This window comes from Prionailurus bengalensis, chromosome B1 (genome assembly GCF_016509475.1).
Source record: "Prionailurus bengalensis isolate Pbe53 chromosome B1, Fcat_Pben_1.1_paternal_pri, whole genome shotgun sequence".
NCBI classification, from domain to species: Eukaryota; Metazoa; Chordata; class Mammalia; order Carnivora; family Felidae; genus Prionailurus; species Prionailurus bengalensis.
In genome coordinates this window covers 150,274,413-150,346,501 of record NC_057344.1, presented here as the reverse complement: position 1 = coordinate 150,346,501, position 72,089 = coordinate 150,274,413, and the positions used below count along the sequence as shown (strand labels likewise).

The following is a 72,089-nucleotide window of genomic DNA, read 5'->3' as shown; positions in this document are numbered from 1 at the left end:
TAGCATCAGCAATCAGACAACAAAAGGAAATCAAAGGCATCAAAATTGGCAAAGATGAAGTCAAGCTTTCGCTTTTTGCAGATGACATGATATTATACATGGAAAATCCGATAGACTCCACCAAAAGTCTGCTAGAACTGATACAGGAATTCAGCAAAGTTGCAGGATACAAAATCAATGTACAGAAATCAGTTGCATTCTTATACACTAACAATGAAGCAACAGAAAGACAAATAAAGAAACTGATCCCATTCACAATTGCACCAAGAAGCATAAAATACCTAGGAATAAATCTAACCAAAGATGTAAAGGATCTGTATGCTGAAAACTACAGAAAGCTTATGAAGGAAATTGAAGAAGATTTAAAGAAATGGAAAGACATTCCCTGCTCATGGATTGGAAAAATAAATATTGTCAAAATGTCAATACTACCCAAAGCTATCTACACATTCAATGCAATCCCAATCAAAATTGTACCAGCATTCTTCTCGAAACTAGAACAAGCAATCCTAAAATTCATATGGAACCACAAAAGGCCCCGAATAGCCAAAGGAATTTTGAAGAAGAAGACCAAAGCAGGAGGCATCACAATACCAGACTTTAGCCTCTACTACAAAGCTGTCATCATCAAGACAGCATGGTATTGGCACCAAAACAGACACATAGACCAGTGGAATAGAATAGAAACCCCAGAACTAGACCCACAAACGTATGGCCAACTCATCTTTGACAAAGCAGGAAAGAACATCCAATGGAAAAAAGACAGCCTCTTTAACAAATGGTGCTGGGAGAACTGGACAGCAACATGCAGAAGGTTGAAACTAGACCACTTTCTCACACCATTCACAAAAATAAACTCAAAATGGATAAAGGACCTAAATGTGAGACAGGAAACCATCAAAACCTTAGAGGAGAAAGCAGGAAAAGACCTCTCTGACCTCAGCCGTAGCAATCTCTTACTCGACACATCCCCAAAGGCAAGGGAATTAAAAGCAAAAGTGAATTACTGGGACCTTATGAAGATCAAAAGCTTCTGCACAGCAAAGGAAACAACCAACAAAACTAAAAGGCAACCAACGGAATGGGAAAAGATATTCGCAAATGACATATCGGACAAAGGGCTAGTATCCAAAATCTATAAAGAGCTCACCAAACTCCACACCCGAAAAACAAATAACCCAGTGAAGAAATGGGCAGAAAACATGAATAGACACTTCTCTAAAGAAGACATCTGGATGGCCAACAGGCACATGAAAAGATGTTCAGCGTCGCTCCTTATCAGGGAAATACAAATCAAAACCACACTCAGGTATCACCTCACGCCAGTCAGAGTGGCCAAAATGAACAAATCAGGAGACTATAGATGCTGGAGAGGATGTGGAGAAACGGGAACACTCTTGCACTGTTGGTGGGAATGCAAATTGGTGCAGCCGCTCTGGAAAGCAGTGTGGAGGTTCCTCAGAAAATTAAAAATAGACCTACCCTATGACCCAGCAATAGCACTGCTAGGAATTTACCCAAGGGATACAGGAGCACTGATGCATAGGGCCACTTGTACCCCAATGTTCATAGCAGCACTCTCAACAATAGCCAAATTATGGAAAGAGCCTAAATGTCCATCAACTGATGAATGGATAAAGAAATTGTGGTTTATATACAGAATGGAATACTACGTGGCAATGAGAAAAAATGAAATATGGCCTTTTGTAGCAACGTGGATGGAACTGGAGAGTGTGATGCTAAGTGACATAAGCCATACAGAGAAAGACAGATACCATATGGTTTCACTCTTATGTGGATCCTGAGAAACTTAACAGGAACCCATGGGGGAGGGGAAGGAAAAAAAAAAAAAAAGAGGTTAGAATGGGAGAGAGCCAAAGCATAAGAGACTGTTAAAAACTGAGAACAAACTGAGGGTTGATGGGGGGTGGGAGGGAGGAGAGGGTGGGTGATGGGTATTGAGGAGGGCACCTTTTGGGATGAGCACTGGGTGTTGTATGGAAACCAATTTGTCAATAAATTTCAGGAAAAAAAAAAAACTTATTACAAAACCTTCCAGAAAAACTCTGGCCCACATTAATTTCATTTTTTCTGATAAAATTTCATGTACTTCATAGCAACTAATTATTACTTACTATTCTATTTGTTCCATGTTTATTTCCCCAAGTAGATGACAAAATCCTGAAGTATAGGGTTTATGACTTATACTAATTTTCTATACATTCCAGATTCTTAATAAACACTTATGAGTTGTCTAATTCTTACAACGTGGAACAGGAAGCAAGCACCTCTTCTCTTTTCTTTCTATTGGTTGTTTCTTCCTACATAGTATTTGGTTCTTCTTACTACTATTTTCTTCTGTATTTGCAGTAATATTTTGGGTTAGCTTAGGTAGAGAACTAACAGAGACCTTTTTAATTACAGCTAAATTGAAGCTCAGTAAAGCCCCTATGACCCAGCTGTAGGAAATTGTTTATATTTATCAAACTCATAAGACATATTTATCTGACCAAGATGTCATTTAGTTAACTTAGAATGGGAGCTACCCTATTCCCTGTGTATAAAATCCATAACTAGGAAATTAGCTTCATATTCTCAAGGAAACTGTACAACCTAGCCAATAGGCCTGTTACTTAATAAGCGATGTATATGCATCAAAACCAAATATTCTGATGCCTGACTGCCTACTTCCTGTAAGTCCTCTAGAGTTAAACATAATTTCCTGCGCATTGGTAATTCTAATTGCTAAAAATACAACTTGATTATATAATCTGTTCCTCCACAGGAAAATTAAAGGGGGATTGACATGCCTTGCCAGCATGAAGTGAAGCCCAACATTAATAAAAAGATTATGAGACCAAATTGCTGTTCAATGAGTTTCAGTCTTCTTGTAAGATGAATTACTAATAGTACTTACAAGAGAAACTGTGGCAGTGTTATAACTAATGTCTGTGGAATTTTGATATAGCATAAAATGAAAGACATACAAGAACAGAGATAATACAATTTATTTTTTACATGAGTAAAGTTGATATTTAAAATCATGAGTCTGACACCAATTTTAGGTCAAAAAAATCCAGAATAAATTATTAAAAGTATGGCTTGGGCAAATCTAAAAATTGGAAACAATTGTTACTTGAAGCCTGTGTGTTGTCAGATTCACCTTATATCCCCTTTAGATTAGAAGATTAGGGCAGGGTGGAGATCAAGATGGACGAGTAGCATGGAAACCCTCAGCTTGCCTTGTGCCTGAAACGCAGCTAGATGAGCACCATTTTGCATACCTTGGAAACCATTTTGCATACCTTGGAAATTGATCTGAGGATTAACACAACAATCTGCATAACTTGAGCCACAGAACTCAGAAGATACATGGTGCAGAGAAGTGAACAGGTGGAGAGGAAAGCCATGGAGGGTAAGGAACTGTTTCTGCAGAGAAAGGACAGAGGGGGAGAGTGCAGGAAAAACACTCGCCTGAAAGTAGCTGGAGAGAAAGAGAAAGAGTGAAAGCACTTGCAGGGGACTGAACAAGAAATCTGTTCCCCCAAATCACTGATGGGAAGAAAGGAGAGGGTTTCAATACCACCAGGATTCTATAAACAGTGGAGCACAGAGTCTGAAGCTCCAGAGCCCAGTGCCTGGCAGTGCTCTGATGAGAAAGTAAGGTGAATCCCCGGGAGCAGGCAACAGGGTCTGAGTGGTCCGCTTGCCACATGGGGAGAAGTGGTTCCCCTGCTTGGAGTTCATTTGGTAGAAGCCATATGGCCTCCCCACAAGTAAATGTCCCAGTGGACCCCAGAGAACAGCCATGTTTGCTGATATTGGGACAGAAACATCAGAGTGTGGTGAAATCTGGCACCAGCTGTGTATTGTGATTTGCCATAATCTCTGAACCACTGCCACTATACAACTTCACCAACTTTTTCTGGGGCAAGCTAGCACCCTACCTTTGCTCAGCAAGACCCTCCCCTAGAGAGTCAGCACAGGTCCAGGCCACAGGAGTCTCTGAAGTATGGGGTTTTGAAACACAACCCCATCATAGATAGAACTCTGGAGGGAGGAGCCACCAGGCTCACAGCTTGGACACACAGGGTATAGGCAGGGAGTGGATGGAGGTGTGAGACAAAGGAGGGGAGGGGTAGTGGGGGAGTGATTGGGGGTCGTGAGAGCACAAAGTTCCCATACCAGAGATTGGAGAGCTGGGTGAAACCAACCCCACCTCTCCTGAGCACCCACATGCATGCACAAGCGCATGCTCACCACACCGATCCACCCCAGTAAGCTAAGCAGGGCCAACTAATGTAGAACAGAGCCATTACACGAAGCCCCACCCAACTGTGCCCTCCAAGCACATCCGCTAAAAGAACAGCACAAGTCCCTCCACCTGCTTAGTGTACGGACTATAGAGTGCTTCATAGTTTTAGCTCTAGGGGAAACTGGATGTAACTTCATTTGGGTTTCATTCTGTTTTCTGGTTCATTTCTAGGTTTTTTGGGGTTTTTTTTGCTTCCAATTTTGTTAAAATTGGTTTCTTTTCTTTTTTTTTTTCCTTTTTTTTCCTTGGATACAGAAAGAGAAAATTTTATTTTTCTTTTCTTTTTTTTTAATTTTTAATTTTAAAATTTAAAAATTTTTTCACTTTTTAATTTTTTATTCTATTTCATTTTCTTTATTTCTTTATTTCATTTTATTCTATTTTATTATATAAAATCTTTCTTAATTTTTAATTCTTCTCCAAACATCATCTTCATGTTCTAACTGGAACCTGACAACTCCAGCATAAAGATTTCTTTGCCACCATTTCAGGTGGTGGCTATTCTTTCTCTCCTACCCCTTTTACCATTGTCCATATAGGTAGAAAGGACATTTCCTTGTTCCTCATTGCCAATTCCAAACAGTGTCCCTCCCTGCTCCCCAAAATCAAATTGTATGCTACAATTTGCATGGGATATATTTTGGATTCCTATGGAAGGTATGGTAGGCTGAATAGTGGCCACCAATAGATATCAGGTCCTAAGCCATGGAACCTAGAAATGTTACCTTATCAAGAGAAACTGTATTTGTAGATGTAAGTTAAGGACCCTGACATGGGGAGATCATCCTTGATAAGGGGACTGTGAATCTAACTGCAAGTGTTCTTATAAGAGAGAGGCAGAGGGAAATTGGACACACAGAAGAGGAGAAAGGCATGTGAAGATGGAGACAGAGATGTGACCACAAACCAAGGTGTGTGCTAGCCACAAGAAACTAGAAAAAAAAGGGAGTGGATTCTGCCCTAGAGCCTCTGAAGGAAGGCTAGTGTGGCTTTTAGCATTAATAGTGAGGGACAAAGGCCTGAAATAAAACTGAGATATAGTCAGGGACCAGATCCTGTTAGGCTTGATAGGCCATGTTAAGGATTTGTTCATTCTGAAACCAAGGTACTGTTATTGGCTATTTTAAAGTGGGGAATGATCCAATCAATTTTGTGTTTTAGAGAGATCACCTTGCCTAGAGAAGGGCTGTTGTGTGGAAGCCAGTAAGAGAGGATGTAGAGAACTGTGTTACAAAGTATTTATAGAAGTCCAGGTTGGTCACTTGGTCATGAGGGCACAGCCCTCATGAATGGTATTAATGCCTTTTTATAAAAGAGACATTGAAGACCTCCCTTGTCCCTTCTACCATGTGATGACATAATGAGAAGATCGCAGTCATTGAACCAGCAAGAAAGTATCCACCAGGTACCAAATCTGCTGGCACCTTGATCTTGGGCTCCCTAGCCCCAGAGCTGTGAGAAATAAATATCTATTGTTACAGACTATCCAGTCTATGATATTTTGGTATAGCAGCCCAAAGGGTCTACAACCATTGGCCAATGAGTGAGGAGGAAGTTGTTTTAAAAGCCCTAGTATCTTTGCTTCAATCTAGGACATGTCAGAGAAGCCAGGATATGTCTAAGGGGATATGTCAGCTTCAGAACTCTGTGTGGCATTGATTGAAACCTTGTTGCAACTTCTCCCTCTTCCCAGTACTGTATCTCACTGTCTTAGAGACACTATTTCAGTGAGCAGTGTCCAATAAACACATATACATAAATCTCTGTCAGAGAGTCTGTTTTCTGGGAATTTATGAGACAGAATCTCTAGCTTTTAAAAGAATTTAACTTATTTATATTTTTTACAATTACGTGTTTAAGGTTGTTTCTGCCAATTTTATGGTTTTGCTATGCTTAATTTGCTTTAATTATTTCTGCTTTATAATGGATTGAGCATATTTATCTTTTATCATTTCTTAGGTAGTTTAGAAATTACACCTTATTTCAGGGTACCTGAGTGGCTTAGTTCGTTAAGCATCTGACTTCAGGTTATGATCTCACCATTCGTGAGTTTAAGCCCCTCGTCAAGCTCTGTGCTGACGGCTCAGAGCTTGGAGTCTGCTTCGGATTCTGTGTCTTCCTCTCTCTGCTCCTCCCCCACTCATGCTCACTCTCTCTGTCTCTCTCTCTCTGTCTCTCTCTCTTAAAAATAAATAAACATTAAAATTTTTTTTCAATTACATCTTATTTCAATTTATGTAATGATAGCCTTCTAGGTTTCTAGAAAAAATTTAAACATATTTTTCTATCATTCTCTAGACTGAGTAGTATCTATCAGGGAAGAATTTTGGCACCCTTTGTCAACTAAAATAATATGAGATTTTAATTTCAGAATTGTTTTTTGTTTGCATGTTATACAAGAAAATTATTGCAAGTTAACCAAGTCTTCCTGGTACCTTTTAATAATCTCTCTTTCTTGATCCAAGGTAGTTTTTGTAGTGTTCATTAAAAACAACAAAAATCTATTATTTTTTTTTACCACTTGAATGTCAAATTTTGAGCTCTACTCACACCAAGGTAAATTTTACAAGGTAAATGTAAATAAAAATAAAATGATAAAAATAATAAAAAAAAAGAATGTAGAAAACTTTATACATTCTTCAATGTAAAAGACTTGCTAAGCAAAACACAAAGCCTAAAAATGATAAAGGAAGGGGTGCCTGGGTGGCTTCATTGGTTAAGCATCTAACTCTTGATTTTGGCTGAGGTCATCATCGCATGGTTCATAAGATAGAGCCCCAAGTTTGTGAGATCAAGACCCACGTTGTCAGTGTAGAACCTGCTTGGAATTCTCTCTCTCCTCTCTCTGTCCCTCCCCCCACTCACTCATGCTCTCTCTCACTCTCTCTCTGTCTCTCTCTTTCTCAAAATAAATAAATAAACATTTAAAAAAAAGTGTCAAACTGAGTTTGGCAACCTAAAAAATGCAATATGGTAAATTTAAAAAGTTAAAAGAGAAGTGACAGACTGGGAAAAAAAAGACTTACTGCATATGTAAAAGAAAAAGGATTACTTCTATAATATATAAAGAGACCCAGAACATCAATATGAAGCCAGGCAAATAACCCAGTAGAAAAAAAACAAAAACAAACAGTAAGCACTATAAACAGACAATTCACAGAAGCACATTGAACAGTAAATCTTTGGGGAATTATTTTGCCTTAATTGAGTTGAAAAAGCTTAACAATTAATGAAGTGCAAATTAGAACAATTAGGAGATTTTTTTTTATTTATCAGATGGGGTATTGAAAATGTCAGGTTGAAGAGGATGCAAGGAAAGTAGTATTATCATGCATTTTTAGGTTGTTAAAATCTATCTACAAGATTATTTTACAGTATATATCAAAACCCAGCAGTAACATTTCTAGGTATCAATCCTATATAAATATGTTCAAATATCCATAAAAAAATGTATTACAAGTATCGTGGCAGAGACTAATAGCTACCCAGGAAATTGGTTTTGTTTTTCTAGCTGCGTGCTTTCCAGCCACTGTTGTACTTAGGTATGAATGTGTGACCGATCCACTCTCCAGTGGTATGGGAGTGGAACTGTTGTGTACTCCACTTGTGTAGGGCTTTTAGGAAAAGCAAGTGTGCCTCCTCCATGATCACTTTCTTGCTCTGCAGACTAAATACAAAGAATGAAGTGTCCCTAATGGATGGTAGAGCTCCATGGTGGAAGCATCCTAGGTCCCTGAAACACTGGAGAAGACCAGTAGATTATCTGGACCACCTGCCTTGGATAATCATGTGAGCAAGAAATAAAATTCTATTATGCTTGGGCTATTATGCATTTTTGCTCTGCATGTTATAACAGTTTTGTGTTTCCTGACAAATACAAGTGTGTTCCCTGCAGTGTTCTCTTAATTAGAGGAAATGAGAAAGAGCTAAAGTGTCCATCAATATAGAAGTGGTTAAATAAATTATAGTAATCTAAACTAATGTTTCAGCAGATAAAAGAATGAAATTGCTGAAAGCTCAAATTTTCATGTTGGATATCTAACCTTATTGATCATTGATTAACAAATCATTTTTAAAGTGCCGTTTTTAATAAGAATGAAAAAGAGATAAAGCAATTGTCAAGAAAATACATAATGAAACATTATTTTTAAGAGTTATTTTAATTCTTACTTACCACCATCTCTTGGACATTACAAAGCAAACATCACACAGATAACCCATTGATCCTCACTGAAGATCCGTTGTACCTATTGTAAGCCAATCTTCTGCATTAGATCTTTAAAAAACTAGCCACACGGGGCACCTGGGTGGCTCCGTTGGTTAAGCATTCAACTTCAGCTCAGGTCATGATCTCGCAGTTCATGATTTGGAGCCCTGCACCTGGCTCTGCGCTGAGAGTATGGAGCCTGCTTGGGATTCTCTCTCTCCCCCTCTCTCTTTGCCCCTCTCCCACTTGTGCTTTCTCTTTCTCAAAATAAATAAATAAACTTAAAATAATAAAAATAAATAAAAATAAAAAACTGCCACACAATTTTCATCTACTCAAGAAAAACCATCCCTTCATTCGGGAAAGATGATAACAACAAAGGCCTAAAAGACACTGTGCCAATTATTTTATTTTTTTTTAATTATAGCAATTACTAGTCTATTTCTTAACCTAAGTTACATAAGAAAACTAGATAAGCCTTTTGCCAGCCTTATGATCCAGGAATGTCTTTCTCAAAGACCTGAGAAGCTTATCTTTGAGATGTAAATACCATAAGAGATGACACCCCCATCTGCCAGTTTCTCTGGGAAGGTAGGAGCCTAACTTCCGTGGTACCTTGCTCCTATTTGAAAAACAAGCTCCTATCACAATGATATGCAAAGTTTCATTTTTCTCCGGATAAAGCCAATTAGCTAACACAGATGGTCACCCCAATTACAAGGTAAAGTTAGGATGAACCATGTTTGACAAACTGAATTCCAGAATCTGCTTCTTATTGTCAAGCCCTAGCATCCTCCTCTCCATTTTCTACCAGTGCTGTCTTCTCTGCCCAATTTTTAGGCAGCAGTTTTACCCTCCTCCATACTCCCTTCAGATACGAGTTTCACAATACATATTTATAGATAGATGCTGCTGGAAACACCACATCTCAGCAAATAATATATTTCCTATTTAAATTCTGGAAGTTTTGGGTACATTATTCCCATGTTTAGTATGGTTTAGAAACCTAAGAAATAGAAATTAAATCAGAAAGATAAGTAAATACCTAAAATACCAGAAGAGGGAAATGCATTTATGGATGTTATGTGGTCTTTTAGCATCTACTATAAAATAGCTTCTGTGTTTCTTCTCAAATGGTTTCTTTTTGCAGGAAGAAACCTGAACATCAGTAATATCTTTCATTTACACTTCCAGAAGTGCTAGAACTAGCGAGAGAAATATTCTAGTGCTGATAAAGGCATCATTGCCGTGCTAGCTTTCTGCTACAAGTTGTTTCTTTGAAGATGTTGTGTGAATTTCTTGAATGTCACAAAATGTAATTATTAAAGTCTATATGCTTACATAAAAAGCTATTAATTACAATAATAGTTCTATTATTAATGTAGTGCCTTATTGTATTAGAATATATTACTGGCCCTGCAAAGTTTCTAAGTGGCCGGTAGGTACACAGGAGGACAATGCAGCAGAGGTGGTGGTAAATGTAGAATTTGTGCACCAAAGGAGGTTAGATGTATGTTTGCATAGTAGATTATGTAAGATTGGGGAAAAAAATGAGAAGGTACAAACATTTTGGTGCTGTGCTAACTGAAGTCAATACAGTATTTTGGGTGTGAGCTATTTGCTTCCCCACCTCTAGAGGCTGGGTTGCTGCAGGACTGATTTTACTGCCTTGAAGACCTTTTACAACGTTTGTGGGTATTGGGGTTCTACCCTGTATCTTGTTCCCATTCTCTCTTGCATGATGTAGCTACCAGATAGGATGACAATTTATACCAAGAAAAAAAAAGACAGGTAACCTATGTGTTCCTCCAGGTAATGCATGAATGTTTTAATAGTAAAATATAAGAACTGATATTAGTGAGTCATTCTTTAAAAAAAAAAAAATCAGGGACACCTGGGTGGCGCAGTCGGTTGGGCGTCCGACTTCAGCCAGGTCACGATCTCGCGGTCCGTGAGTTCGAGCCCCGCGTCGGGCTCTGGGCTGATGGCTCAGAGCCTGGAGCCTGTTTCCAATTCTGTGTCTCCCTCTCTCTCTGCCCCTCCCCCGTTCATGCTCTGTCTCTCTCTGTCCCAAAAATAAATAAACGTTGAAAAAAAATTAAAAAAAAAAATCAGTTTGAAAGACAATTGAGGAAAGATTTTTCAAAACCTCTTCAGTATACCACATTGATTTCTGCCAAATCTGCTTTTAATCCTATGTTCATCAAAGAGTGATCCATTAGCAAATGTTTGTTTAAAATACAGATTCTAGGCTCTCCCAACCCAACTGTATATGCATGTAGGGATGGAACCCAAGATAAATTGTTGACAAATATCCCTGGTAAGTTTATAGACACCAAAGTCTGAAAAACATTGCTCTAAGAATATTCATATGAGTTATAACAAAAAGAAACCCTAGGAGCTAAAGAAGTTACTGTATTTCCTTTAAAATTTTAATGAGCTTTAATCCTGAAAGGATGAGACCAGTAGTTTTAGGCATGTACTGAAAGTATTAAAAGAAATTATTAGTATACCCTTCAGCACACAACTGCCAGTTTTTTTTAATAACTCAAATAGGACCTTAGGTTAACTAATAATACTGTAGTAATGTTAATTTCCTGTTCTTGATAATTGTACTATGGTTAATGTTTGCATGAGACATGGTGGGGCGAGTAATATAAGGGAACATTGTTTACTATTTTTGCAACTTTCTAGAAGTCAAAAATTAATTTGAAATAAAATGTTTTTTAAGCACTAAATCTTTTGAATAATCCTTAATAAATGTCACTGCAGAAATAATAAAATAAGCCCAGTATTTTGAACTACTATGGCTGTATTGTCAACCTTAAAAATAAAATGGCTGGTTATTTTACCAGCAAAATGAGTTCATCAGGAAATAGTAGAGGAACTGCATTTGTGGACAAGCAAACTATGTTACACATTGGGCAAGTCTAAAGAGAAAAAGGGAAAGGCTTTGCTAGGTTCTACCATATCTAGTTCAGTGTGTAATTAACTATGGTAATAGTTCTCTTCCTAGAGCAAGTCCTCCTTCTAAATTTTTAGGCAGTTGAGGGGGGAAGTAAAGAGCTCTTCCTGAATCTAATGGGTTTTAACTGCTTTTTAATTCAAAATAATCATCATGACAATGTGGCCCGTCTTGAGGCCACCTGCTACATGTTTCTTTTTACTTTTTTAAGTGTGTCCACTAGAAAATTAAAATACATGTGTAGCTTACATTATATTTCTGTTAGAAAGCACTGATCTAGAGATGACAATCACTTTTATTATTTTGGCTTATTTTTGGCTTATTTGATTTTTATCTTTTTAGATCCACGACTATGATATAAATTAATAGCCCAGACCTTAAGACCAATGCCTTTATAACAAAACTATTATATTTGTGTATGTGAATATTTACATACATAAATACATGGGAGCAGTGAGAGCAGCAAGTCAATGGTTAATCTGATCAACAGTAACTTTAGGGCACAGAATAGTTAGGCCTTACACAAGAGGACAGCCATAGTTTTTAGTCTTGAGAACTAAAATGGGAGGGAAGGCATATGACAGTTATGTAGGTGAACTATTTCTGACTTAGAAAAGGCAAATTCTTTTGTCATTGAATTTCCAATTTCTCCTAACCTCTCCCTTTTACCATAAATCTCTTGGGCACTCTTTATTTCTTTTTGGTCTCACCTCAATTCCAAATGCAAATATGGCAAATAGTTCCGCATAGACTTCAGACATCACTTCACCTCAAGCATCGTAGGACTTCTTTAGAAACTTCTTTAGAAACTTCAGCATGGGAGCAATGGGAGTCAGATCAACCCTGACATTTGCCCAACCTGGAAGCGCAAACAGGCAATTCACCATGAGGCAGCTCTCAATCAATGAGGGGAAATGTTCCTTCTTTATTTTCTCAAATGGATAATTCTGAAAAGCATTCCATACAGCCCTTCTGAAATCCCTGTGGGATGGAGAACCATTCCCCCAGAGGTTGCAACTCAATCACATAGCCAAGTCTTGGTTTTCCCCTTGCTATTTCCTCCCAACACCTCCACCCCGCCGTTCGTAGGATCACTTCCAGGAGACTATCTGCATGGAAGCCATTGTTTCAGCTTCTGATTTCAGGAGAACTAAAGCTAAGATCATAGAGTCAATCACAGCAACAGGTTGGAGCCTTAACTTCAAAAGACCCCTTCCAAGTCCATGCTCATGGTAGGGAGCCTCTAAAATGCCCCCCCATAGTGCCAACCTCCTGGAATCACCCTTGTATGACACACAAGGGTCACAACCACCCTTGTGCAATCTCCTCCCCTGAGGATGGACTGGACTTACTGACTCACTTCTACCAAATTAAATGCAGCAGGATGTTGCTTCCAAGATTAGATTAGGTCACTTCCAAGGATACAAAAAGACTGTGGCTTCTGTCTTGGGCACTGTACTGTGTTGAGTATTGTCCCCCAACTGGAACTTCAGAATGTGACCTTATTTGGAAAAATAATCTTTTCAGATGTAATTAAAATGAGATTATACTGGATTATACTCAATGTGTGTGTGTGCTTAAGTGTGCATTTGTGTGTGTGTGTGTGTGTATGTGTGTGTGTGTGTGTAGTGTCAGGTAGAAATGATTGCTATAAAGATATGTAAAGTGTGGTAAAAAGGAAAATGAGAGACAGAAGCAATTATACAAGATACAATGGTCAAAGTAGACTTCTCTGAGGATCAACATCTGAGCAGAGACTTGAATGAAAAGAGAACGGGGAAAATCACATGACTATTTAGGGAAATAGCTTCCCAGGTAGAAAAGCAGCAAAAATGAAAGTGTGGAGGCAGAAGAATTCATGAAATGCTTGAGAGAGTGTGCACAGTGGGGGAGAGTCAAAGAGAGAGGGAGACACAGGCCTTGGAATTTTGGAGACTCAGAGAATGGAAAAAGTAGCAAATGATATTCTTTTCAAAGGGGAACAGAAGATAAATTTACAAATAATTGATAAGTGAGCTTGAGTTTAGGCAAAATTCTAGAGAATATTATACTAGAAAATTCTAGATGTGGGATGTGAAAGAAAGAGAGAAGTCAAAAGTTTTAGGGCCTGAGCAACTGGAAGAATGGCATTGACTGAGGTGGGGAAGACAGTGGGTACAACATGTTTGGAGACAAGACACATTGTGTTTGAAATGATTATTAGAGGGACACATGGGTGACTCAGTCAGGCACCCAACTTCAGCTCAGATCATGATCTCACAGCTCGTGAGTTTGAGCCCCACGTCAGGATCTGTGCTGACAGCTTGGAGCTGGAGTCTGCTTCAGAGTCTGTGTCTCCTCTCTCTCTGCCCCTCCCCTACTCATGCTCTGTCTTTCTCTCTGTCTCTCAAAAATAAACAAACATTAAAAAGAATTTTTTTTTAAGAAATGGTTACTTAATGGAGATACCAGTAATGGAGATACCAATAGACCATTGGACATAGGAGTCTGGATTTGAGAAGAGAGGTCTGAGCCAGAGATAAAAATCTGGAAATGTCATCATATAGATGGTATTTAAAACCATGAGACTGAATGAGATCACCAAGGAAGAATAATAAGGTCTTAGCCCTGGTGTAAGCTAACATTAGGAGCGCAAGGACAAGGGTGGCAACCAGAAAATGAGACTACCTGTGAGTACAAAGTCTGAGAGTAGCAGGAAATCAGGAATATGTAGTGACCTGAAAGAAAAAGAAGAGGATCTAACAAGGAGGAGGCAGGGATTAACTGTGCCAAATGCGATTGATGAGACATGTAAGATGAGAACTCACCATTAGATTTAGCAACATGGAGACTATTAGTGCCCTTGTGAAGAGCAGTTTTAGAGAAATTACGAAGCCAAAATTTGATTGAAATGTGCTTAAGGAATAACAGAAGCAGAGGTTATAGGAGGTAGTAAACAGGTAGTAAATATAGAGTGATTTTTTTCAAAAAGCTTTCCTGCAAAATCTTGGAGCTGCAACGGGTAGAAAAAGTTGAGTCGAGATCATTTTGGTGTGTGTGTGTGTGTGTGTGTGTCTGTTTTAAGGTTGAGAAAATAACAAAAAGAAAATTTGATGTAGGAGAGGGAGGGAGGAGTTGCTGGAGCGAATTACCTACGTAGGTGAGAGAATATGGGATCTAGTGTATAGGTGGGAAAATTGGCTTTCAGTCAGAGCACCTGGGGCAACTGGCAGGAAGGCCAAGTGTGCAGAAGTAGCCGCTGACACGCGAATAGAGGTGGTGGAGGGTTTCTTCAGAATGCTTCGATTTTCAGTGAAGGAGGTGAGAAGCAAGATCATCAGTAGAGAATGGGATGCAGAAGGAGGTGATAGGGGAGTTGAGGAGAGGAAGAGGTGTGAAACAGAAATCTGGGAGAACGGGAAGGTGAACAGTGAAGTATCATATGATGTTGGGGAAGCACTGAGAGTGACTGGAGATTTGTGATCATGAATTTGAAGTCAGACCCGTCAGAGTGGTTTTGTGTTTTTCTCCAAACATGTTCAATGGCACACTATAGGAAAAGAGTAGGTGGAGATCTGGATTTTATCAGGGTTGTGGTAAAAAGCAAATGTCATAGGGTGGTGAAGCAAGAATGAAAAGCAGGAGTCAAAGGTATGTGCAGGGCAGTGATTATAGTGATGGACACTGTTATTTATTTAAACTGGCTACAGCTGTGCCAAAGAAGTATTGATTAATGGATCAGTGTCGACTAAGGCACATCTAATTACATGTCTCAGGCCTCTCTGTCTTCCACCCCACCTTGAAATATGTACAATAAAAACATTACTAGAACAAAAAACTCATAGAGTCAGGGTTATAAAAATTAATACCAACACAGATATAAGATATATCCTTGTACTTGAATCCACTCCACAAATACAGTGTAGAAATTGATACAGATTCATCAGAAAACCATCAAAGACATTATGTATCAAAAAATAAACAGGCACAAGGATAAGATTATCACATAATCCATGTCTTTTAGTCTGTATTTGATTGTATACCATGTGGGAGAGTCCAGAGAGCAAGATTATATATCAAGAAATATGAGATACTTGGAGGTACTGTGGTAAAGTCCAGAATTATAAAAATTATGGCATAATGCATTCATGAAGGCAACACTGTTAATTTTTTTCTCCCCAAAGTAATTCCTTTTTTAAAATTTCTCATGTATTCTGATTTGCTTTCTTTTATTACTGTCTTCAATCTTTATTTCATAAATCTTTATTGAGTATGTGCCATAAATATTATACTTTCCTATGAACTATAAATGTTATAAAAATGAAACGGCCATGGTCCCCACCTGAGAGGGCTTATGGTCTAGTTGTTGTATCAGATCTATTCACACATCTCTAAAAAAACATGGGGAGGGGTGCCTGGATGGCTCAGTCATTTGAGCATCCAACTCTTGATTTCAGCTCAGGTCATGATCTCAGGGTCATGGGATCAAGCCCTGTGTCAGGCTCTGTGATGCCAGCACAGAGCCTGCTTGGGATTCTCTCTCTCTCTCTCTCTCTCTCTCCCTCTCTCTGTCCCTCCCCTGCTTATTCTCTCTCTCTGAAAATAAACTTTAAAAACAGTTTTAGAAAACATGGGGAGAGAATGTAGGTACAGAGAGGTTTAAAAAAATGGTAAGAAACCAGATGAAAAGAATATAACAGTTTCTGTAAAAACTAAGCATGTGCTTATCATATGACCATTAATGCCCTCTAGGGTATTAGTCCCATAAGAATGAATGTTCACACAAAACCTACACACCGACACACAAATGTTATAGCTGCTTTATTCATGATAGTCAAAAATTGTACACACTTCAAATGCCCTTCAGTGAATGAATGGTTAAACAAATTGTGGTACATCCATACCATAGAATGCTACTCAGTAATAAAAGAATGAACTATTGACACACATAACTTGGATTGATGCCAATGGAAGTATGCTGAGTGAAAAAGCTAACCTCTAAAGGTTTCATAGAGTATGATTCCATTACCATTCTTGAATTGACAAAATCATAAGCATATAGAAGAGATTAATGGTTACCAGGAGTTAAAGACTGAGGACAGGGATAGGGAAGGAGCCAGGTGGCTATGGGTAGTTTGAGGGATCCTTGAGATCAAACTATGCTGTACCTCATCTGTGGTGGGGATTACATAAATCTACACATGATAAAATTACAGAATTAAATACATACATACCCACATAACTGCATGCTTTTAAAACTGGTGAAATCTGAATAAGGTTGATGGATTGATGGATTGTCTCAATGTTCACTTCTTGGCTGTGATATTATATTATAGCTAAGCAAGATGTTTACCATTGTGGGAAACTAGGTAAATGATACACATGATCTCTCTGTTTTATATTTTACAACTATATGTGAATCTATGATTATCTGGGAAAATCTTAAAGTGTTTTTTTTAGATGGTAAGGAATTTCAGAAAAGAGGATGTTATATTCACTTGAGGGAGTCAAGAAAGACTTCCAGGAGGAGTCTTAACTAAACAAGAAATTGGCCTATTCTATTATTCTAATTATCTAATTATCTAATGATCAAGTACCAATTGTTTAAAACAAGATTGCCATTTAATTAAAGTAATAGTTATAATAGCTACCATTTCTTGAGCACCCACTATGTGCCAAGAACTCTGCTAAGCACTTTCAAATGTTATCTCATTGTAGTCTCTACAATCGATCATTTGAGGTAATATTATTATCCCTGTCTTATAAGGGAGTATATTGAGGTTTAGAGTGTTTAATCACCTGGCTTAAATCACAGTTAATGTAAAATCTGGATTACTTCTTAAAGTCAATGTGTAAACAATAATAAAGCTATGTTTTCTGCATAATATAAAAATAAAGCAACACATTGAAAGACTATGACATACAAAGCACTTTACTAGGTACTGTGGGAAGAGAGATAAAAGATATAAAAGGAACCGCATACCGCTTATACAATTAATAAATGTTATTCCAGTCATGACTTAACTTTCTCCAATGACATAGTTAAAATAGACATGTTCAAAAATGCTGAAACCCTCCATATGTTATCTTTTTTCAAAAGAAGATATTTTAAAAATATGACCTATTGTATTATCTATTTCTCTGTGCACATAAAGTTTGAACTACTGCTCATATTTTCACTGTGACCCAACATCTGTTTCTCAAATCTTTTGTAAAAGATAGTATCAAAAGTATTTCTCTGAGGACTATGATGCCATTGTGAAATTAAACTCCTAAAATTTCTCCTTAATTTAAATCTCTTCAAGTTGGCTTGCAGAAGAAATTCCTCACATCACATGTTATAAATTTTTAGTTTGGAAACTCGCCTCCAGAAATCTGGAAAATATTGACCATGATGTCAATTTATGTGTACTTATTTTTAAATGCCTTCAAAGAGAGGAATTGTATTCTTTTGCTTTTATAAAAAAATCCCTAACACAGAATTTCTACTACAGTTTTTAGCACTTGAAGATCCAGACATCTTTTTCTATCTTCCCACAGCTTACAGGTGCCATCTAGAGGCCCAACTACAGAAGGTACTGAAACAGGGGGTCAATTTTGAATAGAACACTCAGAGTAATTTAGTTTGAAATGTACTTAAATCTTTGTTTAAAATTCATCACTTGCCTCAATTTTATTTTTTTCAGAATATTAAATGAAACAAAAATAATTTGTGCAAAATATCAAGCACGTCCATTCATGTCAGTTTTCATCTTATTTTAGCCAAGTGCCTAATTTTACCAGTTCATATGCCAATATTATTCAGGTCAATAAAAGTCAAATTTTTCCTACTGATTGTGGTTTTCAAAGTGGTTATGGCCCAATACAGAATTTGGTGAATAGCTATATATGAGCAGGTAAGGGTAATGAAAACTTTAGTGAAATCTCACCATTAACATGGCATGAGTTCTAACTTCATGATGGCTTAGATCACTTGCGTGTTATGTCTCTCACAGCTTAGTAAATTACCAAAAATAAAATTATGAAAATGGTTGATATTTGGTTTTCCGTCTTCAGTTTTGTATGTAAGCAGTTAGCAATTCTGTGCCATACTAGACACAGCAGGGAGGATATCTTCTGATCCAAGCCCAGGGAAGTGCTCAGGCCACAGGCTGGTAAAGCAGGTAGCAGGCAAAGATGTGTAATCATCTCCAAATGGAGGTCTCATTTCCATTTGCATGACTACAACTATACATTAACACCTGGACCTTATTCCCTTCCAGGCTTTGTAGCTGGAAAAGCTTTAATCACAAGCACACAAGCCCTTGGTGATAGTTCCTTTTCGTTAAATACTAATTCTCTCTTCATTCTCGTCTAGTCAACCACAAAAAAATCTTAATACGTAAGGTATACTGGTCGTTCTTAAATGAATTTTCATAACCTCAGATTTTTAGAGCATTTGCAATACATTGAGTGGTGATATTTTCCCATCTTCCCCTTCTTCATGGACTATCATAATATCAAGTAAATGGATGATGTTTTCATTATAATATATTGATATTTTCAGTAGTGCAAGACTAAATAAATATTATTTGCTTTAACTTAGAACAAGTACATTATATAGAATCTGTATAATTATTGTAGGTCACAGGAAAACAGAATTGTCCCCACACTTATCACTGTAGATGTTAGCTAGAAATGAAAATAAAACTATATCTTGGTTTCTCTGTACTTCCTTAATTCCCATTCTTTCTCCATTATTAAGTGTTTTGTATTCTGATTTCTGTTTGCTTGACCTGTCATAATGAATATTATCATTTTCCTCATTCCTTTAAGGAAAAAGAAATTCCTAATACTTTTTTGTACATAAAAATATAGTTCTTTCCTTTTTACATTTCCTTTGGCCCTTTGTTCTGCACCTTGAAAGCAGAGATCTGAGATGAGAGAAGTTGGAAAAATGAAAGAAGGAATTGCTTCAAATTATATATATATATATATGCATAATATGCATAAGAAATTTATGTCAACAAGCCAAAATTTTAATGAAAAAGCTTCTAGAAAACAAATGAACGCAAATTGGGACAGAATCTATCTGACAGAAGCAGAACGTTCAGTGTGGAGCAGAGGTAGGAAGGAAATATGTGCATCAAGCAAACAGGTTAGTTAGATGGGTCATATCCAAGTGACCTGCAAGACTTCTGCAATTCTGTATCTTTGAGAATGGCCTATACACAAAAATGTGTTCCATTCTACTAGATTTTTCTCTCTTAGATACCAGTTTTGGAATGGATCCAGTCTCGGAAAGCAGTCACTCTAGTATAAACACCAGGCTTGTTAGGTTGTCCACATTCATCTCCCCAGCTCACTATTCCAGCAAGATACCAGATATCTCTAGCATCTGGACTAACCAGTGGTCCTCCAGAGTCACCCTACAGGAGAAGAGAGAGATTGGTAACTAATAATTCAGTTCATTATGGCAGTTTTTATTATTTTTCTAATTTGAATTTAATGAAAGGGAAGTTTTCAAAAATCAGTGTGCTCAGATGCAGAAGTGATACCCTGTGTCAGTAGTTCACATAAGGGAGGAGATCCACTACCTGAAGCATTAGCTTAGATTCAGAGGTGGGTACACTGAGATTAAAGGAGCCATCTCTTTGGAGAAGAGTACTCTTATCTGGTACATCTGAGACTATAATTCCTCATATTCTTTATCAGTGTGACATAGCTCCCAAAAGAAGGGTGGAGAGTCTATTACTGATAAAAAGGACAGACACTAGAGTCAGACACCTGGGTTTAAATCTCAAGTCTGGCTCTTCCAGCCGGCTAAGACCTTTAATTTATATATTTGTAATGCTCCTAATAATACCTACCTCTGATGATAATTTTGAAGATTAGATAAAACAGTAAATATAAAGTGCTTAGCATAGAGCCTGGCATAAAATAGAACTTAGTAAATACATATTTAAAACCACAAATTCCAATTGTTTATGCCTTGTAAACTCCCGAGGGCTGTTTCTTTATATACCTCAGAAAAACAAGGTACAGGCTGATCTTGCCTCAAAATCATGGGGTCTTTAGTACTGACCACCCATTAGGTGTTCAGCACTCTATGGAGCTCTGAATTAACATATTATCTAATTCACTCATGTTAATTCTGGCAACAAAACATGGAGCAAGATTTCGTTTTCTCCATATTAACAATGAGGAAATCAAAACTTGGAGAAATTAAGTAATTTGCCTGATGGCACATGTATTCAGTGGCAGAATTGAATTTGAATCCAGAGTGCTGTAACTCAGACATTTGGCTTTTCCCCTCTGCATTATACTAACTTCTTTGTGCATTTTCTTTTGTTCATGTAAACATGTTAACTAATGCTAATAGTAACTGAATATGGAATAACGTGTTTGTAATTTTTAAATCAATTCACCAATAAGTGTTGATGTATAGCCTTGTAGGTGGTAGGAGATACAAAAAGAGTGTAAGTACAGGTAGCATCCAAATAAATCATTTTGATAATTAAAACCCAAGCCTATATGAAGGCAGAGCAGATTAGGATGCAGAAATAGACATTACAGAGACAACAAAATTTAAATCTGCTTAAGAGACAGGAAAAAATGAATCTGAGAATAAAGGAATTAATGGAAAAATCAGAATAGCTAACAGATTACAAGACGCATCAGGTGATGTCCACTAGCAATTATCAAAAACGGAAAGATAGTCTGTCCTACTGAACTAATTAGTTCACACATTATCAGGGAATTATGTCATTATAAGATGGAAGTTGTGATGGTTTATATGTGTTTTGTCTTAGGCATGGATGCCAGAACAATAGGAGTAAAATTATGCCAGTCAGAAAAATAAAAAAAGCTCTCAACTGAGCTGTTGCACCGGTAGAAGTCTTTGGGGTTCTATTTTTAAAAAAATATTTTTAAGGTGTCTGTGCCCTATCTGGAAGCGATGGACAAATTTCTAGAAACATATAAACTACCAAAACTGAAACAGGAAGAAATAGAAAATTTGAACAGACCCATAACCAGTAAGGAAATCGAATTAGTAACCAAAAATCTGCGAAAAAATAAGAGTCCAGGGCCAAATGGCTTTCCAGGGGAATTCTACCAAATATTTAAGGAAGAGTTAACACCTATTCTCTTGAAGCTGTTCCAAAAAATAGAAATGGAAGGAAAACTTCCAAACTCTTTCTATGAAGCCAGCATTACCTTGATTCCAAAACCAGACAAAGGCCCTACTAAAAAGGAGAACCACAGACCAATTATTCTGATGAACATGGATGCAAAAATCCTCAAAAAGATATTAGCCAACCAGATCCAACAATACATTAAAAAAATTATTCACCACGACCAAGTGGGATTTATACCTGGGATGCAGGGCCAGTTCAATACCTGCAACACAATCAATGTGATTCATCACATCAATAAAAGAAAGGACAAGAACCACATGATGCTCTCAATAGATGCAGAGAAAGCATTTAACAAAATACAGCATCCTTTCTTGATAGAAACCTCAAGAAAGTAGGGATAGAAGGATCACACCTCAAGATCATAAAAACATATATGAAAGACCCAATGCTAATATCATTATCAATGGGGAAAAACTGAGAGCTTTCCCCCTAAGGTCAGGAACAAGACAGGGATGTCCACTCTCACCACTGTTATTCAAGATACTACTGGAAGTCTTAGCCTCAGCAATAAGACAACACAAAGAAATAAAAGACATCCAAATCGGCCAGGAGGAGGTCAACCTTTCACTCTTTGCAGATGACATGATACTCTATATGGAAAACCCAAAAATTCCACCAAAAAAACTGCTGGAACCAATCAATGAATTCAGCAAAATCACAGGATATAAAATCAATGCACAGAAATCGATTGTTTTCCTATATACCAACAATGAAGCAACAGAAAGAGAAATCAAGGATCCATCCCATTTACAATTGCACCAAAAACTGTAAAATACCTAGGAATAAATCTAACCAAAGAGGTGAAAAATCTATACACTGAAATCTATAGAAAGCTGATGAAAGAAATTGAAGAAGACATAAAAAAATGGAAAAATATTCTATGCTCCTGGATAGGAGAACAAATAATATTTAAATGTTGATACAACCCAAAGCAATCTACATATTCAATGCAATACTTATCAAAATAACTCAAGCATTCAGAGCTAGAACAAACAATCCTAAAATTTGTATGGCACTAGAAAAGACCCTGAATAGCCAAAGCAATCTTGAAAAAGAAAACCAAAGCAGGAGGCATCACAATCCCAGACTTCAAGCTGTATTACAAAGCTGTAATCATCAAGAGAGTATGTTACTGGCACAAAAACAGACACTCAGATCAATGGAACAGAATAGAGAACCCAGAAATGGAACCACAAACGTATGGCCAACTAATATTTGACAAAGAAGGAAAGAATATCCAGTGGAATAAAGACAGTCTCTTCAGCAAGTGGTGCTGGGGAAACTGGACAGCGACATGCAGAATGAACCTGGACCACTTTCTTACACCATACACAAAAATAAACTCAAAATGGATGAAAGACCTCAAAGTAAGACAGGAAGCCATCAAAATCCTCGAGGAGAAATCAGGCAAAAACCTCTTTGACCTTGGCTGCAGCAACTTCTTCCTCAACACGTCTCCGGAGGCAAGGGAAACAAAAGCAAAAATGAATTACTGGGACCTCATCAAAATAAAAACCTTCTGCACAGCGAAGGAAACAATCAACAAAACTAAAAGGTAACTGACAGAATGGGAGATGATATTTGCAAAAGACATATCAGATAAAGATATGTAGACATATAAGATAAAGGCATAGATCCAAATGTATAAAGAACTTCTCAAACTCAACACCCAAAAAACAAATAATCCAGTGAAGAAATGGGCAAAAGACATGAATAGACACTTCTCCAAAGAAGACATCCAGATGGCCAACCAACACATGAAAAAATGCTCCACATCACTCATCATCAGGGAAATACAAATCAAAACCACATGGAGATATACCACCTTACAACTGTCAGAATGGATAACATCAACAACTCAGGCAACAACAGATGTTTGTGGGGATATGGAGAAAGAGGATCTCTTTGGCACTGCTGGTGGGAATGCAAACTGGTGCAGCCACTCTGGTAAAGAGTATGGAGGTTCCTTAAAAAACTTAAAATAAAATAAATAAAATAAAATAAAAACTAAAAATAGAACTACTCTATGACCCAGCAATTGCACTACTAGGTATTTATCCAAGGGATACAAGAATGCTGTTTGAAGGGGCACATGCACACCAATGTTTATAGCAGCACTATCAACAATAGCCAAAGTATAGAAAGAGCCCAAATATCCATCAATGGATGAATGGATAAAGAAGATATGGTGTATATATATATATACAGTGGAGTATTACTCAGCAATAAAAAAAAAAAGAGAGATGATTGGAGGGAAGATGGCGGCATAGGAGGACGCTGGGCTCACCGTGCGTCCTGCTGATCACTTAGATTCCACCTACACCTGCCTAAATAACCCAGAAAACTGCCAGAGGATTAGCAGAACAGAGTCTCCGGAGCCAAGCGCAGACGAGAGGCCCACGGAAGAGGGTAGGAAGGGCGGCGAGGCGGTGCGCTCCACGGACTGGCGGGAGGGAGCCAGGGTGGAGGGGCAGCTCGCCGGCCAAGCAGAGCCCCGGAGTCTGGCTTGCAAAAGCGGAGGGGCCTGACGGACTGTGTTCCGACAGCAAGCGCGACTTAGCATCTGGGAGGACATATGTTAGCAGCTCTGCTCAGAAAGCGGGAAGGCTGGAGGACAAAGGGAGGGAGAGCTGCTGAGCCCCCGGACGACAGAGCTGTTTGGTGGGGAACAAAGGCGCTCGCCAGAGCCATCTCCCCCGCCAATCCCCCAGCCGAAATCCCAAAGGGAACCAGTTCCTGCCAAGGAACTTGCTCCCTCCGCGCAAACACCCAACTCTGTGCTTCTGCGGAGCCAAACCTCCGGCAGCGGATCTGACTCCCTCCCGCTGCCACAGGGCCCCTCCTGAAGTGGATCACCTAAGGAGAAGCGATCTAAGCCTGCCCCTCCTGCCCCCGTGCACCTTGCCTACCCACCCCAGCTAATACGCCAGATCCCCAGCATCACAAGCCTGGCAGTGTGCAAGTAGCCCAGACGGGCCAGGCCACCCCACAGTGAATCCCGCCCCTAGGAGAGGGGAAGAGAAGGCACACACCAGTCTGACTGTGGCCCCAGTGGTGGGTTGGGGGCAGACATCAGGTCGGACTGCGGCCCCGCCCACTCCAGTTATACACCACAGCACAGGGGAAGTGCCCTGCAGGTCCTCACCACTTCAGGGACTACCCAAAATGACCAAGCAGAAGAATTCCCCTCAGAAGAATCTCCAGGAAATAACAACAGCTAATGAACTGATCAAAAAGGATTTAAATAATATAACAGAAAGTGAATTTAGAATAATAGTCATAAAATTAATCGCTGGGCTTGAAAACAGTATACAGGACAGCAGAGAATCTCTTGCTACAGAGATCAAGGGACTAAGGAACAGTCACGAGGAGCTGAAAAACGCTTTAAATGAAATGCATAACAAAATGGAAACCACCACAGCTCGGCTTGAAGAGGCAGAGGAGAGAATAGGTGAACTAGAAGATAAAGTTATGGAAAAAGAGGAAGCTGAGAGAAAGAGAGATAAAAAAATCCAGGAGTATGAGGGGAAAATTAGAGAACTAAGTGATACACTAAAAAGAAATAATATACGCATAATTGGTATCCCAGAGGAGGAAGAGAGAGGGAAAGGTGCTGAAGGGGTACCTGAAGAAATTATAGCTGAGAACTTCCCTGAACTGGGGAAGGAAAAAGGCATTGAAATCCAAGAGGCACAGAGAACTCCCTTCAGACGTAACTTGAATCGATCTTCTGCACGACATATCATAGTGAAACTGGCAAAATACAAGGATAAACAGAAAATTCTGAAAGCAGCAAGGGATAAACGTGCCCTTGCATATAGAGGGAGACCTATAAGACTCGTGACTGATCTCTCTTTTGAAACTTGGCAGGCCAGAAAGAATTGGCACGATATCTTCAGTGTGCTAAACAGAAAAAATATGCAGCCGAGAATCCTTTATCCAGCAAGTCTGTCATTTAGAATAGAAGGAGAGATAAAGGTCTTCCCAAACAAACAAAAACTGAAGGAATTTGTCACCACTAAACCAGCTCTACAAGAGATCCTAAGGGGGACCCTGTGAGACAAAGTCCCAGAGACATCACTACAAGCATAAAACATACAGACATCACAATGACTCTGAACCCATATCTTTCTATAATAACACTGAATGTAAATGGATTAAATGCGCCAACCCAAAGACATAGGGGATCAGAATGGATAAAAAAACAAGACCCATCTATTTGCTGTCTACAAGAGACTCATTTTAGACCTGAGGACACCTTTAGATTGAGAGTGAGGGGATGGAGAACTATTTATCATGCGACTGGAAGCCAAAAGAAAGCTGGAGTAGCCATACTTATATCAGACAAACTAGACTTTAAATTAAAGGCTGTAACAAGAGATGAAGAAGGGCATTATATAATAATTACAGGGTCTATCCATCAGGAAGAGCTAATAATTATAAATGTCTATGCGCCGAATACCGGAGCCCCCAAATATATAAAACAATTACTCATAAAAATAAGCAACCTTATTGATAAGAATGCAGGGGACTTTAACACCCCACTTACAGAAATGGATAGATCATCTAGACACACGGTCAATAAAGAAACAAGGGCCCTGAATGAGACATTGGATCAGATGGACTTGACAGATATATTTAGAACTCTGCATCCCAAAGCAACAGAATATACTTTCTTCTCGAGTGCACATGGAACATTCTCCAAGATAGATCATATACTGGGTCACAAAACAGCCCTTCATAAGTTTACAAGAATTGAAATTATACCATGCTTACTTTCAGACCACAATGCTATGAAGCTTGAAATCAACCACAGAAAGAAGTCTGGAAAACCTCCAAAAGCATGGAGGTTAAAGAACACCCTACTAACGAATGAGTGGGTCAACCAGGCAATTAGAGAAGAAATTAAAAAATATATGGACACAAACGAAAATGGAAATACAACAATCCAAACGCTTTGGGACGCAGCGAAGGCAGTCCTGAGAGGAAAATACATTGCAATCCAGGCCTATCTCAAGAAACAAGAAAAATCCCAAATACAAAATCTAACAGCACACCTAAAGGAACTAGAAGCAGAACAGCAAAGGCAGCCTAAACCCAGCAGAAGAAGAGAAATAATAAAGATCAGAGCAGAAATAAACAATATAGAAACTAAAAAAACTGTAGAGCAGATCAACGAAACCAAGAGTTGGTTTTTTGAAAAAATAAACAAAATTGACAAACCTCTAGCCAGGCTTCTCAAAAAGAAAAGGGAGATGACCCAAATAGATAAAATCATGAATGAAAATGGAATTATTACAACCAATCCCTCAGAGATACAAACAATTATCAGGGAATACTATGAAAAATTATATGCCAACAAACTGGAAAACCTGGAAGAAATGGACAAATTCCTGAACACCCACACTCTTCCAAAACTCAATCAGGAGGAAATAGAAAGCTTGAACAGACCCATAACCAGAGAAGAAATTGAATCGGTTATCAAAAATCTCCCAATAAATAAGAGCCCAGGACCAGATGGCTTCCCAGGGGAGTTCTACCAGACGTTTAAAGCAGAGATAATCCCTATCCTTCTCAAGCTATTCCAAGAAATAGAAAGGGAAGGAAAACTTCCAGACTCATTCTATGAAGCCAGTATTACTTTGATTCCTAAACCAGACAGAGACCCAGTAAGAAAAGAGAACTACAGGCCAATATCCCTGATGAATATGGATGCAAAAATTCTCAATAAGATACTAGCAAATCGAATTCAACGGCATATAAAAAGAATTATTCACCATGATCAAGTGGGATTCATTCCTGGGATGCAGGGCTGGTTCAACATTCACAAATCAATCAACGTGATACATCCCATTAACAAAAAAAAAAAGAGAAGAACCATATGATCTTGTCAATCGATGCAGAAAAGGCCTTTGACAAAATCCAGCACCCTTTCTTAATAAAAACCCTTGAGAAAGTCGGGATAGAAGGAACATACTTAAAGATCATAAAAGCCATTTAAGAAAAGCCCACAGCTAACATCATCCTCAACAGGGAAAAACTGAGAGCTTTTTCCCTGAGGTCAGGAACACGACAGGGATGCCCACTCTCACCGCTGCTGTTTAACATAGTGCTGGAAGTTCTAGCATCAGCAATCAGACAACAAAAGGAAATCAAAGGCATCAAAATTGGCAAAGATGAAGTCAAGCTTTCGCTTTTTGCAGATGACATGATATTATACATGGAAAATCCGATAGACTCCACCAAAAGTCTGCTAGAACTGATACAGGAATTCAGCAAAGTTGCAGGATACAAAATCAATGTACAGAAATCAGTTGCATTCTTATACACTAACAATGAAGCAACAGAAAGACAAATAAAGAAGCTGATCCCATTCACAATTGCACCAAGAAGCATAAAATACCTAGGAATAAATCTAACCAAAGATGTAAAGGATCTGTATGCTGAAAACTATAGAAAGCTTATGAAGGAAATTGAAGAAGATTTAAAGAAATGGAGACATTCCCTGCTCATGGATTGGAAAAATAAATATTGTCAAAATGTCAATACTACCCAAAGCTATCTACACATTCAATGCAATCCCAATCAAAATTGCACCAGCATTCTTCTCGAAACTAGAACAAGCAATCCTAAAATTCATATGGAACCACAAAAGGCCCCGAATAGCCAAAGTAATTTTGAAGAAGACCAAAGCAGGAGCCATCACAATCCCAGACTTTAGCCTCTACTACAAAGCTGTAATGATGAAGACAGCATGGTATTGGCACAAAAACAGACACATAGACCAATGGAATAGAATAGAAACCTCAGAACTAGACCCACAACGTATGGCCAACTCATCTTTGACAAAGCAGGAAAGAACATCCAGTGGAAAAAAGACAGTCTCTTTAACAAATGGTGCTGGGAGAACTGGACAGCAACATGCAGAAGGTTGAAACTAGACCACTTTCTCACACCATTCACAAAAATAAACTCAAAATGGATAAAGGACCTAAATGTGAGACAGGAAACCATCAAAACCTTAGAGGAGAAAGCAGGAAAAGACCTCTCTGACCTCAGCCGTAGCAATCTCTTACTCGACACATCCCCAAAGGCAAGGGAATTAAAAGCAAAAGTGAATTACTGGGACCTTATGAAGATAAAAAGCTTCTGCACAGCAAAGGAAACAACCAACAAAACTAAAAGGCAACCAACCGAATGGGAAAATATATTTGCAAATGACATATCGGACAAAGGGCTAGTATCCAAAATCTATAAAGAGCTCACCAAACTCCACACCTGAAAAACAAATAACCCAGTGAAGAAATGGGCAGAAAACATGAATAGACACGTCTCCAAAGAAGACATCCAGATGGCCAACAGGCACATGAAAAGATGTTCAGCGTCGCTCCTTATCAGGGAAATACAAATCAAAACCACACTCAGGTATCACCTCACGCCAGTCAAAGTGGCCAAAATGAACAAATCAGGAGACTATAGATGCTGGAGAGGATGTGGAGAAACGGGAACCCTCTTGTACTGTTGGTGGCAATGCAAAGTGGTGCAGCCGCTCTGGAAAGCAGTGTGGAGGTTCCTCAGAAAATTAAAAATAGACCTACCCTATGACCCAGCAATAGCACTGCTAGGAATTTACCCAAGGGATACAGGAGTACTGATGCATAGGGGCACTTGTGCCCCAATGTTTATAGCAGCACTCTCAACAATAGCCAAATTATGGAAAGAGCCTAAATGTCCACCAACTGATGAATGGATAAAGAAATTGTGGTTTATATACACAATGGAATACTACGTGGCAATGAGAAAAAATGAAATATGGCCTTTTGTAGCAACGCGGATGGAACTGGAGAGTGTGATGCTAAGTGAAATAAGCCATACAGAGAAAGACAGATACCATATGGTTTCACTCTTATGTGGATCCTGAGAAACTTAACAGAAACCCATGGGGGAGGGGAAGGAAAAAAAAAAAAAAAAAGAGGTTAGAGTGGGAGAGAGCCAAAGCATAAGAGACTGTTAGAAACTGAGAACAAACTGAGGGTTGATGGGGGGTGGGAGGGAGGGGAGGGTGGGTGATGGGTATTGAGGAGGGCACCTTTTGGGATGAGCACTGGGTGTTGTATGGAAACCAATTTGACAATAAATTTCATATATTAATAAAAAATCTTTAAATTACAAATGTTAAATATTATAATAAAATACTTTTAAATGTAAAAAAAAAAAAGAAAAAAATGAAATCTTGCCATTTGCAACTATTTGGATGGAACTAGAGGGTATTATGCTAAGCGAAATTAGTCAGTCAAAGACAAATATCATATGACTTCAGTCATATGAGAAATTTAAGATACAAAACAGATGAACATAGGGGAAGGAAAACAAAACTAATATAAAAACAGGGAGGAGGACAAAACATAAGAGATTCTTAAATATAGAGAACAAACAGAGGGTTGCTGGAGGGATTGGGAGGGGGGTGCTAAATGGGTAAGGGGCATTAAGGAATCTACTCCTGAAATCATTGTTGCACTATGTGCTAACTAACTTGGATGTAAATTTATAAATACATAAATAAATAAATAAATACATGAATACATAAATAAATAAACAAATATCAAAGGGATACATGTTCCCCTAATAGCAGTATTATCTATAACAGCCAAGTTATGGAACAACCCAAATGTCCTTTGACTGATGAATGGATAAAGAAGATGAATGGATAAAGAAGACGTAGTGTGTATATATATATATATATACACACACACACATAGTGTGTGTGTGTATGTATATGTATATATACACATACATATATACATATTATATACATATAATATACATATGTTATATATATAATGTATATATAATGGAATATTACTCGGTCATAAAAAGAATGAAATCTTGCCATTTATAATGACTTGGATGGAGCTAGAGAGTATTATGCTAAGTAAAATAAATTGGAGAAAGATAAATACCATATGATTTCACTCAGATGTGGAGTTTAAGAAACAAAGCAAACAAAACAAAACACTCACACTCTGTCTGTCTCCCTCTCTCAAAAATAAACATTAAAAAATTTTAAACAAAACAAAACAAATGAGCAGAGGGAAAAAAAGAGACAGGGAAGCAAACCAAGAAGCAGACTCTTAACTGTAGAGAACAAACTGATGGTTACCAGAAGGGAGGTGGGGGGGGTGGTGGTTAAATAGGTGATGGGACTAAGGAGTTCACTTGTAGTGATGAGCACCAGGTGTGGTATGGAACTGTTGAATCACTATATTCTACACTGGAAACTAAAATTGCACTGTATGCTAACCAACTGGAATTTAAATGAGAAAAGATAAAAAAAGAAAGTGATAGAGAAGTAAGTGTTACTATAAAGGAGATCTTTGTGGTGATGGAATATCTCTCAGCTGGAGTGATGGTTACAGAAACATACAACACATGTAAAAAAATATGCCATAGAATATGCACCAATGTCAATTTCCTAGATTCTATATTGTATTATCGGATGTGAGATGCAATGTTTGGGGAAAACGAGGTGAAGAATACATGAGACCCCTCTGTAAACCTTCTGCAAATTAGAATGATTTCAAAATAAAAGATGAACAAAAAATTACACAGCATACCACTGGTCAAACCACGTACCTGGCATGCATCTCTTTTTCCTTTCAAGGAGCCAGCGCATAACATTCTAGGAGTTATGGCACCATTGTAAGATTGGGGTTCGTTACAGGTTTTAGTATCTATGAGATCCACCTGTACTTGCCGAAGATGATTTTGACCACTACCTAAAGACAAAAAAATTCTTTATATTTGTAGATATACATATATTCTATAAACCTTGAGAAAATCTTTCATAATTGTTGGATAAGATGGCAATTTAGGATATGTATTCTTTCAGGTACAGTAATATTTGGGAAAAGAATGATTTCCTTACTACTTTAAATGAAAAATTAGATACTTATGAGAGAGCATCATGTTGTTTAAGTGACTTCTGTTCCATTGTGAAACTTAGAATGTAATTTCAGTAGGGAGAATGGTGGCTATACGATTCTCTCATCTTCACAATTGAGTATATTAATGATTCCTAATCTCCTATGCAGTTAAATCCCTAGTAAAAACTTCAGACATATTTACTATTTCAGACACCTTACCAAGCACCATGACTACAGTAGTAGGGAGGCACTTGATAGTAACCTAAAGCAATGAAGGAATCTTTGTGTCTTATAAAAGACCTAATTTACAAACAGGGCCTGACTTACCCAGGTCCACAGGACCAATGCACCAGCATATTTTGGCATAATGACATTCCATTCTTTAAAAGGCTTAGAATACCAAACTGGGTTACTATGGTTTGATTTCTCTTCAGATACTCACCATCATTTTCCAGTGCTCCAAATCCTGTCACAAACATCTCATCCCCTGGTTGGAACTCATGAGATGCATCAGGAAGACAAATCCTATGTACTGCATTTGTGTAGGGGACCGGGCTAGAAAGCTCTGCAACTGAAATATCATAGTCATGTGATGGATACTTGTATTTTTCATGGACAAATATCCTTCGAAGGCCTTGCTTCAACTTTGGAGTCTTTATTGTTACTCCAAAGGAAGCAGTCCATCTGGTTGGGTCCTTATACCTGAGGAAAAAATATGAACAGCAAATTCCACTTTATTATGCTACCAATGTAAGGACTTATATTACACATTTTAGGCTGCTGGTGTCAACATAAGTTTTCTTTTTAAAATTACAGTTTCTGGGGCTCCTGGGTGGCTCAGTCGGTTAAGCGTCTGATTTCGGCTCAGGTCATGATCTCGTGGCTCATGGGTTCACGCCCCACGTCAGGCTCTATGCTGACAGCTCAGAGCCTGGAGCCTGCTTTGGATTCTGTGTCTCCCTCTCTCTCTCTCTCTGCCCTTCCCCTGCTTGCTCTCTCTCTCTCTCTCTCTAAATTAAGTAAAAACCTTTAAAAAAATAAAAATAAAATTACAGTTTCTATGTATAAAAATAAACTCTTTCCAATCTGAGAATCTGGCTCAGGAGTAAGGTGAGGTGGAAATGCCACAGTGGTGTGGATTTTAGGAAATACATGTCACTCTGCACTGAATCGCTTACTCCAGATCCTAGAGCCTTTTGACATTTCTAGGAATCAGTGACTCCAGGAGACATACAGAAAGCATATTTTGTACAGATGCAGGAACAAATGTATTCTATGTACCATGCTCCCTACTCACAAACATACACATTTCTCTGAAAACTGAAAAGGCTACACATAAATTTAACAAAACATTACTATCCTATATACATAGGCATTTTGCATTAGGTTAAAAGGTCTTCATTCCTTGGAATACTTCAGTTGTATAATTTGTTACTACCAAATGTCTTCATATTTAATTATTTCTTGCCATGTAGAATTTCTCCTTTGAGGTCAAATCTGCAATCCACCCAGCCCCCATTCCTGATAGATACACAGCAGAGAGATAAGGCTCTTTGACATCAGGCTCAAAGTCCAAAGATGACTTTAAAATTTCTTTAAAACACCGGCTTGCTTTGACAAATTATTATTTCTTTATCAGTGGATAATTTATCTATATGTAGTTTGATGCATTTCCAATTCCCGACCATTAAACCTCTCACTAAGGTTTAGGAGCCTTCCACTCTTTGTGATGTGTATGTTACCTTCATATTAAACTCATCTCTTTCACGGGGTGCCTGGGTGGCTCAGTCGGTTGAGCGCCCGACTTCGGCTCCGGTGATGAGCTCATGGTTCGTGAGTTTGAGCACCCCCCCCCCCCCCCCGCCCCGCCCCGCCCCAATCAGGCTCTGTGCTGGCGGCTGGAAGCCTGGAGCCTGTTTCAGATTCTGTGTCTCCCTCTCTCCCTGCCTCTCCCTCACTCACACTCGGTCTCTATCTCTCTCAAAAATAAATAAACATTACAGAAAAAAAAATTTAAACTCATCTCTTTCAAACTTCGCAAGGTATTTCCTTCCTGCCAAGCCCGAGTGCACGAGTGCACTTTGCTTACCCCCAGTCATTCACAAGTTTCAAGACTTACGTTCTAAAGCAGTGAGCAGCACTCACAAGCCACGTGCTATTAATTAAAGTTGCTCCACAGCGATGCATCCCATCCCACTGCAGGCTAGCTTGCCACGGCCATTCTCCCTCCTCTACAGGTGTCCCACCAACGATCCTGAGACTCTGTCTTGAAGTTTTATTCCTTCGTGTCCCACAGCCTGCCAAAGAGAGACAATGCCTTACTTAGCAGTTGCTTCTAAGTATCAAATTGCGTTACTATCTCAATTTTTTTCATACTTTGTGCTCCAATAGTACCAAACATTTTCTCTTGTCCTTACTTTTCCTTAAACTATAGTGGTTCATTAATTTAACATCTATTCATCTTGTAGGATTAAGTCATTCATTACCTCCTCTAGGATGCCCTTCTCTAACAATTCCTCTGCCCCCAAACTGGATTAGTTATGGCTTTTTTCATACTTCTATCATCATCGTTTCTCTCTCTCTCTCTGTGTATATACATATATATGTATATATGTCTGTTTATATATACATGTATATATGCTAGTATAGTTACCAGTACTAATTATATATAATTATATATCATATATACACTAATTATATATATTATTTACATATAAGCATTGTTTATAACAGGGTTTATTATATATGCTAATTATATATAGATACACTAATAATATATACACCAATTTTATACATATACATATATAATATTATATATGTGTATATATATTGTTTATAACAGGGTTTCTCAGCCTTGGCTGTATTGACATTTTTGAGATGCATAATTCTTCACTGTATCCTGTATATGATCCTGTATATGATCGAATGTTCAGAAGAATCCTTGGCCTATACATATTAGATGCCACTAGCATCCCCCCCCACAACCATGATAACCAAAGTCACAGTGGGTCATGATCCCATGGGGGTCAAAATTTCTCTTGCTTGAGACCCATTGCTTCAGAATTATGTGTTCATGCATTAATCTCACACATCTAGTCTCACTAGAGTAAAAGCTGCTTTACGCAGGTATTATATCTCATCCATTTTATATTTCTATTGCTTAATACATCACTAGCACAATAAATATCGGTGGCAAGAATACATGCCATTTACGTAACAGGATTATTCTTTGGTCTCATGTTTAATCAAGCTCATGAATTAACTGATATTCTAAGCTGGTGAGTAGCACATTCCCTTCCATCATTTAAGAAAAATATATTATGTACTAACTCCATAATTATCAAATGTATCCTCTAAATCATGGTGGAGTAATCTGCTGTAGGTGAAGGGAAATACTAGGCCTAGAGTCAGTACTTTTAAAATATAGGTAGGAGTGCCTGGGTGGCTCAGTCAGTTAAGCGTCCAACTCTGGATTTCAGCTCAGGTCACGATCTCACAATTTGACAGTTCAACCCCACATCTGGCTCTGCGCTGACAGCATGGAGCCTGCTTGGGATTCTCTTTCTCTCTCTCTCTCTCTCTCTCTCTCTCTCTCCCTCCCTCCCTCTTTGCCCCTCCTCTGCTCATGCTCTCTCTCTCCCTCAAAATAAATAAACTTAAAAAAATAATAAATAAAATATGGGTAAAGATACTATCTGAGCCTTCAGTAATTTTATCAATATATACCCAACCCCATAGTTGCCTGATATTTCCATAGTATGGGATTAACAATCATCATGAAGGGGCACCTGGGTGGCTCAGTCAGTTGGGCATCCGATTTCGGCTCAGGTCATGATCTCAAAGTCCGTGGGTTCAAGCCCCACATTGGGCTCTGTGCTGACACCTCAGATCCTGGAGCCTGCTTCAGATTCTGTCTCCCCCTCTCTCTGCCCCTCCCATGCTCATGCTCTGTCTCTCTCTGTCTCTCAATAATAAATAAACGTTAAAATTTTTTTAAAAAATCATCATTAAGATTTTGTTTAGAGTAACAATGAGCTCCTGCCTATAGCTGAAAAATGCCAACATGCCGTTTACTTTTATATAATCTTTAGAAAGTGTTTGTAAAAGTATTATTATAGATATCTGCAGCCAGAACAGAGTCTTTTTTCCCTTCTTTAACAAGTGTACAACTCATTTCCACTATACCTGTGCCACAGACACCCATATATCCACTCCAAAGTTCTCCCAATTTTTTTTTCATTACTTAGTAATAAAATGTGCTTCAACAATAAGATAAAGCACCATGAGCTGTGCAAAGATCAATCAAACTTTATTCTGACGCTATAATATCACACAAAGTAAGCCTAAATGATCCAGTGTTAACATTCAAGTAATGCAATTTTAATAAATATGTTACACTTACAACTGTTCAGAAAGTTGTCTGTTTCTGTCTTGTTGATTTCTGAAATACACAGAAATGGTGAATAGAACAGGGCCAGCACATCAGGATTTCATAATGCCTCTGAGTACTTTAAATAGGAAAGGCTGGTTAATTCCGTTATAAGACAGAACCTCTAGATTGTAAAAAAAAAAAAAAAAAAAAAAAAAAAAAGCAACACAGTTAGTTTATCATATGTAGAGCATGTTCATTACCTTGGAGAAAAGGGAGATCTGAACAGCGTTTTTAAACTTTAGTCCGAGAGAGACTTTATACTGTCACAGAGAGAGCGTCTTTATACTGTCAGTTCCTGTTCCTCTTCCCAGTAATTCTGATTCAGTAGTTTTATAATGAAACCCAGGAATCTGAGTTTCATACCAGAAATAAGATGCAGTATTTCCCCCTTTTGTGGAAATACTTTTCTAAACCATGATATTGATTCCCTAAATGCAATGATATTTTTACTGACCATTATTTCAGATTTTTTCCCCACTAAACTCACAGGCATCGTCCCATTTGTATAACATTTTTGAATGGCAGGTCCATAAATCCATCCTCACTCTCACTTAAAAAGAATGTTATCTCTCTAATTTTTCTTTCTGCTGAAATTTGCAAAGGCAATTTGCCCTCTTTTCAACTTTAGTGCATGGCTTCTTAGCTTATTTATTTCTCAACAATCAGGCTCTAACCCTATGCAAGCATTAAGCCAACCAACAGATACATAAAACTCCACACAGTTAAATGTCCTGATTCAGTAGATTTCCAATGACCAAAACTCTTCTCTTTGAACATGGCAGAATCAGTGTTCTAAATACAAAAATGTTAATGTTAATTTTTCTTTTAGTCTTTAATAGTATTTATATGCCAGAAATCTATATTCTAGAAAGCTTCTTTCTGACTTTCTCCATCCTGGCTATTTTGGGGGGAAATGGCTCAAATAAAGAAGTGACTATTCTCTGTAGATATTAAATATCATCACCTCTTATCTCCTTGTTTTAAATAACCTGTTCTTCTCTAGCTCAGACTTTTCCTAGAGAAAGTTCTGGCTTTGCTCTTGATACTACTTAAAGGGCCATCTTAATGGATGTGTATCTACATTGGGCTCTGCACTCAGCATGACTGTGCACTTGGTTTAGTGCTCACTGTCTTGAAATTCTTAATATTTTTTATTTTATAATTTGTGTTTTAAAAGTGAAGTCTGGGTGGCTTAGGCAGTTAAGTCTCCAACTCTTGGTTTTGGCCCAGGTTATGAAGTCACCCTTTGTGATATAGAGCCCCGCACTGGGCTCTGCACTGACAGCACACAGCCTGCTTGGGATTCTCTCTCTCTCCCTCTCTGTGCCCCTCCCCCATCTCTCAAAATAAATGAATAAACTTAAAAATAAAAATAAATAAAAGTGAAGTCTGAAGAGCAATGGGGTATGACATACACAGAGGAGATAACACACAATATATGTGTCCATGGGCTCCTGGCGCCCATTTGCATATGTCATTTGTGATACCCAATGAACTCAGAATTCCAGTGGATCCACAACATTCAGCAAACTCAAAGTGAGTACAAAATAAGTGTGTGATGCTTACCATTAAGGAACCAGGACGCAGTGACAGTCCAGGAGACCATGTTTTCTGTTTGAAGCAGGACTTGCTCAGAACACAGAAAGAAAGCAATAGCATTCTACTAGACACAAACCACCCAAGGACCCTATTATATCCTTTCTTGCTCCCATTACTTTTTTATATTAGCCAACAGCTTCTGCTGAAAATAATGACATACAAGGACTTTTCAGGTCTTTCTTACTTAAGCCGAAGGTAGAGAACATTTGTAAAATGTGCACATATCAACAAGGGAAAAAAAACAAAACTGTGAAGCTAGTCTTGTATAGTTTTCCTATCGATCTGATTAGAGCCAAATTCATGCATGTGTGAAATACTGTTGTATAATTTTCATAATTCCACGTACTTAAATGCTTTTACATTTGCATTTGAAATTGATATTTTACAACATGAAGAGGAATGATACATCTCATGCTAGTAATTTAAAATTTTAATTTTTTCACATAGAATGGCATTAATTAGCAAATAAAAATGCCATGACGAGTCAAGAGAGACTGTAGAAGAAAGAAATCTTATATATTAATACTCTTAGTGGTAAGTTTTTGTTGCTTTTTGAAAAGAGTTCAGCATTTGGCACTAGGCCCCATAAATTATGTAGCTGGTCCTAACTACCCAAGTCTTTCTTCCTAAGCAAACAGGGTAGGTGACCATTAGGTCATGCTGCTAGTTAGGTCTATCAGCTTTTATGTTAGCACATTATGTTCATACTTTCTACTTGTTCACTCTTCTCTATTTTCTAGTGCTGCCATGTTCAATACTGTGTCCACTAGCCACATGTGCCTAGTAGCTCTTGAAATGTGGCTAGTCTAAACTGAAATGTGCTATAAATAACAAAATATACACTAGATTTCAAAGCCTTAGTACAAAAAAAAGAATATAAAATATCTCATGAATAATTTTTCTATTGACTACTTGTTGAAATAATAATACTTTGATATAGTGGGTTAAATATCAAACTATTTAAATGAAGTTCACATGTTTACTATTGCTTTTTTAATGTGGATACTACAAAATTTAAGATCATAGGGTTGGCCCACATGGTATTTCTACGACTAGCATTGTTCTATAGCACACAACTCTTAACCAAACATTTATTTCCACTGAGGGTCTACTATATTTCTTCCTTTCTGGTAATGAGGACATACTCCTGCTTATTTCATTCCCCTATCCTCCACACAAAAAGCTCAGACTTTTTAAATTAGTTGTAAAATATATAAAAAATAAGTATAAATAAATTATAAATTTTTCATTGGTAAATGGTCTAAGGAAAGAAGCTATAGCAAGGTATATCAATGTAACTTGAAGGCAAATGTGTGAATGGCATGAACCTTTCCATACATCATACTCTCAGAACATAAAATGGAAGCAATAAGAAGAAGAATGTACAAAGCCACTTTCTCCATGTATAATCGGATGCTAGAGCTGAGGTGTAAGTCCCAATACAGAGAAAGAACACAGACCCGGGGTTAATGAGAGATGTGCATAGGAGACATAAGTTTAGGGTAGTAATAAAATTAAAATACTTTATTAGGACCAATTTAGTCCCGAATAAATGTTCTATTGATGACAAGACTCCATAATTAAAGGATATCCAAAACAATTTTTAAAAGTCAGTGCCTAAGAGGGAACTTGTTGGGATGAGCACTGGGTGTTATATTTAAATGATTAATCACTAAATTCTATTCCTGAAATCATATGTTACCTAACTTGGATTTTAAATAAATAAATAAATAAATAAATAAATAAAATCAGTGCCTAAGACCAAAACTAACATGGAGCTGTTCTATGTAAGAAAATTAAGCTAAATAACAGAAAGAAACTTACTTTTAATTTCAACTGATTCAGGATCTAATTTAGGGGGTCCTACAGCATCATGCAGCTTTTCAGTTAGAACACGTTGAATAATTTTATTGATGGCTTCAGGATCCTCAGTAGAGCGAAATCTAAAAATCAGCAACATATGAGCCAACACTCCATGTTCCTCTGGACTGTGGATCAAAAAGAAAAACAGAAAAAAATGGTTTTAAATATAAAGTTCAAAATTATATTTGTGGTAATATCACAATCTATTTTTTTTCTTTATCACCCATTTGAAACACACACACAAAACAAATCCATAATGTAATTTAAAAGATCCAATTTGTTTCATTCTATATTCCTATTGTTTTCCACATATAAAACTTCCAACTTAGCCTCCCTGATAGTAAGATAGTATGCTCATGGTGTCCCTTAACACCAAAATATCTAGTTATTAATATAAAAAGATACCCTCTTGTCAACCATTTAATACTATTAAATATACCATATGATCAATGTGAAATCAACTCTGGGTTTGGCCTTCAGGTTTAATTCCCAGTGGCTTAAATCCAGTGAAATCTCCTAAGCAACTTCATGCTTTCCTAAACAACTTCTAATCCTAGGGATATTAGAAAGCTTAACCAAATTGTTGTTACTTCATGTGATTATATTTTCAAGATAGAGCATTAATTAGCCTTAGTGTTGTTTGGATGAATTACTTCTTGGAATCATCCTTGACTTCTCTTTCTCATTTTCTGTCAGCTACTCTACCTCCTTTTTTTTCATATATAATCAGTTCTCAAAGAATTTTACTCCCCACTATACAGTGTATTGACTTCTCATATAAACTGTAAATGGGAATGTAAATTAGAACCTTATTTTTAGAGGTCAGTTTTGTTTATCAATTATACATTTGATGATCCATTTCTCTGATACAGCACTCTCTTCAAATAAACTTTTGTGTGTGCAAAGAGATTTATACAAATGTTTATCATAACCTTGTTTTTAAATCAGAAAAAAATATGTAACAACCTAAGTGTCCATCACAAGGGCATTGGCTAAATCAACCCTGACACATACTTGTAGTGAAATACCACACAACCAATTGTTAAGAAGCTATGTTACTTCTGCAAATGGAATTATTAGACAGGGAGTTTTTGCCTTCTATTTTATGTGATATTGTGTTATTTGAATTTTATATATTTTATATTGTTTTTGTAATCTGAAAAAACAAATAGGACTTTAATGAGAATATTGTTATGTATCTCACCCCTTTCACTGACTAAACAACACCGTACAACAATTATTCTTTATTCCTTCTCTTAAACTATTCCTATACTGGTTGACTAATAGAAACAAAAACAAACAAAACTGTCTCTCTACCCCAGCTATTCAATTTATCTCTCACCTTATCACAACAAACCTTCTTGAAAGGGTAAATTACACTGTGCCTCATATTTACTTCCTTGCAATCTACTTCCTCCCTTTCCATACCACTGAGTCTTTTCTGTACACTAAATGACTTCCTCACTGGCATATCCAGTTAATTATTTCTGGTCATATTACTTGGTCTCTCAGGAGTATTTGTCAATGCTGACCATTCCATGCTTGAAACTTTTTGTCTTTTGTATCAGTGGTGCCTTTCTCATGATATCTCTTTTTTCTTTCTCCTTCCCTATTTCCTTGGCTCCTATTTTTTCCCCATCTCCTTAAGTATTATTTCCTTCAGGCTTTCTTCATCATCATTTTTTTCCTTGCATTACCCTTTTTCTGAAAAATTCTGGTTACATCCACACTCTCTAGTACTTTGATTGAGAATGGGCAAAGGCATATCTTCAACTCAGCTCCCTTTTCCTCCCCTGAGTGAGACTCGTATTTCAGGCTCATGTCCCCTAGTATCTCAGCTTAAAATCTGTAAGACTAACTTCATCTTTTGTACAAACTTGCATTTCTTCCCACTGATTGCAGAAAAAATACTAATGAGTAAGAATGTTACTAAGATGAAGAGGTAAACAAATTGGAAAGTGATTTGGAAGGTAGAACTGGAAGAACATGGTTATTTATAAAATGTGAGGGGCCCAGGAAATGGAGGAGTGTAGGATGATGTCCAGGTTTCCCATTAGTTTCACTTGAGTTAGAGAATTTTCTGTGGAACCTACATGTGGAGATGTGCATGGGCAGGCAGATAGCTCTAGAAATCAGAAAAGCAGTTTAGATTGGAAATAGAAATTTGGATTTCGATAGTATGAAGTCATGTGGGTGCATGAAGTCCCCTTGAGAGAGTGAAAAAAGTAAACAAAATTCATAAAGAGGAGAATGAAGAGGGTAAGACAAACCTCATCTACTATGCTATTTTATAGAGGGAAAAATTGGTTATTAAACTAAGGTATATGGCTTAGGTCCCTATTTTTGTAATTAGATTCCCAAAGAACAATTCAATAATATAGCCACCAATAATACTCGTCCCTTACCTCACCTTGCAAATGCTTTCTTATGGATTTAGAGAATGAGTAAAGCAAATTATAATCCGTGCCTTAGAACAGTTGTCAAATGAATATTGGTTTAATTGAATTATATCATATCATTAATATTTCCAATAGTATTTATTACTAGCCAAGTTAACAGCTTTAGTTTTAAATTATATTCAGAAGTCAGCATTTTAGATTTACATACCTGAACCTGATAATGTGAGGCTTGACAAACTCTCCCCTCAATGGAGATTTATGAAATGCATTTTTTACCTGTTCCAAAAATATTCAACATACATCAGCAAGAATAATTTTCTACAAGTCAATTTAAAGCTCTATGGAAAATTTAAAAACAAAACAAAGCAAAACAAGAAACATTAATCAACATTTCACAATTCACTCAACTTGAAGAATCTCAAAGAATCTTTTCTGGTATTCTACTCAGTAATTTCAACTGAACTCTGCCTTAGGAGTTATCTGGGAACCACAGTAGTTGGCCAAGAATGACATCTGCTGTGTACACTCAGAAAGAGACTAAAAAGGAATAAACACACTGTTTTATGAAAAGAAAGAGTAAATATTCATACCCTGAGATACAGACTTCTACTGTAGGTAAACAAAGGAAATTGAATAGTTCTGCCAACTGATGGTTGGATCATAGATGTGGGTGTATGACAGTGTCATGTGGTTCTTAAACCTTGTGAAGAAGTTACCAAATATCCTGGCATTATCTGCACCCACTTCAGTACTCAAAATGCTCTTAGAAAAGCCCATGTGAACTAGGATACTTAGCCTAATATGTTCTGTAAGGTTTACTTTAATAAGATACCAGAATGTATCTTGTGGAGATATTTCTTACTACTATAATTAAGAATTCTATCCAACTTGGAGATCCTGGGTGGCTCAGTCGGTTAAGCGTCTGACTTCATCTCAGGTCATGATCACATGGTCCGTGAGTTTGAGCCCCGCGTGGGGCTATGTGCTGACTGCTCGGAGTCTGGAGCTTGCTTCCAATTCTATGTCTCCCTCTCCCTCTCTGCCCCTCTCCAGCTCGTGCTCTGTCTCTGTCTCTGTCTCTCTCTCTCGGTCTCAAACATAAATAAAAACATTTTTAAAAAATTTTTTTAAAAGAATTCTAGCCAAATTAAAATTTTAAATTAGAAGTCAAGGTAAACATGTCAAGTATTTCTTGGTTTCAAGTGTGTGAATATTAACCAAACACAGTTACTACAAGCTAGTGATTGACTGACAGGAACAATGAGCCTTTTTATTCTTTCATATCTTTTGCTGACTCCTCTTTGTGCCCAAGAGCAGTTACTTCAATTATAAGACATATCAGCATAGTACAAGTGAGTCCTCTAATGACAACATTCACTTGGATATTTTTATTTAAGGGCTTATATTTAATCAAATAATTTAAAAATTATTATTAATTTTAAGAGTGTTCAAGAGTCCTATCTATATTCCTTCATACATAAATCATTTTGGATCTTATAAAATTTATTTTAGTGAATGTCACAAAAAACAAGGCAAATAGTTGCATCTTTTTTGACCTTTTTAGTTCCATTTTCTTTTCTTTATTATATATATATATATATATAGTCTTAGAAGAGAGTATATTCATATACAGTCTATATATATGTGTATATGTATATATATAATATAGTTTTAGAAGAGAGTATATTCAGATATTTTCCTGATTTGTTGTTTATAAGTACAAATTCAACCAGGATTTGACCCCCTCCTTACAAATGTATTTAAATCCTCAGGCTTCTAGTCTATTAGGCAGTTTCTATGCACATAACTGCCATTATGTTCTCACGCAGGATATTGGATATGGAAGACAATTTTAAAATTATCTAGTCTAATACCTTAATTTTCACATAAGAAAATTTGTCCAGAATGAAAATTGGTAACAAGTGGTTTTAAAACTAAGTGTCCCAACTTCTAGTTTAGGGTATTTTCCATCACATCATATGCCACAAATTACCTCATACACTGTCAGGAAAAGTCCAAATTATTCTCTAAGTAATCTGATAATGATTCGAATCATCACACAGACTGTTGCTCTCTTGGCCTAAACTGATAATTTTTCCACTTTTTAAAATATCTGATTCATCTCTGAGGATGAATGTTGATGTCTTAAAGGTAGAGATGAGTATCCATGTATTTCCTATAGACTCATATACCAAAAACCAGCCCAAGGTCAGATATTTTTGAATACCAAAATACTATTCAAGTATGTGTCTGAATAGTTTCAGTCTCATGGTCTTTTGCTCAAGGTGTCTTCTATAGGATACAACAGTCATATTTTGGGTCACCCTCACATTCCCAAAATTCCTGGACTCCACTCATCAAGATTGTAGCACTAGCTATGGAAGAGCAAGTAGGAGGGACATGAAGGAAAGTCTACAGTTCACTTGCCTCAGCCCTGCAAGGTGTGCTCTCCAAGTCATGTACTGTCAGTTTGTTTTACATCTTTCAGGCCAGGGCTGCTTCCCATTTTTCAAAGATACACAAGATCAGTTGAATGGATGTTTTGGAAGCTAGGTACCAAAACTTATGATATAAAGTGATTGCAAATGCCTAGAAATGGAGAAAAAAGTGCTTACCATTGATTCAATTTTCTGGCTCATTTCAGTGAAATTTTTAGAAGCCTCTTTTCCAAAGTCATCATATAGTTTGTTACTTGTAAATGACAATGTGCTATAGTAATTGTAGGTCTTCCTTTGGTCTATGAGGAGAGAGGGAAAAAAAAAACCCATAATACTTTTAATTAGATGTGTGTAAAGCATCATTATTTCCCTGTTTAGACCGGAAAGAGTGTCCTACCCCAGGTCGTCATCTCCATTATCTTGCCCTGAGCTTCCTGGTTATCTCAGAATAAAAAACAACACTCATCATCATAAGATTTAGAGTGTAAAAGCCATAAGAAATGCTTGGTGTTCCTGTGGGCTGATTAGTCATTTGTTACCCATTCCTGAATTAGCCACGAGAGGCAGCAAGTTACACCATCAGAACGTACAAACAAGAATGGACTCAGCAGTCAGCGAAAGATAAACATCATATGATTTCACTCATATGTGGAATTTAAGAAAAGAAACAGATAAACAGAGGGGAAGGGAAGGAAAAATAAGATAAAAACAGAGAGGGAGGCAAACCATTTGAGACTTTTAAATACAGAGAACAAACTGAGGGTTGCTACAGGGGTGTTGAGTTGGGGAATGGGCGAAATGGGTGATGGGCATTAAGGAGGGAACTTGTGGGGATGAGAATTGGGTGTTATATATAAGTGATGAATCACTAAATTCTACTCCTGAAACCATCATTACACTATAAGTTAACTTACTTGGATTTAAATTTTTAAAAGAAGTGTCAAAATAAAATGGACTCAGAAGTTTCCAAAGAGCAAACTTTTTTTTTTGTTTGTTTTTTTTTTTTTGGTTTTGGTTTTTTTTGAGACAGAGACAGAGCATGAACGGGGGAGGGGCAGAGAGAGAGGGAGACACAGAATCGGAAGCAGGCTCCAGGCTCTGAGCCATCAGCCCAGAGGCTGAGGCGGGGCTCGAACTCACGGACCACGAGATCGTGACCTGAGCTGAAGTCGGACGCTTAATCGACTGAGCCACCTGGGCGCCCCTAGTAAACTTACTATTATATTCCAGAAGTAGATTTCTTCCAATTCAGGAAACTACATATCAATTCTGGCCACACGGACCATAGTGTAAGAAAATGTTTTGGGGCTAAAGAAGGAGATAAGGGTAGAGATGAAAATGCTTGGAGTTCAGGTAGAGAGCTAGAGCTGCCATCTGACATAACCTTCCAGGGACACTTAATTTCACCTGACTCCCTTCTCACTCCACTTATTTTCTCCCACCAGCCATAAGGAGTGTCCTGTTTCCTTAGCCATTGTCTACACTTTCTTCATCCGGTTTAAGCAGCCCTCATTTTGGGCCTGCTGAAAATTAACACAGTATTCATCTACCCTTCTATACCTGAAGCAAGCATGGGACCTTAAGAAGATTCATTAATTCAACAAATATTAATTCTTCTATGAAAGACTCTGTGTTGAGTATTAGGAATATAACGGTGATCAAGACAGTTGTGTGTGGTTATTGTAGGAGAATGGAGTGTGCCTCACGCAATCTCAATTTCTTTCCTCTTCTCTCTTGCTTCTCATTCTTTTCCTCTTCACTTGAACCCCAGAGGAAAGGGAAACTAACATTAGTTTACTATAATCTCCATGGGAAGGCAGTATGTCCACATTTAACAGGTAAAGACTACAGTCTCTGAAATGTAAGGAAATTGCCCAACTCTAACATGACATAGCCAGAAAAGACAGAACTGGATTTCAAGTCAAGCTCTAATTCTCATAACACAAACTTTCTTTACATACCACTTTTTGGGTGGGAAAAACCAAACCCACTCACTGAAGCTGTATAAGAAGTCTCTCATACATAAGAGTTTTGGGAAAAAACTACTGGTAAATTTCAAAAGAACATCCGAGCCATCCAGAGGATTTGATTGGGTTGGCAAGGCTAGGGAATGGCTAAGGAATGGTCAGTGATGCAAAAGATGTTGGATGGCAGCCTGAAATGTTAGGACCTCCTGGAAATGAGCCACCAAAGTGAGGTGCTAGGGAGGTTTTGCCTTGTTCCCTCTTTCCTTACCTCCCTTTCACTGAACCGTCTTGCCCTGAAAGGCCAGAATGACCTGAAATCCAGGAAGTTCCCTGGAAATACACATAATCCCAAAGAAGCTTTTTAATTTATTGAAATACTGAACATGGGGTCTAAATTGGGCATAATAATCCTCATTTCTAACAAGCTCCCATGTAATACTACTGGTGGGGTACCTATCCCCTCACTGAATAGTAGAAAGAACTGACTTATACATATTGTTCTTATTCTGTTTTAAATTATTAGATTGACTTTTTGAAACTGCCATTTGTATAAGCCAAATATGCTCAAATATGACAATTTCATATGTTTCACCCAAATGAACAACTTATCTGTAGTCAATATTTTACTTTGTTGAAGAGACTCAAATAGGTCACCAAGAGTCAAAATATATTCCCAGTTGCCAAAATTATATGGCATGTGTAATTGTTGGGAAATATTATTGAGGAATATTAACAGAAAAGTAAGAAAAATAAGGATGAACACTAGTTTGCTGATAATTTTCTAACAAGTTCCTGAATCTGTAACCTATAAGGATATTGCTCACAAGAGAGTCACCTCCTGTCAGACAATTTACAAAAGGGCAAAAAGGCAGACCTAAAGGCCCCTGGATAGAAGCTGCCCACACAATTCTATGCTGTCCTGGACTTTTTGCCAAAATGATGTTTTTTTCAAGGTGAATTACCTCCATCCTAACTTGTCTGTTTCCGTAACTTTTTGGTTTAGTTGGTTATCTAGGTGTGCCAACTCCTCAATGCTCATGTGCTATATCCACTCTGTTCTTTGTTTATATCTCCAAACAGAGGGCGGGTCATACATGTAAGACAGTAACACATATCACAACAATCACTATTTATTCAGATGTGCTGTGTGGGCAGTGGAAGTTGAGTGTTCCATATTACCATACTGATCATCCAGACAATAGGATCCAGGAACAAGTTACCGGAAAAACCTTGCCAGGTTTTCATTTTATGCATGTGAGTAAGATTTGTAAGCCTTATAATGCATGGCTTAGAAAAAGCAAAGGAGAAATAGTAAGAAACATTTTCTCTCACTTCAGTAATGAAACCTCTAGCATTACTAGGAATTCCTTGTGAAGTCAGACAAACCAAAGTATGCCCCCATGAAGATATCATACATATGATTTACTAATCTTTTTTTAAGTTTATTTATTTTGAGAGAGACAGAGACAGCATGAGCAGGAGAGGGGCAGAGAGAGAAAGGGAGAGAGACAATCCCAAGCAGGCTCTGCATTGTCAGCACAGTCCAACCCAGGACTCAAACTCACGAACCGTAAGATCATGACCTGAGCTGAAACCAAGAGTCAGACACTTGACAGACTGAGCCACCTAGATACTCCTCACTAATCTTTATCATACAGTGCTAGGCATCTGTAGAGAGAAATAATGATGTTTACAATATAATGAGACTCAATATATTCATAACAGAACTATAGAATTAAATTATTTTAGCCATTCTTTTTTTTTTTTAATTAAAAACATGCTCCAGAGAAATCATCAAAATATAGATACTCCAAATTTAGAGATTTGTGTGTGGGCAAATTCTACCAAAACAAGTATTTACTTTAAATATTTTTACTTTAAACTACCCAGAAATGGTCCACCTTGCTTTAGAAATTGAGATTGGATTTGAGATTGGAATTGAGATTATGTCTGCTAGTGGAAGTAGATAACCAATTTACTGATCATACTGTCTCTTTATAGGAAAGCAACTTGTGCAAATTTGCAATTAAATTTGAATCAAGTGATTAGCTTCTTTGGTTACAGTGTCTTGACATCAAAGAATTAGTTAGTCACTAAGGGAGATATTAAGCCAATAGGTCATAGTGGAGTCAAGTAATTACAACCCCAAGCAAAGTAGAGGGAAACTTCAGAAGGGTTGTTATAGAAAAATAGTCCTAAAGCACCCTGGGGACCTTTCTAATAACATAGCACACCCATGGTTCACCTAGATGTGAGACACCTGACTACCAGAGTGAACCTCTTTATAATTAACCTTCTCAGCATATCCTATCCTCTTTAATCACATGTAATATATTCCGAGATTATTAGATTTAAAATAACAGAAATGGGCACTTATTCAACAATATATCATTATGAGCATTTTTCTATCTTACTCATAAAGAATAGAGCCTACTTCTCTCTGATCCTTGATTATGTAATTAATTTATTGGGCTCTCAGGATATCAATAAGTTGGAATAATTTTAAATCAAGGTGATTGTCCTATGTCTTCAAACAACTCAACACAGTGGACTCTAACTCTCCTATGGTCTTCCTATTTAATATTTGATTATCGCTTATTAACGAATATTAAAACTAGCATGCTATTCCCAGCAGGAAGCATTGCTACATCAAAGATAGATGAAAGAATCCTTCTTGGCTTGTGAGGATTAAGTAAGAGACAGGTAGGTAAAGAATTCTTTGTACCAGCTATGCAAATAAGTTGTGGGCATGAATGAATAGGCCTGAGGCAAATCAAAACTGGAATGCACAAGAGGAAATATTTGGGGGTAAATCACATGATGCCAGGGCAGCCCATACTTACTGTATCTCACATAATGAACAGTAAGTCCAATGCACACTGCCAGGACAATCAGGGATATAAAAGTGATGAGGCCAATAGCCCAGGGCTCCAAACAAGTTCTCTTTCTGGCCCTCACCACAGCTCGCCTGAGAAAGAAAGCAAATAAATGGGTTATATCACAGTATGTGCCATATGTATTCCTTAGTTAAAGCAGACATTTCTGGGGAATTCAGGACACTCAGGTGGTAGAGTACTGTTTTGGTTTAGAGCACTCCCTGGTCCCAGGCTGCTGAAGCTAATCCTGGCCTCTGGTTGCTTGACCTTAGGCAAGTAATTTGACATCTCTGTGCCTGTTTCCTCATCCATAACGTGAAGATGATAATGACAGTACGTATCTCATTGGATTTTTAAAAATTTTTTTTAACTTTTATTTATTTTTGAGACAGAGAGAGACAGAGCATGAGTGGGGGAGGGACAGAGAGAGAGGAAGACACAGAATCGGAAGCAGGCTCCAGGCTCTGAGCCATCAGCCCAGAGCCCGACGCGGGGCTCGAACTCACGGGCCGCGAGATCGTGACCTGAGCTGAAGTCGGACGCTTAACCGACTGAGCCACCCAGACGCCCCTCATTGGATTTTTGTAAGGATTATATGAATTACTATATGTAAAGTGCCTACCACAGTGCCTGGCATGTAGAAAGTGTTGTGTAAGTGTTAGTTATGATTTACAGAGCTGGCTAGGTTCAAAATACTGAGTTAGGCACTGTAGAGGTTATAAAAATGTTTAAAGCCTATTTCTACCACTCTAGAATCTTAAATGGTCCATGAAACGCATTACAGCTTGATCTATACTATTCCAGATAGAATTTCTAATTCTATTCTCCTTCCATTTTTCTAATTTGTCTCCAAACAAACTATGAGGATACACATAAAAGATACCCAGAACTCTCTTCCAAAGAACCTGTTTGACTCCAAATTTCAGTAACACTGCAGGAAATCCCTTCTGTGTAAGATTCCCTCAACCTCTCCCATTTGTTCTTTCTTCAAAAGCATGTTACTGAAAAATGTTTGTCAACCAGGTTTTTGTTTAATTATCACAGTTGCTGTTCCCTTGTGCTATAATAGCTGCTAAGCAAACTCAAAAGTTGGAGAAAATAAAATAATAAGTCAGAGTTGCTGTTATTTTAAATAAGGATTCTGTTATTTTAAATGTCTTGAGATACTGGTAGAATCATTGGCACGTATGCTTGTCTCCAGAGCACTGCCTGGTACATGAGGACTGGTGAGAAAGTGTGGTGCTATCCTGGAGGAACACGGGAAGTTCAACCAAAATAAGGAGGACTCTGAGTCCACCTCTTTCCTTAGTAGCTATGAAACTTGGAAAAATCATTTAAACTCTGAACTAAGTTGCCCATTCATTGATAAGGGACAGGATAGCCATTCTGTCTAAAGCACATGATTGATTGCGGAATCCTGCATGAGGTCATGAATGTGAAAACTTCTTGCAAACTGGAAAGCATTTTGCAATAAATAATTTTTGCTTACAGGAATCAAGGGGACTCTGTTTCCAGTTATGGAGGACGAGGAAGTGATATCATTTTGGTCCCTATCATACCTCATCATACCCTGGCTCTGTCTCGATGCTTTATTCTGTGGGAACACTGTCACAGAAGTCAATACTATCATCATTGAGATATGATTCTGCCCCTCCTGAAAACACAGAGATATACGGAAAGACTCCAGAGACTCTGGTCTCCTCCCTTGTTCCTGTGATTTTCCTATGGGATTATAGCCAAGGAAACTTCACCTTCCTCTCCCCCGTCTCTTCAATCTTCAGTCCTCCCTTGAGTGATATTCCAAACACCTGATCCTAGAATGGCAATTACTGCAATATAAAAAGACTGCTCCACGAGGAGGTTATTTTTTATGTGCAAATGTGCCTAAGAAACCTAAAAACTGATCCCTGCTCCTTCATCTCTGAATGCTTGCTATTCACCTGTTGCAGAAGAAAGGAGATGGATATAGCAGACGTAAGCAAAACTTTGGGGGGAATGTGGGGAGGGAAGGGCTTCTCAACTAATGTCAAAACATGCCAGATGAAGAATATGAATTTGTAACTGTTGGAAATGTGCTGTAATTATCAAAAATATATTATCACCATGTAGAGTTGTGAAATATGGCAGAAATTCTAATTGCTCTATGATAACTTTTAATCAAGACAGCAAAGTAAAACAATGCAGCTGTTAAATTGATGGGGTAAATCTAGAAGTATTAACATTCAAATAATCAATGATATATTTTAATGAAAAAGTGTTGCAGAAATATATGCATTCTATGTTCCAGTTGTTTTTAAATAATGAAACTACGTGTGTGCATAGCAAAATGTAGAGAAAGAGACACAAAATTACTGATAGCAAGAAGTGGAATAGCAGAAATATGAGAGACTCATTTTATTTACTTTTTGTGTTATGATGCATTCATTTTTTTAAAACCACAAACATAATAGCTTTTGAACTAAACAAAAGAGAGAGAGAGATTTTTTAAAAGGTAAAAAAAAAATTAACAAGGAAGATTATACCTGTCTTTTTATGGATTTCCCATCACTGTTGTGCCCAAGGTACTGTCCTAACCCCCACGATTCACAACAATTTTGGTGATGCTCTGTCTTTGGTAATTTGAAGGGACAACAGGGACAGCATGGGACAAAGAGAAAAGGGAATCTACCAAAAACACTTTGAATAAACAATTAAGAGAGTCTGATTCTGAGTCCTGCCACCAACTTACTTATTGTATAATCTTGTACCAATAGATTCTCTTATTCTCTCTCTTATTTTCTTCAGGTCAAAACCAGAGATAATAATTTCAGACCCCACCTAACATGATGAGCTATATAGAGATTAAAATGATAATTTTTTTTTATTACTCTGGGTTCACAAGTAGAAAACAGTCAGCAAGGATTGTTATTAGTATCGTTATTTTCATTATTAATAATAATGGTAATGGCCACATTGCTGAGATGTTAGTCATTTGAAACATTATCTCTTCTCTTCCCAGTCTATATGGCATTGTTTTTCAAACTGATTCACCCTGTTTCTTAATTACTTTTTTTGTTGCTCTCTCAGCAAGAGATCCAATACTGAATTATTCCTAATTACATGTGGTTGAAGTATGCTCCAAAAAAAAATAGGTAAAATGGAGGAATAAAGTGCCTATCAATAGACACTTAATGTAATTAACCCCTCTTATACAGAAATCCTGTCCAACGATTATTGTGGCCTGTTGAAACTTTTCTGAAACTTTTCATGTAAAATCACAACTTCAGACAGACTAGATAAATTCTAATAGTTTCAGTGGCATCAAATTTCCTTTTTTCTGTGATTTTTCTTTTCGGTTTGAGGACATGTGTGATTAGACAATGAATATAGCAAGTGAATACAGCAAATAAAATATGGGTACATTTTTAGAAGCCTAAAATGGCCAAAAGATAAGTAATATGTCCAGAGTTGTATTATCATTATCACTTCCTAATATGTCAATTTAGAATTGTACTAAAAAAGAAAAGCAGAGATAACAAAAAGGCAAGGGCAAAAAAAAAAAAAAAAAGACACTAAGACAAATAAACCTCATGGCAAGCACTGGAGAGTAAGTCAGGGCTCACAGTGCTTCAAAGGAAAGTTTATCAGCACAAGCCCGCACATCACACCACCATCATAGACTGATGAACAGTGGATCTCAAACTCTTTGCTTATTCTCTGTAACGGTAACCAGCACTGATATTCCTAGTCTGCGTGTTTCACCAGACCAGTCCAGCTGAGATGTTTTGAATGAACATGTGCACAGTATCTGTAAAGCTGATGGTTCCAAAGCATTATTATCAACTACTTCAACTACAGGTCAGCAAACTCTTCTGTCAAGTTCAGATAGAAACTATTTTAGGCTTCCTGGGCCACACGTTTTCTGTTGCAACTACTCAGCTCTGCCCTTGTAGGCCCAAAACAGCCATAGACAATATACATAAACAAATGAGCATAGCTGTGTTCTGATAAAACTTTATTTCTATACACTGAAATTTGAACTTCATATAATTTTCATTTGTCATGGCTTTTGATTTGTTTTCAACCACGAAAGTATAAAAATCATTCTTAGCTCAAGCACTGTACAAAAACAGGTGGTGGAACAGATTTGGCTCTTGGGCCATAGTTTACTGATGGCTGACTTAAGCAATAACCTACAAGTCAATGCAAATTGTGTTGGGAAGCTATAATAATCTTTTCATTTTCCAGTCTCATCTGCATGGCAAATTTAATGTAGTCTGTCTGCAATCCCATTGTCACTGACCTTATTCTGGAATTCTCATTAAAATTTTTCCTGTAGCTTAACAAGTTTTCTTTTCTGTCCTCCCAATCTCTAGATCACTCTCCATTTCAGTAAGCTATCTTTCTAGAAGTGATATAGCCAGTTGAGACTACTAGAAACCCAAACTGACATTCCCCCTTTTCCCCATGAGCTTTCAGGCTCTTCGCCTTTGTTTCTGCTGCCTCCTAGGTGCAGTAACAGAGTTTAAGTTCTGCTTGCATCATAAAAGCTCATGTGTATTTAAGAGCCAGTTCAAAAAGTCCCCTTAGTTAGGTCTATCCCCCTGCCCCCTCCCAAGCATCAGAGCATCACGTTGAAGTATGTATTCTGAACTCCTTGAGGATAGGGACTGAGCCTTACTTATATCTATATTCTCTGACTTAGATATATTCACAGAGGGAAATGAATTAAAATTGACTAAACCAAATTAAACTGAATGTTTGTCAACACCATAGTGTAGGTTTTAATTTCTCTCAAAGCACTTCTAGTCTGCCTTAGCCTTGGAAAAGAACTTGGCATATTACACACAAGGAAAGACAGGTCAGAAGTTGTGAAGAATAATTACTATTAAGTAAAACCTGATTTCCATAAAACACTTCATGTAATGATCAAGCTTTGTGATTAATATTTCTATCTCAGCTGAAAACATATGATTTTCCAACTGTGATTTGATCTTTCCACTGTAAAGTGTGATCATAGTACAGAAAGTGATAAATGCAAATAAGGGACATTAATTTCAGGAAACGTTATCTGGGGCTATTAAAGGTCTGTATATTACAATGTCAAAAGAAAAGCATGAAGAAAGATACCACAATAAAGTAACAACCTGGTACCTTATGACATTGCTAATCCCCTAAGTCAGCACTTAGGATTTCAAATATCAAGTAATAACTATTTATTCAATTTTTATTACATTTTTGGCACTTGTTTATTTCTTTAGCTTATTGAGTTGTGCCTGCTTTCTATCTACACAAATACCTCAGGTGCTTTCTCCTCTGTGGAAAACTCATACCAGTAGGCATTGGAGAGATCTTTAATCTTTCTTATACTTTGTAGAATAAGACTATAAAAATATACAGGGTGGAATTAACATTTGTATATGTGTGCATGGATCATATATTTTCATTGCTGTTTTTTTAAAGAAATACAAATTACTTCTTATAAAATTGCAAATAACATATTTCTGTCCTGTCAACTGTTACACAAATTTATAAAGTGTCTAATAACATCAGTCAGGCCTTTGGGCTGAATTATGTGTGCATTCTCAAGAATGATAACTATGAAAAATTCACATAGAGAAGTTACAATTACAACAAGGTGGTAGTCTAATTACCAGAAAACCTTTTCCATTTTCTCCTTACAGCTAAGATAAATGGTGAGAAGCTCATTGTTTTTATTATAAATGTTTTTATTTATATTCCATCTTGTTCTAGATTGGTTTAAGGTAACTTAAAAGGACATTAGGTATAGATATAGATATAGATATAGATATAGATATAGATATATAGATATAATATAGTATATATGGTATTAAATTAAATTTAGAGATGCGAAGGGCACCTGGGTGGCTCAGTCAGTTAAGTGTCTGACTTTGGCTCAGGTCATGATCTCACAGTTTGTGAGGTTGAGCCCCACGTAAGGCTCTCTAATGTCAGCGTAGAGCCTGCTTTAGATCTTCTGTCCCCCTCTCTCTCTGCCCTTTCTCCTCCACTCTCTCAAATATAAACATTTTTTAAAAGTTTTAAATTTAGAGAGAATTTAAATTCTCTGCAAGGAGAAAACAAAACATGAGTGAAAACATAAAATGGGAGTAATACTAAAACTATGTAAATTCCCATTTAGACATTTCCTTAAGCCCGGCCACAAAATTTGTAGCTTACCAGCAACCAACTCAAAAACAAAAATAAACAAACAGAGCAAACAAGCCAACCATGTTCAGGTACATTCTTCATGGCAACCATAAAATAAATACTGATCAATTATTCAGTAGCAACGCCACATTTTTCTCACCAAACAAACAAACAAACAAACAAAAAAAAAAAACAACGTATATAATGTAATAAGTTCTATTCTCCACAATATTCCTAGCATTGAAACAAAAATTAGTTTTGTAACACTCTTAGCGTTTCCTTCAAAATTGGCAGGTGACACCAATTACTACCTAGTAAAAGCAATATGATGGGGTAGGGAGGGGAGCAGTATAAAATCATTCATACCAAGCTCTACAACAATTTTTAACATATCTGACAACACTTCCTTGATTATTACTGAAATGACTCCATAATGGGATTTCACATTGTAAAATATCTAAAGATTATTGAAATTGTAGGCACAAAAACATAGTATTACTTAGTACAGTAATAAATACAGTACTTAGTACAGTAGGAAGTTTTAAATAGATATTGTGAATAAACATTGTTGACAGAAAACCCTACCACTCATTAACTGTTAACTTAGCCAAAACCCATAGCTTAACCATTCCTATATTTAACCAACCATAAACTCAAGTAATAATATCTTTTCTGGCACCTAATTTAAATGGAAGTTGTGAAAATCACACATGTGATCATTAGACTTTGTTAAATACACATATTATATTAGTGGCAAGTATTAGTGGCAACTCAACAGGAAGGAATGTCTCTGATCTCCATTGTGTGATCATCAAGGTATTTATTAAGTTCCCAGACAGATATGGTGCAGCACAGGAAACTACAAACTGAAATTCAGGTTGACACTTAGCTTGACCTCTAGAAATATATAATCATGGGTAGATGTGGTGAAACAGAACTTAAAGATATTATTAAGAAATTAGGTATGGGTTTATAGACTTATAAATTGAGCTATCTTAATCTTTAATTCCTTAGATATATTTGCTTTCTTTTCCTCAAACTCTTTCCACTTCAAGATGTTAAATTGGCACGATCTGAGTAAGGAACTTGAAAAGCCAGTTTCCCACAGAAGTGTCGACAAGGGATGCCACTGCAACTAGTCGTGGGAATTGTACACACTTAAAAGTGTAAAAGAAAATAGGAATTCACAGGAAGTGTGTGAGTATGTGGCGGCAGGTGTTATTAGAAGAAAAATAGTTGAGAAACCTCAGTTTGGGGCTGCTCTGAGGCTAACATATGGACTTTCAGAAACTTTTTGTAACGTTAGATATCTTCCTTCCAAATCTTTCTCATAACTTTGCTTAGATGCCTCCTATGAGAGTTGGCATGATATAGTAGAAATAGCTCTGAACTATAAAACCAGTGACCTGCATCTTAGTCCTGAGGATTCTTGCTTAAGGATTAAGTCCTTTCTGGGGCGCTTGGGTGCTCAGTCAGGATAGCCTCCGACTTTAGCTCAGGTGGTGATCTTGTGATTCCTGAGTTCAAGCCCCGTATGGGGCTCTGTGCTGACAACTCAGAACCTAGAGCCTGCTTCAGATTCTGTGTCTCCCGCTCTCTCTGCCCCTCCCCCGCTAGTGTTCCGTCTCTCAAAAAAATACGTTAAAAAAATTTTAAGGATGAAGTCCTTTCATCTGAGCCTGAAGTTTCTCAGCTGAAAAACCTGAGAGCATATGCAACATCACACAAATTCCAGCATCCCTTAATCTCCAACTTGCACCATTGTTGCACGTGCTCTCATTTTCTTAATTTGTTAAAAAAACAATGGGGACTTTAACTGATCTAAATGCTCTTTAATTTCCAGCAAAGTTAGTGTTCCATGTCTCACATGACTTAAAAATGCTTAATATTTTTGTAATAAAAATTCAGCATTTATCAAACAAGTAGCTTTAACATAATTTTCTCTGGTTGCCACATGCCAGATAACTGGAACAAAGTAAGGGATTACAAGTAAGGGACTGCAAGTGATCCAAGTTTTGTAAGAGGAAGTCATAAAATGTCTTTACTGCTTGCCTCCTAAGCCAGTTTAAAAATCCCTAGATTTCATTTTACATAAAACAGTAATGGCCCTTAAAATTGGAATGTATCCATTGAAACACATGCTAAGACTCTATGGTGTCTTCCAGGTTGCTGTTTTCCTGGCAAACACTGTTAGCCACAATAGAAGAATCCCTCCAGTAGTCTAGAAACTCCTGTTTATAATATCTGAATTAATTTGTCAATGAAGGACAATTGGAAAATTACTGATTCTGTTAATATTTATATTATTCTTCCAGATGTGAGATTTCTTGATTAATGAATCTCCTGCCCCAGTTGTTGACCTGTAATATACGAAAGTATTGGGTCTTAACTTTTGAATGGAACACAGAATTTATAAAATTGATCATTATATAATTACATTAATAATACCCTAATATATTGGCATTTTAATGATAATAAAGAAATATGCTCAGATTCATGCTAGAATAAGGTAGGACTTGCTGTGCAAATCAATACCATAAAATTATAAAGGCAGTGTTTTTTATCCAAAAGAATAAAATATTTTCAGTTACCAACACCCACGGCTTTAATTCGTATCTATATGCTGATGGCTACCAAATCCATAACTGCAGCTCAGATCACTTTGCTAACTTCAGACCCATATGTCTACTGCCTGCTGTTCATCACAATAGGATACACTTACCATCGTTCAAACTTAACATGTCTGTAGTAGATACTTGTAAATGTATATCCCAAATATTTTCTTCTTATTAATAGAATTTTTGATATTTGGTTAAGCACATGGCCATCTGGAAAATAGAATAGTGTCCCTTGTCCATAGGAGTCACCGTGTGAATAAGTTCTGACTAATGAGTCTCTATTCCAGTGGGTGGAATCCTGATGTGCATTTCATAGCTAGAATGCATATGTGCTAGTTGGAGCTCAGGCAATCATATTGGACCGTGATTTAAGGGTGTATATTCATTGCTAGTGGGACAGCACAACAGCAGGAGCCTAAATTCCTGATTACTTTGTTAATCTCCTCACAGGTTTACCTGTTTGCCTCCAGACTTGTTTATATTAATTCCCTTTTATATAAACCTCTGTTACCCTAAATTTCTTGTCACTCCTACATAGAGAAATCCAATGCTATTAAAATATGCAAAACAGATTAATTGCAATCAAGGTAAATTGCCACTTTTATGTAATTATCTTTGTGAAAAGAGAACATCAAGAAATATATTACTAACTTTTTTATAGTTTCTGTATATGGAAAAGATGATAAAATACTTTTAGTTAATATTCTCTAGCAACTGATTTTAAGATACTCTTGATTATGCTCTATGACTTTAAACAAAGGACTTCCATTTCCCTGTCTGGGCTTTGGCATCAAACTCATTGGCATCCATGAGTTTGGATTTAGTCCTGGCTCTGCCTCTCACTAGCTAAGCGGCTCTGAAATTACTCACTCTCTCTAAGTCTACATGTCCCCACCTATAAATGGGGCTAATGATAGGATGTAAGTATAGGGTTCTTCTGAGGGTTAAACAAAATAACACCTATAGAGCAATTGGCATCAGACCAGGCACATAATAAAGGTTCAACAACTGTTGGCTCTTATCATTATTTCCACCATAATAATGAGAAATTAATTTGTTTTCGAAGTGGGCTGAAAAATCCCTCAAGTTGCCTCATGCATGCCTAAGGGGATAAGAAGACAAAGCAAGTAAGGCTCCCAAGCCTTAGTGCCACTTCACCCACAGCAACTCTGCTCCATGTATCAGGAGTTTGCTTAGGCCTCATGTGTAAAAAGAAATTCAACTGATGAATTAAACTCCAGCTCTACCAATCACTTACTCAGAGATTTGGAAGTCTTGGTCTTCCTAATCTTTGGTTTCCCTACCTGTAAATTCATGGTACTATTAAAATTATCTACCTTACAGGGTAGTTGATAAGTACCAAATAAGAAAATATATGGTGGAATCATCTATATGTATTTTTTCCTGCTATATGTACCCTCTCTGAATTTTGCTAAATGCAACCTGACAAGCTTTTAAAGTGAACAACTAATTTTTAAAAGGTCATGTATTTCTGTACATATTCAAATGGAAATAATAATAATAACAGTAGTATTTCCTAGATAATGTAGACACCTGTGTTAATTTAACTCTTCTACTTGACAATATTGGATTCAGTTTACAGGTGAACAGGAAAAACAGATCCTCTCTCTACTATTGACTGACTCACCCATTCCTGTAACCACATGCAAATTACCTAATCTTTGAAAATTGAATCCCCTACTTTATAGAACACAGATAGCAATGCTGCCTGTCTACCAGGAGGAAAACTGAGAAGACTACCCATTGATTAGTAACACTGTTGCTTATAATTATAGCTTTTATAGCTTTTGACACAATGGGACAGTTAAATCATCCTTGCTGTAGAACCATTGTGGTAAATACAGGAGACGGGAGGATGGTACAACATTGTGGTTAATAGCATAGGTTTAGAGTGAGATAGACCTAGGTTAACTCCCAGTTCTGCCATGTGTTACCTCTGAGCAAATAATGTTACCAACTGAGCCTCAATTTCTTCACCTATAAAATGGGTATAATAATATAATCATAGGTTGTTATAAAGATTAAATACTCATGATATTTTAAAACGGTAGTTGGCACATAGGACACGTAAAACAAATGATAGCAATTATTATTTTGTTCTTCGCTGACTCACAAGTTGACTTGAAACAAAGTGCTAAGTTCTTCTGTATCTCCTTTTGCAGCTTCAAAAAAGAGGCATCACCTGACATCTTCAGACAAAAGATTGCAAGAAAGAATTTAGTGATGATGTATGGTACTTCTGATTTCCCTAGTTTAGTTCTATTATTTCAGAGCTACTATTCTAAAAGTCTCACAAATTGCCCAACCACACAGGCCATGTAAGTAAGTGGGAGAAGTTCAGGCTTGCAGATTCTGGCATAACTTGATATCTCTGCAACCCATTTTTTTTTCTCAACCTCTTAATACTTTCCTATTCTCTAATCCACTCATTTCAAATGTATTAAATTATGCTTGCAGTTGTGAGGGCATTCTTCCTAATTCTCACCCACCGTCTCTGATGAGAATATGCCCAAAGGAGTGTGCTTTATGAAGTTCTTCATGCAGTTCCTCTAAATCCTAATGCTGACAAAGCCATGGAAAGCAGCCAGAGCACCCATTTCACCACCTTCTGTCTTAGAAGACCTGCTCCACAGCTACCCAACTCACCCCATTCTCGATTACTAAAGCCATCAGGCATACTTATAAAGCTCAATGCTGATACTGAAGCACACGATGTTGCTTTTTTTCTTGAATGTTTCTATTTATTCCCTCTTTGTATTGAAACAATGGCATATTTTTGGAGGAAAGCCGACAACAATGAAAAAAATAACAAAGGTCCATTGAGACAGTTATAGTTACAACAGACAGGTGACTTCTTTCCATGATATGCCGCTCGAATTGAACTTGATTTTCATGCAATAGCAAATGTTGTAATCCTTTTTAGAAAACAGTGATGATGTAATTGAGGTATTATACTCTCAGTCACTGCTCACCTTTGAAACTGTGGAAAAGTTAGGTCACATTTTCGTCTTGTTTTAGTACAAAGATAGTTTTAAGAAAATTAAATAAGGGCAGTCCATGCATTCTTTAAAATGTTTCTAAAAATGTACCAATGAAAGTAAAATACATGCCACCACCTTTCCTCCTTCAGCATTTGTGCACATTATTTCATATCAATCTGTATACGATCTGTTTCTTTGCCTAGGACATTGTATAGCCATATATGCCTACACATACATGCACATTTTCTCCAATCTGTATGTGTGTGTGTGTGTGTGCATGTTTTCCCTTTCTCTATTAGAATGCAAACTTTCCAAAGACTCTTCTTTTAGCTCCCCGCACATGATAGACAATGTGTTATGGCAGTAACAGCATAGACTTTAGAGCCAAGAAGGCCAAGATCAGATTCTTACCTGATTCAATATTGACCAACCCTGGACAATCTGAGCCACACTTATTTCAACTCTTAAAGGAGCAATCACAATAAGTTGGGGATGGGGGAAGTTGTGTGGTTTTTTTTGTTGTTTGTTTTTCTTTCGAGAGAGAGACAGAGAGACAGAGAGAGACAGAGAGAGAGAAACAGAGACAGAGACAGAGTGCAAGTGGGGAGGGATAGAGACAGAGAAGGAGACACAGAATCCGAAGCAGGCTCCAGGCTCTGAGCTGTCAGCACATAGCCCCACGCAGGGTTCAAATCCACGAACTGGGAGATCATGATCTGAGCCAAAGTCAGATGATCAACAAACTGAGCCACCCAGGTGCCACTCAGTAAGTGTTTCTCAAGGTATTTCCAGAATTAAATAAGATAGTATTTTAGAAAATGTACAATACATAATAGGTGCTCAACAGATAGTTTTCTTTCTTCAGGATCCCATAGCAACTCTGGGCCTAAACCTCAATTTGGTGACCTTTCAGTATCACTATCTCTGAATTGATTTGGGTTAGAGGGTGGGAGAGGGGGATATGCTTGATTGGTTTTACGTTAAGGTTTCCCTCTAAACAAACATATTTTTGATCCATATTAAGACCCTCCCTGTTGGACACAAACTACCTAAATCATGTCTGTATCCACCCTTCAGTTTCCCATACCTTCTGAAATTATCCTCTCTTCCTTAATCATCACTACATTGCATAAATGAGTACTCTTCTCCCTTGGAGGGAAAAGTGACTAGGGAGAGATTACCTCCCATTATGATATAATTATACCAATTTAAATAAAACGAAGGGCTACAGCTCTCTTAAAAGCTGACCTATTTAATTTGTGCTTTAATTCTATTCCACCTTACAAGTTCCTTTCTTTTTTATAGCTTTACACTGTAATCAGTACTTCTCAAACTTTAGAGTGAATAAGAGTTACCTGGTGTAACTTTTAAAAAATGTGATTCCCATGCCTCAATCAGAGATTGATGAGAATTTCTAGGATGAGAATTGGGCTTTTCTATTTTTAATAAGCCCCCATTGAATCTAATGGAAAGGGTCCATGGGCCACACACAGAGAGGTAGTTCTCACCCTACTGAGTAAAAACTAAAGTCAATTTTTTTAATTTGAATATTACTCATTTCGCCTTTGTGCATCTAAATTTGTGTAGATACTGTCTATAAATTCAGTCTGTTTATCTTTCATTCTTATCAGTGGTTGCAGATAACTACAGTTAGCATACATCCCATCAAAAATAACTATATTTAATAAATATATTCTTCTCTTCCCAATCTCTTCCCTATGAACTTATTCCTAGTAAATTTTTCTTTAACCTTCTGCTCTGTGTGTGTGTGTTTATAAAATCCATGGGTTATTCTCTTCGTGCTCAAAGGATAGTATAAAATAAGAATTTGAGGGAAACGGTAGCATTTGAAAAATAATATTTACCTGGTCCAAATTTCTTTTTACTTTTAAATTCTAAAATAGGGTTCTCATTTAGAACAGGTGCAGTGAGGGAGGGGGCTCTCAGAAATTTGGCTAATGAGGAAGGAATGTGACATTTGATAAAACCCTCCAGTGTTTCTTATATGTTTGCCCAGCTATGAACCAATGTCCTTAGAAAGAACGTATTTCAATTACACCTCTTTCTTCAAAGCCTTCCTGTTAGTGCAAATGTGCATAGTAAATTTAGTCCCTTTCCACTCTAGCCCATTCTCTTAACATCTCTTAGGCTGACAAACATAGATATGCTCCCCTTTTTTTACAGTTTTAGATCAGGGAGGAGTTTTTTGTTTGTTTATTTTGTTTTTCCCTGAGAGATATCTTCCCTCCTCTCTGAAGTAGGACCAAAAAATAGGTACATCTTTTCCTTCAAATTAGAGAGTCTACTCAGAAAAATGCATTCCCATACCCCCATGTTATAGCTCCTCTACACAATTTCTAGACTCACTCATATCTAGCATAGACAAAGTCTGAAATCTATTTAGTATCTTAAGTTTGATAGAGATTATATGTTTAAATAAAAGCACTCTTTTTTACAGTAATATTCTTTTTTTTTTTTTTAAATTTTTTTTTCAACGTTTATTTATTTTGGGGACAGAGAGAGACAGAGCATGAACGGGGGAGGGGCAGAGAGAGAGGGAGACACAGAATCGGAAACAGGCTCCAGGCTCTGAGCCATCAGCCCAGAGCCTGACGCGGGGCTCGAACTCCCGGACCGCGAGATCGTGACCTGGCTGAAGTCGGACGCTTAACCGACTGCGCCACCCAGGCGCCCCTACAGTAATATTCTTAAAGATAATGTAGTAAAAAGTGTAGGACAGAAGAATCATCATGGATTATAGGGAAGTACTTGCAAAAGGTAGGGAGCCTTGAAGTCTGACTAAATTTATGTCTGTAGCTCTTAGTTGCTTCATCAATGTGTATAGAAAAGTATTAAACTTTTCATAAGTATGTGGAGCTTTCTATCAATGACAGAGACTGAGTGTTTGCCCCTATTAAGATTCTACTGGAAGTTTTTCTGAACTGTTTCCTTCTCAAAGTAGAATCAAAAAAAAAAAAATGACATGCCAATATATCACTTAGAGAAAATAAAATCTTAATCTGAAGATAAAATTATTTTTCAGAGTCCAAACTAGTACATAGAAACTTTGTTACTGTTTAGTTTCTAACTTTGAATGAAAACAACTTCAAAATAATTATGATTTATCTGTTAGAGAAGTGATTGTGGCCAGGTATATCACTGGATTTATTTTTTAAATCCAACTCTAATAATTTGATCAGACTGTCTCCTTAAATTATTTTTTTTCCTTTCAAAACATCTATAATTTTGAAATTTAAATTATTTACTTCTAGAAATGAATGTAATTTTGAACTGCATGATTTCAGATTTATTTTTTCTCACGTATACCTTTGAAAATAAGAATACTTTCTCAATAACACAAAGCCCAAGCTAAGAACACATTCTATTCTTGAAACTAACTAACCAGTTAACTAAAAGACAGCTGTCAAACCCCATCTACATTTATCATTTATTGAATCCATCTGAAAATATATACAAAAATATTTGGGGATGAAGCCTTACATCCCAGGGAACACTAATGCAGAAAGAAGAGAAATGTATTTCTTGACATAATTTTATGTTAAAATCAAAAATATTTTCTTAAACAAATAATAAATTAGAGATCTACACATTCTGTGGTGTGGTTTATGCCATTTTGAACTACAAGTTAATTTAAGACAAAGAAAAAAGGAACTCACCGATACATCGCTGACCAGCAGGGAAGAGCCCTGTGGAGACCGAGGTCTGCAATCAAGTGTGTGCATCCAGACTATATCAGCAATTTCATGGGCTGGATTGAGGTGAAGAAAGAAGTCACTAATGATGTAAATAGAACCAGTCTGACGGGTCTTGGCAGGTGTAGTGGGGACTGTTTGTATGGGGAGCAGGACTAAGTCAATTTTATAGGGAGCATGAGAACATAAATAATTTATAAGCACTTTCTACGAGTGGAAACTTAAAAGTTATTGCCTTAAGATCATAATAGCTTAAAAGTGTTAACATGCACCAGGAGTTTTGTAAAGGTCAGAAGTTTAAATCTAGGAAGAAATTTTAAATCATATTGCTCAGCCTCCTCATGTTTTCAGTGAAGAATCATTTAATTAAGTTAAATGATTTGGTCAAAATCACATTGTTTATGACCCACCAACCCAGGAGTAACAGCTATATTTTTTAATTTGTCTAACATGCTTTCCACTCTACCATGCATATAATGAAAATTCTCCTTTGGTATTGACTGTAAGTCATCTGTTGAAAATATAGTAGAGATTTAAAAAGTATTAATACCTTAAAATTAAGTGGTATCATTCTTCTAGAAAAACCAAGTAGTTTATAGATATTCACCCCCAATTGAGATAGTATATGTCTTTCATTATACTGGAGAAAGGCATATCAGCCAACACAGTCATTACTGTCTTACTTCTGCAAAGGAAGTGATGTATTTAAAAAATGTGTTTTCATACATGTATATACAAATATCTGTGTATTTGTGGCAGGTATAATCTTTAAATTGCCTTCCCTAATCCCCATAAATGACATTAGGTGTATCTCATCTGAACTTCCATGGTATCATAGCACTTACTATATTGAGCTAGAATTTTTTGTTTTCTTATATCTCAACTCCACTGGGCTGAATTCTTAACAGACAGTAACCCCGTTCTTAACATGTATGGGATCTCAAAAATATGCATGGAAAGAGGACAGAAAGGAAAGAGGAAGAGGGTATGTGTGACCAGTCCTAAAAATCACCATACAGAAGGCAGATTGGTACTGTTTAATATTACCAAACATCCATTTAGCCACTGGCTTATCTAAACAGATGCAGAAATTGGGATCCGTAGTAAGGCTACCAAGAACTGGAATCATTCTCTAGCAATAACCCAAGAAATCTCTATGTTGGGGCAAACTGTTCTAGGGACTAGAGAGACCGTCATATCTACCCTTTTTATTCAGCCCAATAGATCACTTAACACTGAAGAATAGCATGTATATTTACTTGAAGTTATAGTATCAGGTTTTTGTCTACTCACTTGAAAGTACAATTTAGCCAAAAATAAAGAGGCAACAATAATGAAGTAAAAACTTCCAGGTTATGAGATTAAGTTGTCCTATTACACAGCCTTTAAAAAGTGAAATCCTCATTAATAAAATGTTAATACTGGCTTAATAATGCTATATTCTATTTTATTTCATATTTTGTGAAAATATTGACTATACTCTTGCTTTCAAAAGAAAAAAGTTTCCTCTCTATTATAACTTTGGGCCAAGACCAGGTCAGACTCATTTTAACAGAATCTCATGACTTTTTTCTTTACTAAAATCCAGATTCCAACTCAAATTCTTTATAAGATCTGATGGTCGTGTAAACTTAGGGTTATGTACATCTAAAGATGTAGATGCAAAAAATAAGAGGGCTTCATGATTTTTTTAAAAACTCATGGATAAATCCTAGAATTATAGAAAACCAGAGATTAAGGATATGTGAATAGAGGATGAGTGGTTATCAACCAAAAGATAATTCTAAGTATACCCTTCCTGTATTAATGACCTTCATTCAGTCTACTCAGAGAGTATTTGTATGTGTCATCAAATTTCATGATACTGCTTATACTTCAGTAGACATTTGAAGAATGACAGAGAAAGAGGGAAGAATAAAACATTAGATTAAATTATCCACCAAATAGAGCTTTTCATGTATTTAGGCATTTCCTTAACAGTTATTCTTAGAGGTAGGGTACAAAAGCAAAGTCAATCATTTTTAAGTTAATTGATATCTAAGAGGGTGGAAAAAGGATTTTAGAGCAAAAGTTTGTCTTTTATTCAAATATTTATTTTCTCTATTGCTGTTTTCCTAAAATCATAAATTTTATTTTGTGATCCTTTTGCCCTAAACTGTGGCATAAAGAAGATGTATTCAATGAGTTACCCTCCTTTTCATGACTGAGATCAGAGCAGTCTGTCTTCCCTGTGTCCTTCTGTGCCAGGTGGAGGCAGAGTCAAGATGAAATATATTTGTCAACTTGAGTCTCTTGGAAACCCACAATAGATACGTTACATTGCATAACTAGTAAAATAATAACTTGAACCACAGGTATTTTTACCAGCCAACAAACTTTTCCATAGTCCTTCCTATACTTAGCAATGTCATAGCAATGAGGCCTCTAATAGCCATAAGCATGAGTATGCTGAAGAAGTATAGTGCCAGCGTGGCTAGTCATGGATGATTTTTATCACTGTTTAAATATCCCCTAGCTTGAGTCAAGTTCTTTTATGCCTGATAATATATGGATGTTTATGCATAATAATATAATTAATTTATGGAAGCCCTCAAAATTATACCTAGGTTACGTCTCTGTAATGCTAAAGCAATCCTTTTATTGGTCAATTTATTGGGTTAGCATTACAGATTGACTAATGTTAAACCCGTGAATGAGCGAGTTATCAGAATACACACAGCTATTGTCAGTTGTGTTTCCATTTCCTCCTATCATGTATTGTTTTGAAGCTACTCATGCACCTTAATTTGTTCAAGCTGAGAAAACAAAGAACATCAATATAATTAACCTTTGGACTCTATCTCAGTAAGGAGATCATGTAAAAATGCTGCTGGATCACCGACTCTCCTTTTTTCTGTCTTATTTTCTTAACCAAAATGTGATTTGTTTTTCATTAACCTATCTGTACCTGTCTGTGAAACCCTTCCTTTTTTCCGTCTAAGACTTTCCTATCGAGTGTCACTATGTGATGGTTGTTTCTCAGCCTGTCTCATCCACTACTTTCTCAACAGAGAAGACTCCATCAGCTAGCCCAGGGTTGGCTTTTAACCCAGTATTGCACTTCGTGGGGTTCCTGGCATTAAAGCAGCCACACACAAATGGCCAGAGATGGAATCGTTTGCCAAAGAAATTTCTGGTCCTTCCCTTTGCATTACCTGTATCAGGGAAGAATCCTTATCTCTAGCTTGGTTTCTGCATGTTTTTTGAGGTGTTTGAGAAAGGGGAAGGACAAGAAACCTATCATGTAGTTAGGCAAGAAATCTTATTAATCTAGATTATTTTATTATCAGTCTTTTGTTTGAGAAGTGCTTACCCAGAGGATTTTTTTAAAGTTTAGTTTCACAGAAACTTTTTCTCCCTTAAATTATTTTTGGGATAATATTTAAAATGAGACATGTTTTTTATTCCTGTAAAATACATAGAGAATATAACATTCCAGTGTACACAAAGAAGGCAAATTCTTTCAAATAAAAAGTATTATAAAATGAAAAAATAAATTCCTCCATGAGATGTTCTGCATCTGGTACAACTATCTTCATGATGCTAGGAATAATTTTTCTGGGTATTGATGTGAGGTTTTACTAAGCTTTACAATGCCTAATGATGCTTATAGTAAAAATAAGACATGAGTTTTTATCATTAATACACAATAACAAGCAAAAACAATCTTTTCATTGTTTAATTTGTTAGAATATACAATACAGATTAGTTAGTGTTGTTACACTAGTGAATGAATGAAGATTTTTGGACCCATTTTCTTTTAAAACAATTTTTTGCAATTAGTCTTTGAAAAACATTTTTAAGGTTAATTGATTTCATGTTAGGAGATCAGCTTTCAGTCTTCTAAACAAACCCTTTCTGGGATATGAAGCAAACCCTTTCTGGGATATGAATCTCTACAAGTAGACATTCCCCCAAACATACAATAAATTGATAAAATAGGGATCAAATTCAAGAAAAAAGTACAAATGCATGTATGTTCTATATATCGTTTGACATACTTGCTCTGATAGAGATGAAAATGGCTCTGAACGTCCTGGCAACAGGGAAAACAAAGGAAACTTAGAAAGTTTTACAATTCTCATCTTTGGAAGAAAAAAAGCACATCCAGAGAGATTTTTTTCTGCCACTAAGTTGATGAAGACATTTCCCAGAGAGGGGCTATACTGAGCAATGCATTGAATAATACCAGCAATATTTTTACCAAAAAGTAGAAGAGAATTTTTTATAGCTGTTTTTAATAATAAATTCAAAGAAGACTGAGAACATAACTTTGAAGTTAAGGTTGGTGACAGATTTGTATAGGAAATATATTTATGAGGATATACTCATAAATAAGGGTATACTTCCACTGGTCTAGCTTGACCCAAGGGTAGAACTCAAAGTCCCTAGATTAGAGGTACCCATGTTCCTTAGATGAATTTCTGAAATATAATTTCTCTTGGAAGACTTTTGATCTTTTTTTTTTTTTTTAGTTTATTTATTCACTTTGAGAGAAAGAAAGAGCATGTGAGCAGGGGAGGGGGAGAGAGAGAAGCAGAGGGAGAATCCCAAACAGGCTCCAAGCTATCAGTGCAGAGCCTGTCTCAGGGCTCCATCTTACTGTCGCTGATTGAGGGAAGTTCACATTTACTTTGTTAAACCAAAAAGACAGTTGACAGAATCAATGCTTTATCAAAACTGAGGAGCTGGATGAAAATTTACATTTCAATGTTTTAAAAATTCCACAAGATTATGATTTTAGATTAGTGCATTTGCCTCCTTAGTAGATCCTGCATGCTTTGTATTATTATGTTTTATTGCTTGGTTACATCTCAACAGGAGCATAAACGCTAAATCATTTTATTTTTATTCTAGTGAAAGCTTCCAACCATGATGGATTGAATCTCCTTTTCATAAGTCTTCATAAAATCTTGGCACATGTGATCATTTTCTACTAATTTCAGTTGCTAGAATTTTTGTCTAGTATAAAATTTCAACTGTGAATCTAATATAAATAAGTTTGCCTTCTTTTTCCCCTCAACATAAGCTTAAACAGTGACGCTGGCTGCTTGGAGTAGAGAAGTTGGAAGATCTGGCTCCTCTCTCCTCACTACTTAGTTCCTCTAGTTTTGGGGTCAGAGGGGGAGATAGAGGTAAGAAATCTTACATAATCAGGCCTGTTGGTGGGGGACAGTGTCCCAGGTCTTTCTCTGGTTCAGTCCAGTTTGTCTATGGCTATTAGATTCTACAATTGAGAGCTCTGTGCTGGTGATGTGCTTGTTTTTCTTTGGATGATTTTCAGCTTTTCTCTAGCTCTCTTAGCCATTGAGGAATCCCTCAGAGAGAATCGGTCATGTCCATTCTGGGCTCTGACACCAGTTCTACCCCTAATTCCTTCTCTAGCTAGAGTTTCCCTTCACTTAGAAGCTATCCTGCCCTTTTCCTTTCCTTCATGCTGCTCTGCATATAGCTATGATAACCATTGATAACCACCTTTTGAACCTTCAAAAACCACAGAATAACAGCCTTAGGTAGAGGAGGCTATTTATTCCCTGTCAGGAACAAATTCTGGACCACAGTCCTTTCCTACCCTGTTAGTGTGAGCTACTCCAGTGAACTCTTATTCAAATCTGAAGACTAGAAGTGAGCAGTTATGTTTGGTTCACAAGTGGCTCCCCAACTTCAGTGGCAAGTTCTTAAATTCTCCAAGAAGACTCTCACCACACGACTCTGCCATAGAAGCTCCAGGAAGACTTGTGTGTTCAATAGCTTATCATCCATCCAGCTGAGGAAAGAGAAGCCAATCTCCCCACTTGCACACATGTGGACACACATGTGATCTTTACATGTGATTCTCCCAATGTGCTTTTATCATTGAGCTTCAGGAAGAGAAAGAGGAATAACCTTTTCCTATGAATACTGTGGTGTCCAAGAGTTTGTTGACTTTCACCACTCTTTTCCCTAGTTTCCTCTTTATACATGTTGAGAGTTGAGTGCTGGGAACTGTTAGGAGAACAAGTTATTTCATCCCACAGTGTGTCTACTCTTGGTGAGGGATGGGGTCTGGCCCCAATTTTTGGTATCTCTTTGCAATTTCTCATAGGAAGGGTGGGACTTAGTTCTTCTTTTCAGTTATGAACAAGAGAAAAACTCCTTCTATTCAATATCCTAAAGTCTTTCTTACAAACTTATCTAATGGTAGGGACACCTGGGTGGCTTAGTTGCTTAAAGTGTCCAGTTCAGCTCAGGTCATGATCTCATGGTTCATGGGTTCAAGCCCTATGTTGGGCTCTGTGCTGACAGCTCAGAGTCTGGAACCTGCTTCAGATTCTGTTTCTCCCTCTTTCTCAGCTCCTCCCCCACTCATGCTCTGTCTCTCTGTCTCTCAAAAATAAATAAACATTTAAAAATTTTAAAAAAACATATCTTATTGCGGTCCCTAATTTCCATAATATTTTATATTTCTTGGAGTATTTTTTAAATCAGTTCCATCATTTCTATTGATCCATTGAAGGTATCTACTATTAATCCAAAATTATTTGGCTACTCCCACCTTATCTCCAACTGCTACATGTCACTCCTTCTGTTTGCTCTTGACCCCGGAATTTAGTTCTGCCTCATTGTCTTTACACTGGCTGTTCTCACTTCCTAGAATTCTCATTGATTTTCCCAGAACTTACACTATCACTTCACTCTTGTCTATGCTCAAATATTATGTCCTCCAGGGAGTCCTGACAATTCTGTTTAAAACAGTCTGTGCCACTAATATCTCCCATCTGTCTCCACCCTGTTAGCCTGCCATCTTTTTCTTCAAAATATTTATTAATAGTTAAAATCATTTACAGTTTCTTCCATTAGGATGAAAACCCTTAAGACTAAGATCTTTATATTGTTTTCCTTGGCTCTATCCTATGACCTAGACAGCACCTGAAACATGGCATTCAAAAATACTCATTGATTGAATTATTTACTGAGCATTTCTTTGTACCCAATCTCTTTGTGTCCCAATAGGAGACTATTGGTATAATTAGGTAGCAGGTTTTTATCTTCAAGTAAAAAATAATAATAGGTAACATTTATGAAATGTTTACCTGTGTCATATCCTCTTCAAGACACTTCATGTATATTTCAATCTTCACAACAAGCCTGTAAAGCAGGCATCATTTTTATGTCCATCTTGCAGAGAAGGGAACTATGGTACAAAGATTTATGTAATTTTTAAAAATCTTTGTTGTGGTAAGAACAGTTAATGTGAAACTTACTCTTTGAACAAAATGTTGAATATACATTATTGTTGACTATAGGTACAATATCGCAGAGCAGATCTCTAGGTTATTCAACTTGTGTGTAACTGAAGCTTTATGCCCATTGATTAGTAACTCCCTGTTTCTCCCCTCAGTCCCTGGAAGCCACCATTCTCTTTGATTCTATGGATTTGGCTATT

At 37.1% G+C, this 72,089-nt stretch overlaps 1 protein-coding gene across 2 annotated transcripts; it reads right to left on the bottom strand.

Moving 5' to 3' along the window:
• Positions 1–16,274: 16,274 nt before the first annotated feature.
• Positions 16,275–64,710, bottom strand: LOC122478839 (transmembrane protease serine 11E-like). 2 transcript variants are annotated; one of them, XM_043572558.1, is made up of 11 exons: positions 64,589–64,710; positions 49,109–49,233; positions 44,476–44,597; positions 42,069–42,136; positions 39,423–39,586; positions 37,566–37,610; positions 35,970–36,008; positions 33,687–33,864; positions 32,010–32,269; positions 31,278–31,420; positions 16,275–19,874 (listed from the first exon to the last, which is right to left on the bottom strand). In XM_043572558.1, the coding sequence occupies exons 1-11, from the start codon at positions 64,594–64,596 to the stop codon at positions 19,713–19,715; spliced, it is 1,314 nt and encodes a 437-aa protein (XP_043428493.1). In that variant the 5' UTR covers positions 64,597–64,710; the 3' UTR covers positions 16,275–19,712. The 2 variants fall into 2 exon arrangements, with proteins under 2 accessions (XP_043428493.1, XP_043428494.1); XM_043572559.1 differs by lacking the exon at positions 37,566–37,610.
• Positions 64,711–72,089: the final 7,379 nt, after the last annotated feature.

Bases quoted from the DNA above. Each gene is read 5' to 3' on its own strand.
- LOC122478839 (XM_043572558.1), bottom strand. The intron at 44,598-49,108 runs GTAAGTATGGGC...CTCTCCTCATAG, and splicing joins TGTTCATTATGTGAGATACA to ACCAAAGGAAGACCTACAAT. The intron at 36,009-37,565 runs GTAAGCATCACA...TGTGTATTTCAG, and splicing joins TGCGTCCTGGTTCCTTAATG to AAATCAACAAGACAGAAACA.